General features: G+C 35.8%; 2 protein-coding genes and 1 pseudogene across 3 annotated transcripts; all 3 read left to right on the top strand.

Moving 5' to 3' along the window:
- Positions 1-47,981: 47,981 nt before the first annotated feature.
- Positions 47,982-52,426, top strand: LOC143616197 (beta-amyrin 28-monooxygenase CYP716A378-like; annotated as a pseudogene). The gene is made up of 4 exons (XR_013150617.1): positions 47,982-48,479; positions 50,360-50,815; positions 51,111-51,298; positions 52,041-52,426. The product of XR_013150617.1 is annotated as a beta-amyrin 28-monooxygenase CYP716A378-like (transcript).
- Positions 52,427-56,349: 3,923 nt separating this feature from the next.
- Positions 56,350-57,846, top strand: LOC143616200 (uncharacterized). The gene is made up of 4 exons (XM_077089097.1): positions 56,350-56,613; positions 56,703-56,945; positions 57,016-57,084; positions 57,136-57,846. The coding sequence occupies exons 1-4, from the start codon at positions 56,350-56,352 to the stop codon at positions 57,844-57,846; spliced, it is 1,287 nt and encodes a 428-aa protein (XP_076945212.1).
- A 1,732-nt stretch (positions 57,847-59,578) lies between these two features.
- On the top strand, positions 59,579-60,237 carry LOC143616199 (non-specific lipid transfer protein GPI-anchored 5-like). The gene is made up of 2 exons (XM_077089096.1): positions 59,579-59,921; positions 60,065-60,237. Exons 1-2 carry the CDS (start codon positions 59,579-59,581, stop codon positions 60,235-60,237), a joined length of 516 nt encoding a protein of 171 aa, XP_076945211.1.
- Positions 60,238-66,377: the final 6,140 nt, after the last annotated feature.

A 66,377-nucleotide genomic window follows, 5' to 3' on the forward strand; every position in this document is an offset into this window, starting at 1 on the left:
CTTCGTCTTCCATCACGGCTTCAGCAGTCTGGCAATCAACGTACCACCATTTTAGATTCTTCAACACATCTTGAGGCATAGTCTTCATTGGAACCTCCTTGATGCATCGGATCGGTTTGTACTTCATCACCATCCATGGCTTGCCATCTGCTCTCATTCTCCTTTCTGTATCCTCCACGAGCTTTCCCTTCTGTGGCTTTAATAATTCAAACTTCTTCTCCTTTATGCTTTCTTTCCACACGATCTTCCCAATAACCCTTGCCATGTTGTCATCGCTTCTATTTATCATGCCCAACCTGGCCAAATCCTTCACCTCACATTCCGGCAACGTATTGAGAGATCTCAGGGTTCTTTTGAAGTATTGAATACCATCATAACGCTTCACCACAAACAACTTTATCTGTTCATCATATATCCAACAGATAATTCCCTTCTTCAACTCAGCATAGCCTTTGATGTTATAACTCTTCTTGAACATGGCTGGAACAGCAGGCTTCTTGGTCTTAATAAACCAATGAGCACAGCCTTCCTTCCACCTAGGCTGCTCCTCCCACTCAGTCTCATCCATCTCAGTACCCATGTCGGCTTTCTCAACATCTGGGATCTCGTGTTCAACGTCTTCTTCTACTATCTTCCCCTCTTCTATCCCATCTTCAATCACAATCTGCTCACCGATCTTCTCAATCACATCACTCGGTAACACATCTTCATCAAACAACACATCATCGCTGAACATATCATCGTCAAGTTCCTTCAACGCATCAATCACGTCATCATCAACCAACACCATATCATCACCACCAGAACCACCAGCCGCGTCGGCAGACTCCCCCTCAGCTGTGGAAGTACCAAGAGCTTGAGAAGTTCTTGGCATCTCACCACCTGCATCTTTCGATGCATTGGGATCATCGTCTCGGTCATTTCTTCTTTTCGTCTTGAGCTCGTCGCCCTTACAGCTCATCTCCCCCTGAGATGCCAAGAACTCCTTCAAGGCATCGATAATTTTCCCATGCTCAACCAGGAGGGATGACTGTAGTTGATTTGCTTCCACTAGGCGTTGAATAGTCTTCGATTGCTCTGCCACGATCCGCTCTAGTGAAGCTATTCTCTCTGAGTCTGACATAGGCGTAGGGGAGACATCAGAAGCAGGCGTAACCGCAGGTGGTACCATACCTGATAACCCTGCAGTAGTGATGACCGTTGACTCTACAAATCGTGCAGCTACCACCGACTGAGTAAGCGTTGGAGGTGGTAGAGACACAATCTCCGGAGTCGACGTCTGAATAGTAGTGGTAGATGGAATGCTAGCAGATGATGTAGCCACCACGGGAACATCCGCAGCGCTTATACCTGTAACCTGTACAGAAGTAGGAACGATAGACATACCAGACAGTGCGGCCGAGCAAAACGTACCATCCTTGAAGTCTCTCCAGCTCCCATGCCAGCACCTGTCCTTTCCCGTCTTGATCTTCTTATCAGCTTATGTATATCTTCTTCCTCTTCTGACTCATCATCATCCTCCGTTCTCTTTCTCTTCCCAAAAGTTCTCTCTCGAGACACCATCAACCGTCTCCCCTCATTCATGATCTCATCCAAATCTGAGTCAGCCATCGATGTAGCTGCTCTAGTAGCACTCACACCCGAACCCTGTGCAGCAGAGACCTGCACCTCTTCAACTTGATCCATATCAAAATAACCTTGACCTCCAAAAACAGCATCAAGATCTATATCCTCTGCAGCCGACACAACAGGCACAGCAGGTGCAGCTTGAGTTGCTCTTGCCTGTCGCGGTTGAGGATCTCTGAACTCGTCCCCACCAGCAGGAACATACTCTGGGTTGATTAAAAACCCAAACAGTGGAGTATGCCTTGGACGACGTTCAGGGTTGCTCCTCGCACTCGAAGTGCGGCATTGAGCAAAGATACGTTTGCTCACAGATTCCACGTATCTTATCGGGCGTCTCTGAGGTAGATTCGGAGCCACATGGTTCAATATCATCTGGATAAAACGTGGGTACATAATGAACCGCTCCCGAGACATCGCCCTCCTCTGTCTGTCAATCTCGTAAAAGACCATCTGACTGAAACTGTAGCGTTTATTGTAAGTCAGTGCAGTCATTGCATACTGCATGGTCGTACCCATACCATCCGTGCCCGCCTTCCTTCCTGACATGCAAACTATCATGACGTGCATAAGGAAGCGCCACTGATCAAGCAGAAAACCCTTCCGTCTCTGTGTATCGCCTAATGGACCAGAATAGCCCATTCGGAGAAACGCTCCATCACGAAACGGAGCTACGAACTCAGTTGGGTCATCCCTCGTCTCTTCTCCAAATCGTAATGCCACCCGAATCTGTTCAGAATTGAACTGAACATGTTGATTGTTCACAGTCGCTCGCATGACCGGGGGCTCAACACGACAGTCGTATTCGACCGTCTGCCAAAAGTCTTCGATATTTGGTAAGGATATCGGCAGAGTGTTTGTGATGGCATGAAAAATCCTCGAGCGTATGAGGAAAGTAATAATCTCGCGGTAATCCTCAACGCCGCTCGCTTCCGGGTCAAGGGTGATGTACATATTGTGACCCGGGAAAAATTGACGTTGGTTATCACCATCGTCTCCTCCTGCACCTCCAGCACCAGCTACCGCAGCCATATCTGCAACAAACTAACCAAGTTAGATAAACGTTAATGAATAACACAAGTTCGCTGGTTACCATGAGCGAAGTTGTGTTAAACTCTGTATAGGCGAAGTTAAAGTTGAGACGAAGTTGGGAACAACTTCGCTTCAGCTTTAAGTTCGTCTAATTAATATTAAGTAAAAATGATCTAGGCGAAGTTAATGTTAACTTCGCCTCATCACAACATCTCATCAAGGGAATTTAAGTTTCAGGCGAAGTTACGGATAACTTCGCCTCAGGCGAACTTAAGCTTCAGGCGAAGTTACGGATAACTTCGCCTCAGGCGAACTTAAACTTCAGGAGAAGTTACGGATAACTTCGCCTAAACCCTAACTTCGCCTGAATCTGAAACGGCGACAGTAAGGCTAATGCAAACATCGAAAATCTGATGTTTCGGCTAGTTTAGACGATTAAGGACCCTTAAACCAAGCTTTTTAAGGACATGTTGACGATCAGTATGGTTATTAACACGTAACAGCAAGTTTTTGAAAATCGGTTGTTAAAGGTCGATCGACCGAGGACACGAAACAGGTCGAAACGACCTCAGATTAACATCTATGAACATCGAATATCAGATATAGGAACCCAAACAACCTTTAAATCGGTTTGAAATCGAAGAAAGATAACAAAGGTGATTGACAGATAAGATCGCCGGAAAATCAGTTAAGTTCGCCGGAAAATATTGGATAAGTTCGCTGATAATGAACACTGTTGACCTTTAAAATCCTTTATATAGGGGCGGAGTTATACAGGCGAAGTTACGGATAACTTCGCCTGTTCAACAACATCGCCTATATATTTACAAAATTTAACCTTATAAGTTTAACATTTTTCCAATTAAGTTATAAAACTTTCCTTTAAGAAATAAATGACATGATCAATTCTAAGTAACCAGTTAAAAAATCATAAAACTATCTAAGTACAAAAACTTAAAAAATTTAAAGTATAAGGGATCAAATTTCAGTCTCGATAGGGACTGCTACGTTTTAGAAAAGATCCGAACAGGAATCATACTAAGTATGTGACTGTCACATAGATCCGTGTTTAGCTGTATTATGACATAAAGAGACAGGTTGTAAGCAGGTAAATAACTTAAGATGGTTTTCATCGTTTCTGTGATACGAGTTATATTCAATTAAGCCTCAAAATTTAAGTGGGCAACAACTCAGAAATATTGATGCCTCCTATCTATCCTCAAAGCGTATTTGGCTTTCCCCAAGTCACCCCGAATTGACCTCGACCCATAGTGTCTGATTAAGTTGTAAGTACTCTTCTTCTGGTTCCCGTTCTTCTTCTTACTCTAAGATTGAGAAGTCTCGATATTTTGTCATCTCTAAAATGTTTCAATAACTCCAAATTTTTTTTTTTTTTTTTTTTTTACGAACAAACATAGACTTCAAAGTAGAAATTAACTGCAAGTCCCGAATCTGGATCACTGCAGTATCTTGAGACGCTATCTTCACGGGAATCAGAACACACATGGGCTCGTGTATGACTGGGTAATCGCTTTTCTGCCTATCATTCGGAAAGATATATATGAAGACATGCAAAACTCTTAAGGAGTTTCCACGTAAAATCAAGTAGATTTAGTTTGTATCACGTCTACTTTTACGCACCATAAAAAGTTACCATGACATACAATGACTGTCCTAAAGCCTTTTAAGCCTAACAACTTCACTAGTTAAGCACACAGAATTAGTATATCTATCATTTTCCAAGGTTGGATCAATTTTCTGTTAAACATAGCTAACGATCTTCTTACGAAGTAACAGACTTGAAAAATAATTTCATTTCCCTTTTCTTTCAAAATTTTAACATTAATCGCCCCGACCAAGACAAAGTCTTCAGGTAAACGGCTATCCCGAAGATCCAATGGATCAGCTGGACCGACCACATACTAGTATGTGTCCTTCTAACTAAGTATGATCGACTAATTTTAAGCGAAAGAATGAAAAACTCATCATAAACCGCCCCGGTCACTATCAGTAATCTGGTTAATGGCTATCCTCAAAATCTACAAGTAGAAAATGAGGACCAAAACATATCTGAAGACAAGTCCTTCAAACTGATGTAACCGACATATTTTTAAGCGATTAGTGACGTTTTTTTTTTTTAAATATCACAAGAAAAGCATGGTTACTCGGGATTGATCATCCCATTCAGTTCAATAAGGTTTTGAAATCTGGATTTGTCAAACGCTTTAGTATATAAATCAGCGAAATTATCAAGCGTATCCACCTTTTCAAGCACAATCAATTTCTTCTCAGCACAATCCCGTATAAAATGATGACGTATGTCAATATGTTTAGTTTTACTATGTTTCACGGGATTGTTAGTTACTGAGATAGCAGCTGTGTTATCAATGCAAATAGGAGTAAGTAAGAAATTCAGACCATAGTCGCGCAACTGTTGTTGAATCTAAAGAACCTGAGAGCAGCAGTTGGATGCTGCCATGTATTCTGCCTCACAGGTTGAGATTGCGACTGAAGTCTGCTTCTTGCATTGCCACGACACCAATCTGCCACCAAGAAACTGACATCCTCCTGTTGTTGACTTCCGACTCTGATTGCACCCTCCATAATCAGAATCTGTGTAAGCGACCAGCTCCAAGTCTCCTCCTCTCGGGTACCACAACCCCAGCTTCGGCTTGCCCTTGAGATACCGCAGTATCCTCTTTGCACCTTTCAAATGAGATTCTTTTGGATTTGCCTGAAAACGTGCACAAAGACAAACAGCAAACATTATATCAGGCCTAGATGCAGTTAAGTACATTAAAGAACCTATTATTGCCCGATATTGAGTTGGGTCCACATCTGCATCACCGTCTACTTCAGCACCCAATTTGTGATTGACGCAGATTGGAGTATCATATGGAGAACTGTCCTCCATCTTGAAGCGCTTGAGCATATCATGAACATACTTCGTCTGATGAATGAACATCCCGTCCTTCTTCTGATCAACCTGCAATCCTAGAAAGAAAGTTAGTTCACCCATAGCACTCATTTCAAACCTTTTCTTCATGACGGCTTCAAACTCCTGACACATGGAGACTTTTGACGCAGCAAATATAATGTCATTCACGTAGACTTGTACCAGCAGGAAGTCGCTTCCATCTCTTTTGAAGAACAACGTGCTATCAATTTTCCCTCTTTCAAAACCATTCTCGAGCAAGTAATCCGATAAAGTTGAATACCAGGCACGAGGTGCCTGATGTAATCCATACAACGCCTTGCTCAACCTGAACACGTGATCTGGAAAGTCTGGGTCAGGAAATCCCGAAGGTTGCTCAACATACACAACCTCATCAACTTTCCCATTCAAAAACGCACTCTTCACATCTAGCTGAAATACCTTCATCTTTTCATAAGCATCAAACGCCAAAAACAATCTTATGGCTTCCAACCTGGCGACAGGAGCGAACACTTCGTTATAATCAATCCCCACTTGTTAATTAAAACCTTTAACGACTAGCCTCGCCTTGTTTCTTATAATAATCCCCATATCATCTCTCTTGCACTTAAACACCCATTTGGTGCCTATCGCATGCACATTCTTTGGTTTTTCAACCAAAGTCCAAACTTCCATCTTCTCGAATTGAGCCAACTCTTCTTGCATGGCTTCGACCCACGAGCTGTCCTTTAAAGCCATTTGATAATTCTTCGGTTCAATCTGGCTTATAAAGCAAGTATACAGGCATTCATTGATTATTCCTGTCTCCTTAATGCTTGTATAAACACAGGTGTGTTCATTCAAGCTACTTCTCGTTTGTACACCTGAGGACACATCACCAATCACATTATCCAAAGGGTGATCTTTATGAATCTTCGTGGTCGGAACAGAACCGACATGCAAATTATCTTCCAAATTAGAAGAGATCTCATCAATGGTTGTTTCATGCTGAGAGTGAAAAAGATTGATAAATTCTTCTTTAGCAGAGGCAGCAGGGGTATCGATAGTGTTTGATGAGGAAGGTTGACATTTATCAATCAGCTATCTTTGCAATAGATTTTCTTCCTCATCAAGTATCATCTTCGTCGCAGCTCTTTCTTCTTTTTCAGAAATTTCCAAATCCGGTATGTTAAACGACTTAAAAAGCTTAACATAGTCGAAAAGCTCAGCAGGTCCATTGCTAGGTTTTGGCGGTTGGTAACTTGTGATGTCGGTGTTACACACCACCTCCACCTTGCAGGTCGAAGTATTGAAGACACGTCTGTTGGGAGTACCAACAACATAACCTACTAAGATTCCTTCATCGGCTACTTCGCCAAATTTAGAATTTGTCTTCAAGATCGAACAAGGGGACCCGAATGGTTCAAGACCACTCAAGTTGGGCTTCCTTCCCTGCATAAGCTCGTAACACGTTTTACCAAGTCTCTTAACGGTTAACACTCTATTCAGAACATAGCAGGCTGTAGCAACCGCTTCAGCCCAGAACATCACAGGAAGCTTCGAATCTGCCAGCATAGTTCTGGCTCCTTCAATTAAAGTTCGGTTCTTCCTTTCAGCCACTCCATTCTGTTGCGGAGTATACGGAGCGCTGTATTGGTGTTCAATTCCTTTCTGAAGACAGAAGATCTCCATCTCAAAATTCTTGAACTCCGTTCCATTGTCACTCCTGATGAACTTCACTGTTTTACCCATGACGTTCTCAACTTTGGTAATCAAATTCTTCACCATTTGAGCCGTCTCATCTTTCGATTTCAGAAAATATACCCACGAATATCGCGAGTAGTCATCAGTGATCACCAAGCAGTAAGAAGTACCTCCTAGACTTTTTGTATTCACGGGACCGAAGAGATCCATGTGAAGCAGTTCTAGAGTACTGGCAATAGAGTTGACCTTCTTGGTGAGATGGGATTTCTTGTGTTGCTTTCCCTTCTTGCATGCTATACATTTGTCTTCAAAGTTAAAACTTTTCAAGGGAACGCCCATCACAAGTCCATTCCTGACAATGTTGTTCATCTTCCGAAGATGAATGTGCCCCATCCTCCTGTGCCACAGTTCAGATTCCGATTCGCTTGCTTTCGTCATTAAACTTGATTCTTCCGTGGCCATTTCAGTAGACCTCATATCCATTACATAAGTATTTGTATCACGTGGAGCTTTCATCACTATCCACTCGTCTGGTATCTGAAAACCAGGCTTCAACACGATCGCCTCATTCTTTGTGAAATGAACAGTGTACTCCTTATCACAAATCTGCGACACACTCAGCAGATTATGCTTCAACTCTTCTACAAAGTTCACATTCTCAAGAGTCATTTTTCCATTGGACACCGTTCCTCTTCCAGTAATTCTACCTCCACTTTCACCGGCAAAGCTAACTCTCGCTCCTTGAACAGGTTTTAAGTCGTGCAACAAGTATTTGTTACCCGTCATGTGCCGGGAACAGCCGCTATCTACAATCCAAAGACTGTGGGCAGCCCTGTTCAACTGTTCCTGCACAATAAAGCAAAGGATTAGAATCTAGGGACCCAAGACCAATTGGTCTTGGATCTATACATCCCGTACTTCTGCTTTCCAAAGTTAGCATCTGGATAATTCCTGTCAGTCCTATTAGGAAATCTCCTTGGAAATTGAGTGTGAGACCTTCCAAACCTATGTATATTGAAAGTATTATATCTTGTGGTTTGGTTATTAGCATTGTTAAACTGAGGTTTGTTTCTGTGAAAACCTGAATTAGTTACATTTCGGAACTTTGAAGGGTTTTCATTTTTAGCAGTATTAAAATTACCATTAGGCTTATGCTCAGTTTTAATAGGCCTCACACCTCTGAATTTCGGTGTCAGAGGGCAATCTGCAACAAGATGTCCTAACTTATTACACCTAAAACAACACCTATGCTCCATTTTCTTTTCAAAGGTTGTTTTGGATGTCGAGGCTGTGTTACCGGCCGTTCGTCTCACATAAGGTGGGACGTATGGGTTGAGTGGAGTACTCTTTTTATAGGTTTTATCTTTTTCTCCACCAGTGGGTAACACTACCTTCTCTTTTGTCTTACCCGATTCGGACAACTTATCCGAATCTGATGAGACTGGACTTGTAACAGAAATTTTCACACTTGAAACAGGCGAACTCGTTTCGCCACTACTAACACTTGGTTCTTTACTCGTAACCTTGATTGGAACTGTCTGAGGAACTTCAAAATCAACAGATTTCTGAACACTAGGGTTAAAAGTGTAATTGTGGTTATAAGGTGGTGGAACCTCGTGATAACCAATTCCTCCCCTCTTCGTAGAGGTACCTTGATCACTAACAAGGTGATCAAGAATAGCTGAGGAATTTCTGAACTGCTCAAGTTTTCGGTTCAGTTCCACCACTTTCACCTGGTGGTCAGCAATCTGCTTTTCTCGTTCAGCAATCAGTTTAGTCTTTTCTTCTAAAACCTCATAACTTAGATCAATTACTTCAATTTTTTCAGCAAGTTTTGTTTTTAAGCTTTTAACATCTTTTTCACACGCTTTTATTTTAACTTTGTAACTGTTTTCTCTTGCTTTCATAAAGTGATGATCTTCTTTAAGAGTTTTAAATTCAGCATCTAAACGAACATACTGATCAGTTATGGTAGCAAGTTGCTCAGACAAATTCTCGCATTTAGTACAAATATGTTTAGAACTTACCTCGGAGAGTTGATCCTTGTTATTTGCCATGAAAGCTTTTTCCTTACCAGTAGCTTTCTCTTCTCCGTTAATCTTCTCACATTCTTCATTCTCAACCTTAGCCATATTTGCCTGTTCACTAGTTTCATTCGAATGCAGGTTCCAGTTGTATTCACCTGCTTCTCTGGACATCATGGCATTGATTTCCTTACTATTCCCAGTGTGCTGTGCAGACCGGCCATGACCACGTTCAACTCGCTCGTTTCTGCACCCTTTGGCAAAGTGCCCGTTTTGTTGACAGTTATAGCACCTCACCTTAGACTTGTCGAACCCTGGCCTGCCACCAACAAACTTTCTCCCCGTCTTTCTCATAAACTTCTTCACTCTCCTCACTATCATGGCCATCTGCCATTGTAAATCCATTTCCTCCAGATCATCAGCATCGATCTGGTCATAGTCTTCATCCAGCATCGCTGGATCAACAACCTTTCCTTGAATATAGTTTTCATATGAAGCAATAAACGAAGCATAGAGGCCAAACTGCTCCTCAGCAGATTTGACGCTCATTGGCATCTTAGAGTAATTATTGCTTGAGGAACTTGAAGATCCACTACCCTTGCTTGCTGTCTGTTGAGTACCACTTGATCCACCCGTAACAAAGCAAACATCCCCATTTGAGTTTACTGACACATGCCCCTCCTGTGAAGAATTGGCACCCGACTCACCCTTCGAGTAGTAGGCGGCAGAATCAGTCTTTGAACTTGTATTGGAGTTTACTTTAGCACCGTACATGCCTGGATCTTGAACCTGATCCATAGATGTTTCTTTTCTTACCATATTAAGCTCAAAAGTTCTGAGCTTGTTGACAGTGGTTTCAAGATCATAAGTAGGGAAGTCCTTGTCTTCCCTCATCAGTACAGTATACATCTCCCATTTTGGTGGGAGGGCATCGAGAAGCTTTTCCACAATCTCTTCTTCTCGGTAGGAAATGGAGTAGTTACTCAATTTAGTCATTAGATGATAATATCGAGTGATAATATCATCAAGAGATTCGTTCTTTAAGTACTTAAAGACTGAAAATTGAGTTTTGAGCAACTTTATCTTTGAAGCCCGAATACCTACATTCCCCTCAAATCTGTTCTCAAGAGCTTCCCAAAGCTCTCTAGCTGATGTATACTTTCTGAACGTATGGAGGATCTCCTGTGGAAGAGCCATTGTGATTGCAGCATGAGCCTTGCTCTCGGCTTCATACATCTTTTTCTCCTCCTCTTCCATTTTACTGTATTTCTTGATTTGGTCTCGACCCTCATACTCCATGACTGGTGGAATATATCCATCTTGGATGCATACCCACATTTTCGCATCCTGGTACTTAACGTATTGTATGAACCGATCCTTCCACGCGACAAAGTCGGTTCCCTTCAGCAACCTTGGGGCCTTTGTAGCTGACCCCGCTTCAACTTCCATCTTTACAAGCTCCGAAATGTTGATCGACGACATCCTTCTTGAAGACTAAGAAACCCGAAAAATTCTGAGTAGGCGAAGTTAAAAAAAATTTCCTCTGAACAGTACTGTAGGCGAAGTTAAGGATAACTTCGCTTAAGTAATAACTTCGCTGGATCTTTCTTAAATTCGCGTGACTGGGCGAAGTTGAGAACAACTTCGCTTAGGGTAAGCGAACTTAGAAAGTAGGCGAACTTGAAGACAAATTCGCTGAGCTAGGCGAACTTGAAGAAAAATTCGCTGAGCTAGGCGAACTTGATGAGAACTTCGCTGAGTTAGGCGAAGTTGTAAATAATTCGCTTCTCCTTATATCTTCGCCGAAACCCTACGTATCCTGACGGCAACTTCGCCTGATGAACAGCAACTTCGCCTGACGAACTTAAACTTTCTGCAGATCTGAAAATCGGATTTTAACGACGTTTTTGACGGTTTAAAGGCTTGAACACACTGGTAGGAGGCTAGAATGAGCAAAAACACCAAAAACTCGTCCCGTGAATAGTCGAAATGGGACAAATTCTACACCCGTGTGAATATCCCGAACCACACAATCGAGCAAAAGCTCTGATACCAATTGTAGGTTCCCTGGACGGATCACACGAGATATCCCGATATACACAGGTGCGGAATCCCTGTGTAGATCGTTACGGACGTAGAACACAAACACACGAACACACGAATACGATACGAACAAACACACGTTATATTAATAACTCAACACGTGATACTTACAGACTCTCGACCTCACGTCACTTGACTCACTGAATTACACGTAACTTAACCTCACAAAATGAACATCCGTAACCTATATAAATACACGACAACTTCGCCTCAGGCGAAGTTGTCCATAACTTCGCTTGTTCAACAAGTTCGCCTAGGCGAACTTGTCAACAACTTCGCTTGGTTAACAAGTTCGCCTAAGCGAACTTGTCAACAACTTCGCTTTAAACAAACAAATACATAAACAATATTACAGACTCAATTACAACCATTAGACATATGAACTACTGACATTTATGCACCAACAGTCATATCCACTACTTTAATGACGGACAAAAGAATCTTCTTTGATGAAGATGATAAGACAAGCATCCAGGATCCTCGCCACGACGGTTTGATTGTAACTTTATTTATTGCTAACCATTATGTGCGCAGGATCCTAGTTGATGGTGGAAGCTCGGTCAACATTATCCAACATGATGTACTACAGAAAATGAATATCCCATAATCGGAAATTATCCCGAGAACGTCGGTGCAAGTTGGTTTCAACGGAGAAACCAAGAAGACAATGGGGGACATTAATCTCCCAATATACATCGAAGGGTTATACTCTTACAAAAAATTTTGTGTTATTGACAATCTGTCTTGTTGCAATGTTATTCTTGGCAGGCCTTGGCTACATGGGATGAAGGTTGTATCCTCTACTTACCATCAGTGCATTAAACTACCAACTCCTTGGGGAGTAGTAAGAATAGATGGTGACCAAGTGGAAGCCAAGAATTATTATTCTTCATCCATGAAGCCGACAGCTAAACAGACGATAGCATAGCAATTACAACAAAATCCTAGGAATGTACTGGAAGCTCGAGAGCAGGACCTAAAAGAAGTATCCTTGGCTCCCGAGGATCCATATGTGAAAGTTTTCCTAGGATACAGTATCCCAAATGAGATCGAGGAGGATATAGTATCTTCCTAAACCGACGAAAATCCACATTTGCCTTCAGACATTCAGACACGAAGGAGGGGCAACATACCAAAGATTAGTCAACATGATGTTCAAGGATCAGTTAGGCAAGACTATGGAGGTCTACATAGATGATATGGTGGTGAAGTCAAAGAGAGCTGAGGATCACCTCAGAGATATTGAATAAGCATTCAATATCCTCGACCAATATAACATGAAACTGAATCTGTGAAAATGCCATTTTGGTGTTAAGGCTGGAAAGTTTCTAGGATACATGGTGACTAAAAGAGGGATAGAAGCAAGCCCTAAGCAGATAGAATCCATCATCAACTTGAAGTATCCTGCAAATGCTAAAGATGTCCAAAGGCTGACAAGAAAAATAGCTGCTCTCAACAGATTCATTTCCAGATCCTCCGAGAAGTGCAAAGATTTCTAAGACATCTTAGGAAAAATAAGAAGTTCGAGTGGACGGAAAAGCATGAGGCTGCACCCAAAGCCTTGAAGGATTACTTATCCTCAGCTTCAGCTCTGATGAAGACTGTGGATGGAGAATCCTTATACCTGTACCTAGCTGTATCAGGAAATGTTGTAAGTGATGTCCTTGTGAAGGATCATGAAGGTGAACAGTATCCCGTTTATTATGCAAGTAAGAGTCTTTTAGATGCAGAAGCCAGGTATTCTCATTTAGAAAAATTAATTCTTGCACTTATTATGGCTTCTACTAAATTAAGACATTACTTTGAAACACATACTATTATTTTGAGAACTAACTATCATGTTAAGAATGTGCTTAGAAAACCGGAATTGCCAGGAAGGATGGCCAAGTGGGCTGTGAAGTTGAGTAAGTATGATATTCAATATGAGCCCAGAACAGCCATCAAATCACAGGCACTCGCAGACTTTGTGGCTGATTTCAGTAGCGACATGCAGAAAGAAGCTGACTTGGAGGTTCAACAACTAGAAGAGACCAAGGATCCTTGGATCCTCTTTACAGATGGAGCTTCCAACGTACGAGGAACGAGATTAGTTATCCTACTGAAATCGCCACAGGGGGGGCATATTACCCCAGTCTATAGCCTGTGAATTTCAAGCAACGAACAATGAGGCAGAGTATGAAGCTCTGATCGCAGGTTTGCAATTAGCTAAGTTCATGAGGATCAGGTATCTTCAAGTATATATAGATTCATTGTTGATTGCTAACCACTTTAATGGCTCATATGCTATTAAAGGAGAAAAACTAATCAAATATCTAGATGTGGTGAAGGAATTAGCAAAATCCTTCAAATTATTTAGCATTGTACAGGTACCAAGGGAAGAGAATGTTGGGGCAGATGCCTTGGCAAATTTAGCCTCATCTTTGAAGATTCCAGAAGACATGAAGATCCCAATCATTCATATACTCTTGCCAGCAATAAGAGAACAAGAAGTTGGGGAGATAACAACTGACAAAAAAAGCGTACTTTGGGATCCATCATCCTCAAACAACCAAGGATCCTGGATCCTCCCAATCAAAAAATACATTCAAGATGGAGAAATTCCAGCCACAGAGAATCCGAAGTCTTTCAAACTCAAGATATCACAATACATTTTATTACATGATGTGATGTATAGGAAATCTCTTGCAGGTCCATACTTGAGGTGCATCGAGGATCCTGAAATTCAAGAGGTGCTCAAAGATCACACTGGAGGTAGAGCTCTGTTTTTTAGGATTCTAAGAACAGGATACTTCTGGCCAACAATGAAGAGAGATGCCATGGAATACTCGAAGAATTGTGATGCTTGTCAAACGCATGCAAACATCCTACATCAACCAGCATAACCTATGTATCCTATATCCTCATCATGGCCTTTCATGAAGTGAGGCATGGATATTGTGGGTAAACTACCTAAAACTCCAGGAGGAAAAGTATTCATGCTTGCAATGACTGATTACTTTTTAAAATGGATAGAAGTAGAAGCTTTTGTTCAAGTACGTGAAAAAGAGGTGATATCTTGCATTAAAAGAAATATTATTACTAGATTTGGTATTCCTTCAGAAATTATTTGTGACAATGGTTCCTAGTTTATCGGGAAAAGAACCACTAACTTTTGTGACAGCTGGGACATCAAGTTGATTACTTCAACTCCAGTGCATCCTCAAGCTAATGGTCAAGCGGAGTCTAGCAACAAGATAATCATCAATAACTTGAAGAAGAAACTATGATCCAAGAAAGGAAAGTGGGCTGAAGAGTTACCTTATGTCCTTTGGGCTGACAGGACAACACCCAAGAATGCAACAGGCCAGACACCCTTCTCATTGGTGTTTGGATCAGAAGCAGTTGTCCCTACAGAAATGATGGTCCCTACAGCCAGAACAAGCCTCCGTGATCCTGAGGCCAATGAATAAATCCTTCTTGAAGACTTGGATACTGTTGAAGAACTCAGAGACCTAGCCAAGATCAGAATGGGAGCATATCAACAAAGGGTGGCTGGGGCATACAACAAAAATATAAGGATCAGAAGATTTCAAGAAGGAGATCTGGTATTGAGGAAAGCCTTCCAAAATACAACCAATCCGGCAGATGGAAAGCTAGCACCAAAGTGGGAAGGTCTTTATCTTATCGAGTCGGAGGCAGGAAATGGGGCATATCATTTGCTCACTATGGAAGGCAATAGGTTACCAAGAGCATGGAATGCTATCCATCTCAAGAAGTACTTTTTCTGATCAGGATCAAGTATCCTCAGAGGATCGAGTATCCTAAAAAGGTTAAGGATCCCAAAATTGGTAATATCTATCTGATCACTTATTCATTTCTTGTTCTTATTATTAATTCAAGGATAATATATTCTTAACGTTATATTTTTTCCAAGTTTTAAGTAACAATGCAGGGTTCTAGTAATATATTCTATGATCAAGAGGTTGGCCACCTCTCCTTTACATTTAAGGTACTATACTATTTCCCTTGGCCTAGCCCACGATTGGATATGACCCCCGATGGTCATATCCCCTAAGGTTCAAAGGTTTTCAGCTTTCTTATAAATTATAGTTTCTACACTCACGCCTTGAGCGCACGCTATCCAACGTATAGTCCGGGGCAGCGGGACCAGTACACGTTTAGTGGCTGGCAATTTCGTTGTCTTCGGCTATATGTAGGATCCTACGATTTATGGTAGACGTACCATACCACCAGTTTATAACGTTTTCACGTTATCTCAAGACAAAGGTTTCTAACATTTTCATGTTAGCTAAGGTTTTGGCGTTTTCACGTCACTCACGTTTAGGCTAAATCCTGGTTTGGGCGAGTCCCCAGTTAACATCCGTATCCTTGGGTGAGTCGCTAGTTTGGGCTTGTCCCCAGTTTAACACCAGTTTGGGCTTGTCCCCAGTTGCGCGGGCTTGTCCCCAGTTACATGGGTTTGTCCCCAGTTGCACGGGCTTGTCCCCAAATTATTTTGGGCTTGTCCCCAATTTGTTGGGTTTAATCCCAGTTAATATCATAAGTTATTTGTATCAGTTATCTTAATTTCAATTACAAGGATCACATAAGGATCAACACTTATGGTAACTTAGGTCTAATCTGACCTTATGGTATGATTTCCGTTTATCAATTTATACTTAATTTATATCTTTATGGATATAAGGATCCAGTATCCTCGGTCTATTTTTATAAGGATAATGTATCCTTGAAACTTTATTTTAAAACTTTTAATAAAACTAAGACTATAACAGATATGCTTTCGGAATAATAAACAACAAGAAAACAGCCAAAAAGTTTTAACTTATTATTATTATTAATAAGTCACCTAGAATTACCAAAAATCTTAACCCGGATTTCACCATTCATAAAATGGACCATCTACTCGGGTTAAACAAATGCTACTAACTGTTCATGATTTGCAGGGAGAATAAGAGGTGTTGGATATACGACCAGAAGGGAAGTTCCCAAGGAAATTCTATATGATAATTATATCTAGCTTGTCAAATCTCATCTATTTTTACAGGAAGTATGAATTCAAAGGCAAAATGACAGCTGTGAACTTATCACAACCGCCATTTTGGGGGAATTTTTTTGGGAATGGAAATTTGACACTATGGATACGTTATCCTGGCATATGATATGGATCAGTTATCTTTAGCATGTGTTCCAAATCCTTTCAGGATCAAGGATCCTCAATACTTATTATTTACTAACGATTGTTTACTGTGTTTAACATTATATTTGACAGATGTAACGGCTAAGAGACCAAGTCCAACATATAACTTTGCAGTTAAAGCCATTAAACCACGTGATCAAAGCATGAAACGTTTATATTGACGACAATGGCGGATTTTTAGGAAACTTAATTAATACCTTTATTATTCATAATGTCATTGAGTTATTATATTTTATGTATATATATTGAGGCTATGATCAGCTAGGAAACACACTATTCACTACGAATTCAGAAGCATACACATACACACATAGCTTTCGTTGTAATACTGATCATATTCTCCAAACCTTGTATCCTCATTTTTTATATTAATAAAGTGGTGACAGACAATTGTCATCACCCGGGGTTTTTGTGCCGGCGATCTGAACCAAATCAAGGGCTTTCCCCGTAACAAATCCGTGTGTTTGTATTTGCAATCGATACATACTTGTTTTCATCATTATAGCACTAATTCTCACTAAACGAATTTGGATACATTAAAGATCCATTAACTCTACATCATCAGGATCAATCTGATCATAGTTTTCATCAGCCATCTCACTTGTAGCAATCTTGCTACCCACGAAACTTTCATATGATGTCATGAATGCACTAAGGAAAGCAAATTTTTGTTCAGCTTCCTTCATGTTAACATTAGGTGATGTAGTGAAACTATTAGCAGCAGTTGATCTTCCAGACTAATCATTAAACCTAGAAGCCAAGAAACATACATTCGAATCACTATAAGAAGATGATCCTCTTGTGAAGTTTGAGTGAGAAACGCAGTGATTGGAGCTGCAGAACTACTTAAAGGCAAACACCCTCCATACATTGTTGGGTCTTGTGTTTCTTTTGATGACTTTTGACATTTCAAGTCATATTCTCTATCTTCAATCTTTTGCATAAATTCCATAGCCGTGAGATTTTCATTCTTAAAGAAACTATGTTGAGTAGGAACTTGGAAGAGCATTCGCAGTATCAATCTTATCAGTCTCACTTGGTTCCATTTTTAACTTATTCATCTTAGCAATCAAATGATTAAAACGAGTTAATAATTCCTCAACAGTCTCTCCTTTTAATACATTAAAGTTACGGAGTTGAAACTTCATCACCACCTTTTTACTTTCTTCCGTATTACCCATACTTCTCATTCTGATATGTTGAAACAAAGAAGCACATATTTTAATACTTCCCACTTGATGAAAAATGTTATCAGGTAATGCCATAGTTAAAGTGAATATTCCTTAGCCTCAATCTCTAAGGCTTTCTTCTCTTCTTGAAAATATTGAGTAAAAGCTTTCGGTGTAAAACTATTAGTCTCATTTCCAACCATAGGAATAGTGTACACATCATCAAGACAACGTGAATAATTAGGATGCACAGACCCGAGATGTGCTCCAAAGCGTGGTTCCCATTTAGCAAAATCCCTGAATTTCATCAAACGGGGACATTTCGAATCAGATCCAATTTCAGCATCAAGGTGTAACATTTGTTGCATCAATACATTCTGAGAAGCCAGTGCATAAAAACAGCTTTTTTAGTAAACACAAATTCAAACTTTAATAAAGTTCAAACTTAAGGGGTTAAATTGAAACTTTAATAACGAATGAGTGAAAATGGATAATAACGAATTAAGAAAAACTTAACGAATGAAGTGATGTATGAATGACGAATGAGTAACGAATGAGTGAGTGTATGAGTAACGAATGACTAGACGAATGAGTGAGTGTATGAGTGACGAATTAATGAACGAATGAGTTGACTAATGACTAGAATATGAGTAGAGAATGAGTGAACACTAATGATTAATTGTTAATAATGAAGTAGCTACAGTGACGAACAATCGACACAAATAAGTAATGAATTGATTACGAATGACTTTGTTATTCTGTTGTAACAAACTTAACACGTGTCACGAATCAGTTCAGGTCCAATAGCGAATGAGTATCATAAGCATAACGAATAGGTAAAATAATCATAACGAATTAGTAGTATCTTCAAATATTCAAACCTTCAAAGGTTTATTTCCAGATTTCTGGAAAATTACTAGATCCAAAATTTTCAAAACAACAAATTAAACCGAAGGATTACTACGTCAATTTTGCACCAAATCGACCAGTCAAAAGCTCAAAATACTCGTAAGCATCTCGCGAACAACCTTAGCCTATTCCGTATACCCCAAATCAATCCAATTCTCACCAAAATCCAATACACCAGAAACCCAAAATCCCATGTTCCGTACACACTCAAATCCAAACCAAATCCATCTCAAAAGTACACAATAATCCAATTCCTCAAACACAGACCTTACACAATCCAATCTGATTTCAAATTCACTCAAATTAATCACCAATTAACATCTCAGCATGTTAATTCAGATAATTTAGTAAAATTAAAATTAAATAAAAAATTAACTATTAACTTACTGAATTCTCTATCAATCCAAAACCAAATACCTAAAATCACAAGCAATCTAACCCTGGTGCTCTGATACCACTTGTTGAAACACTGGATCCAATCAATACATATTCATAATATACTGATTAGATGATAGATCTAGTTATCTTATATGCTTTAGGTTAGGTAATCAATAATATTAGGTGAAGTGATTGAGAGAACAATTTGACAGCGTATAGGTATACTTTAACTCAATACTTAAATTAACAAAGGCTGAACAGGCCTTATATAGACGATGAGATGCCATTCGATACACATCTCGTAACGAATGGCCTCCATTCGTCATCATTTACATACGTTAACTCTATGGTATAGCGGATGACTCATACGTTATACCCCATTCGTCAACATTCCTTGACGAATGGAACAAATACATAACGACTGAGGTCTATTCGTTAAACATCCTTAATGAATGGACATATATAAATAACGATTATTGTTCATTCGTCAAACAACCTTAGCGAATGAATTATAAATAATAGAGAATGGGCACATTCGTTAAACATCCTTAACGAATGAGCCTTACATAACGATTGGGTTCACAATTACATAAATACCCTTTAACATTAAAATAATAATAAATTACAAACAATAATTACAAAGACTACAGACGGAAAAATCGTGTACTAACAAACACGGCACTTTGCAAGAGACAGAACAAACACAACCAAACCTTCCAATGATATCAAGATCACTGAATTTTCTGATAGTGAAGACATTAAAAGGAGTGACAAACCACAATTGGGTTAAAACAACTCTCCGAACCAACGAGTTCCCTGAATAAGTCAAGGAAACTCGTCAAATGGGAACTTTGGCTCTGGCTCAAATTCAAAGGCCTTGATCACCCAGTTAACTGAAACAACTAAGCCAAACTGGGACGACGATCAATTCATTGAGCTAATAAACCCACTGACTTTTGTCGAGATGGCCTTTGTTATTGAATATCAATTGTCTTCATGCTTCGCTTCAAAGGGAAACCAATCCACCTTTAACATTCCCGAGGTACATAAACTCTGTGCTCAATCTTGTATAAATAAAGTAGAGAGTTATAGAACTCACAATGCGACACTAATTAATGAATCTTATGCATTAAAAGTCATAATGATGAATAAAAAAAGGCCGAAAAGATTATCACCACTAGAATTAAAACTCATAGCAATTACATGGAAATATTACATGAGAAATTGTTTCAGTCTAGTAAGCTAGTTGAATTTCACGAGAGAAGAATAATTGATTTGAACGCTAAAATTGAAGAACTAGAATTAGACAGGTTTAAAACGGTGTCTGATAAACTAAATGAGATTATTGAAACACAACTGGGGTAAGACAAAAGATAGGATTAGGATATTATAGTGTAGCAGTTCCTCCACCGTTCAATAAAAACTACACTAGCCTACCTGTAACAAATCGGATTTTTCTAATTTAGATTTTATTCGTAACCCGACCCGTTTTTATGTTCGGGAAATCTATTAATAAAAATATTGAGTTTAATTAACTATTATAATACTATGAATTAATTTTCTTATTTATTATATAAAACATCTTCCAACATTATACAATTTCACCCATTAACAAACCTTAAACCCTTTATTGTCTCCACTTTCAAACTGCAAGGACTACATTGCAAATTTTGATTTAACCCATTTACCTTCACCCAAACTCGTATCCAAGCCCTAACCCGTACCCGTTTAGTTTTCTTGCGCCTAAATTCTCGTTCTATAATCGAATTTGATATGGTATGATTGTTGTCACTAGTATTCCGATGTATACCGACGTCATAATTATAGAAAATTAATAAAAATCGATCTCTTATACAAAAATAATCAAGGCGACTTAACTTAATCGCCAATATACCATTAATTGTTCGTTATAACCCAATTAAACTCGTGCACTCCATCTCTGTTACCTCGCGACCAAAGCTGTGCCATTAATTGAAGTATTACAACCTAGATCATCGTGTTCTGGATTCCACCATAGCCGCGACTGGCCGCTGATAATTTACCATATGTCCGTCATCCATTAAGGTAATTAGTTACGCAATTATGTTCTTCGCTCATCATTATATAGTAACCCCATGGTTAATTTAACAAACATACAACGGATTTAGCAATTACAGAAACTAGGGTTTATGCGATTTGGGGGTTATAGTTTGTGTCTGCATATAATTAATTGTTTTCATTTACTAATTAATTGACTTGCTAGAGCGGGTGGTTTGAGCGTTGGTTTAAGACCTGGTGGTCACGGGTTCGAACCCGGCCACCCGGTTTTGGGTTTTATATATATATTTTTTAAAAACAGTTTTATTAAATATCATAAGTAACTTTAATATATGATAAAATTAATAGTTAGCTATAGATAATGTTATTTTATGTTAGAGATATATTTTAATGGTTGTCTAAAATTAATTAATACATTCCAAGTTATATTTATATATGTATGCATTTATAATTGTATTATATTAAATTAATGTTATTTAAATACTCATTTAATTATTCAACTCATATTTATTTACTTCAACTAATAATAATGACTTCACAATATCAATAATTGTAGAGTTCAATCGATCAATCAATAACCATTCTAATCACAACATAACTTAAATCACATTAAAATCTTAATTTATTAAATCATGTTATATATTTATAATTAATCTTGTTATATTATGTAAATAGGAATCCTTGTCGGTGTATTATGAAGGGTTCATCATTCTCACATCATCATTTTTATTTCGTTCAATAGATCAGGTGAGTACCACATTCCACTATTTTACTTCTTTTTCCACGTTTTGGGGACATATGCTTAAATTGTATTTATCATATATACTTATACACAAAACTGCAACTATTGTCTTATGTGTTAACAATTTATACCTTACTTGTTTATGTGCGTATATGCTTTACGTGAACCACACTTAGAAAGGTCCAATATAATCTCAGAATAATATGATCATATGCCAGTCATTATAGCCTTTGTGTTTCTCGACATCTCAGTTATACTTGCTCATTTGGTTAATTTGTTATTCACATATGACTTGTTGCAACTACTTATCTTTAAATATACTATATGTACATTTAAAGGTGTGTTGCTCACTCAACCTTGTGTTGACAAAAATTATTTTATTTTCAGCGTATATGCAGGTTATCGTATGATGTGAAGTAATTGAAGTTAGAATATCACTTAAGGATTTATGCTAGAAGAAATTAAATGAGACAATATTAAATATGATTTTATATTTGTTTGATGTTTTATTCGTTTTTGGGATATTGTAATGAATATTTGTTTTATTTGAAATTATTAAATAGATATTGAAACTTACAATGTTGCATGATGGTAACCTTGAGAGCTGTGACAATCAGTTCACGTCCCGACATTTCCACCGTAGGTTGGGGTGTGACAGATTGGTATTAGAGCCGAAGGTTTAAGATAAGTCTTAGAAACATTCTTAGGAGCCATATACGTTCTTATTTTCTTATCTAATGTGTTCTATTTGATTATTATAGCTTACGTATTTGCCTTGCTAGATTAGGTACTTATTTCACTGTTTAATTAATTGTTTATTTTATTTGTCATGCACACACACACAACTCCGAAACTATGCTTCACTCTCAAAATATTTTATTACTCCGAGACTATGTCTCATTCTCAAAATATTTTTAAAACTTCGAGGCTATGCCTCAATCTTAAATATTTATATTAAATGTTATTAGATTGTCTTTTATTGTCGGAAATTTCCTGGCGAATCTCCTAGCTTGTTTTTGCTCGTTTTCACTTAAAACTAGGGAGTGTGACAAGATTCCCCGTCATAATGGGAATTGTCATGCGACCGACACTTTAAGCGTTCAATGTAACCGGATAAACGGTCACACCCTTTATTGTGTTTTATTGTTTCTAAAATGTCTAGTCGGGTGTAAAACCCATGGGACGCCATGGACACGCCAACTGTACATTTGCACAATTCGTTATACTTGCGAAATTTTGTTGGAACATTATCATCCGTGGTGACACATGAGATCTTTCAACTACTTATGCTTGAGTTTGTTTATTCATTTTTAGTTTGGTCGATTAAATCGCCATGTAACGCTCATGGGCCGACAAACTTAATTGATTCGTTGATTCGTTAATTAAGTTGGGCCATTCAAATTGCCATGTAATGCTTATGGGAGGCCAACTCACACGTTTGTTTTGGTTTTGGTATGCTAAGAAGTTAGGAAAACAAAATGCCATGGAAAGCTCATGGGAAACCCAATACATCGAAGAACATTCGTTATTTGTTTATTTGTTTGTTTATTTGATTTTATAATAAATGATTTAGATTTGATTTTTTTATTCAATTATTCTATTATTCAATTATGCAATTAATCAATTCCTTACTTACTAAATAATTTTTTAATCAAGATCTATTGATTCGATCAATTCATATACTTAACACATTTTTATTCTCCTGATCGGATACAAATTCTTCATTCATCAAGACTCGATTATCACTGGTCAATCAAAACAATTTAAACTCTATTATTAAATTGATTTTCCTATTCATCTTATCACATTATTAAATTATTAGAATATCAAATAATTTAAATAATAGTATTGCCCAATTTAATAAGCGTATGGCTTTCTTATACTCATGGTATCATATACATAAACTATTAAACATATCTCAAGTATTTAACCTCAAATTTTAATTTGTTAAGCCATATCAAATCTTGATAAAACTCAATCACTTATCAAATTAACTTATTGATTTTCAATTTGGATTCTAACTTATCCTTAAGTTATGAATAAAAATTAGCATAACATATTTAATTTTTTTTTACCCAATAACTCATATGAAATCTACACAACTATCCAACATTTTCATTAAATCACATCTTTACTAATCATAGAATGTTTTTCAACATCAAACGACATCAAACATTTATTTTCTATAACTGTAACAACTCGGTTTTTCCATATATTATTATTAATCGATACACGATCCGTTTTCCTTTTCGGGTAATTTAATAATAAATAATAATAATAATAATAATAACAATAATAATAATAATAATAATAATAATTAACTATTTATCATATATTTATCTTTATCGTTATTTATTATTTTAACTTTGGTTATATACAATTCTCACCCTAAACTTAGTTTTAACCTCATTATGTTTTCACCCAAGGAGTTGAAGGACCTTTTTGCAAAACTGGATAATTAATATTTTATAATTCTTTCACCCATTTACCTTAACCCATATCCAAGACCCGAATAACAAACCCATTTATATTTCTTGTGCCTTAATACTCGCTCTATTCTTGGAATTGATCGAGGATATTATGTGCACCGATGAAAATAATTAGGAAACAAGGATCGATTGATTACGTAATTGATATATTCATCACCAACCGTCCTGACCTAAAACTAGTTTATACCTAATTCATTCATAATAACCAATTAAACGTGTCCGCACCATCCTTACAACATCGCCGTCACAACCCCTAAACATAATTGGATTTTTGGGGTCTGCTCATGCTGTTTCTGGACCTCATGTTGGCCGCGACTGTGTGTTTCTCCATCAATACGCAAAGGATACTGGTAGTATTTATATGATTCTAGTTCGTTTCTGATCATTATTCAAAAACCCTAACGTTAATTAAACCTAAAACAAACGGATTAATCGATTCATGAATTAGGGTTCTAGGATTTAGGGGTGTTTCTTGGCTACTGTATGTATTTTATTATTCTGAACTTTAAACCATAAGACATGCCAGCGCAGTTGGTTTAATGGCGTGTGTGTTCAAGATCATTGTACCAGCCATGGGCGTGGGTTCGAGCCCCCCTGGACGCGGTTTTTGTTATTCATTTTTTTAAAAGATTTTAATGGTTTATAATTAATACTAAGTATAAAGTATACATTATTTTATCAAACTAACACTTCATATTAACGTTTTATGGTCAAACAATCTCTTACTAAGTATTTGTATACATGTATAGATGTATATACTATAAATATATATTGTTTTAAGTAAATGTTATCTTATTAAACTGACACTTTTAAATCACGTTTTCTCGTCATTAAATATCTTTACAAACTTGTCATATATATATATATATATATATATATAATATTTTGATTAACGCTAATATAACAAACGTATTAAACACGTTAAATTTAACTTTATGGTTAAGGTTTCGTTAACGATTCAAAATATATTTTTATTTAAACATTATTATTATAATTGATTTACTTACTTATATTTATTATATCTTAAACCATATTTATTGATTTAAATAATTTGTTTAATTATTTATCTTATCAAGTATAAAATTGATGGTACTTTGTAATAATTCATTTAAGCAAATGAAAACAATAAATATTAAAATCGCAATATGACCGTAAGGAATCAACCGTTCAATCAATAACGTTCTAATCAAAACCATAACTCAAATCATCATCGAAGTCATAAATTCATTATTCATGTTATATCGTTTATGATTAACTCATAATATTATATAATTTAACTAAGAATCCTTGTCGGTGTATCCCGAAGGGTTCATCATTCTCACATCACATTTTTATTTTGTTTATCCGATCAGGTGAGTATCCCACTCCCCCTTTTAACTCATTTTGGGGACTTATGTGTTCTATTTATTTTATTACTATATATTACTCAACTTGAAACTGTTGTCACTTGTGGTTAACAATTTATACATTACTTGTTTATGTGCTTACTTGCTTTATATGCTTCCGCATTCGGAGAGGTCCAACATAATCTCAGTCTAGTATGATCATACGATCGTCATAGTGGCCGGCGTACGACGCATTGACAATGGTTTCACCGACACCTCATTTTTGGTAAACAATGCCCATTCGCATGGCAGCGGTTTAGCCCTATCTTTATGGTTTGATTGATTTGTTTATATGCTATGGTTAAATTGCTTATCTCATTTAACACAGTTTGCTATCTTATTTATTATTATATAAAATCAGGAAAAATCTTGTGTTTTACTCACTCAACCTTGTGTTGACAAAACTATTTTATTTTCAACGCATATGCAGGTCATCGTGTGATGTAGTTGAATTTAGAAGATCGCTAAAGACTTTTGCTAGAATAAATTCAATGAGACAATTAATTTTATGGTTTGATTTGTGTTTGTTTCGAGATATTGTAATGAATAATTGTTTTATTTGAAATTAATAAATAGATATTGAAACTTATAATGTTGCATGATAGTAACCTTGTGAGCTGTGACAATCAGCTCAGGCCCCGGCATTTCCGCCGTAGGTTGGGGTGTGACAGTAACCACCTCACGGCCACATGTTAGTCAAAGAGATAGCTCCGGCGATATCTAATATATTAACTCAATTTCCAAAACATAAGTGCAATCTTGTTCATTAAACTAATTGTTGGTAATTTTAACTCATTTACCCCTACTCATTCTCTTAACAATAACAATAACAAACGCAAGTTTAAACATCAACTACATGTTGTTAATCAAAGTAACAATCAATCTCAACAAAATTATAGCATCTCAAACAAGAAACTTTACGTCAGAATTCACTCGTTATGTTTCACTTGCCCCTATCACTATTCAACTCAATCCTCACATCGCATTATACCAAATGTAATCATCATTTACATACGTTAACTCTATGGTATAGCGAATGACTCATTAGCTATACCCTATTCGTCAACATTCCATGACGAATGGATCAAACACATAAAAACTGAGGTCCGTTCGTTAAGCATCCTTAGCGAATGGACATATACAAATAACAATTACTGTTCATTCGTTATACAACCTTAAAGAATGAACTATAAATAATAGCGAATGGGCTCATTCGTTTAACATCCTTAACAAATGAGCCTTACAAGACGATTGGATTCACAATTACATAATACCCTTTAATATTAAAAAAATAATAAATACAAACGATAATTACAAAGACTCGAGACGACAAAACTGTGTACTAACATACACGGCACTTTGCAAGAGACTGAACAAACACAACCAAACCTGCCAATGATATCAAGATCACTGAATTTTCTGATAGTGAAGGCATTAAAAGGAGTGGCAAACAGCCGTTGGGTCAAAACAGCTCTCCAAACCAACGAGTTTCCCGAATTAGTCAAGGAAACTCGTCAAATGGGAACTCTGGCTCTAGCTCAAATTCAAGGGCCTTGATCACCCAGTCAACTGAAACAACTAAGCCAAACTGAGACGACGATCAATTCATTGAGCTAATAAACCCACTGACTTTTGTCGAGATGGCCTTTGTTACTGAATATCAACTGTCTTCAAGCTCCGCTTCAAAGGGAAACCAAGCCACCTTTAACATTCCTAAGATACACAAACTTTGTGCTCAATCTTATATAAATAAAGTAGAGAATTATAGAACTCACAATGCGACATTAGTTAATGAAATGTTATGCATTAAAAGTCAGAATGATGAATAAAAAAAGGCCAAAAATATTATCACCGCTAGAATTAAAACTCATAGCAATTACATGGCAATATTACATGAGAAATTGTTTTAGTCTAGTAAGCTAGTTGAATTTCACGAGAGAAGAATAGTTGATTTGAACGCTAAAATTGAAAAACTAGAATTAGACGGGTTTAAAATGGCGTCTGATAAATTAAATGAGATTATTGGAACATAACTGGAGGTAAAACAAAAGATAGCATTAGGCTATTATAGTGTAGCAGTTCCTCCACCGTTCAATGCAAACTACACGAGCCTACCCCCACGTTAGTTTCAATACCCCACCTGAGGATGAAATGGTGTATGGAGTTGGTCATGTACCAAACCAAAGATGCTTGTTCTTCATGTTTCCAAAACCATTGATCCTATCCCTATATCAGTTAGTTCTAATGGTGATTTATCGTATTCGACATGTCATGTTGAATAAAATGGGTGTTTGGAAAAGAACATGAGTTGCGGAAACAAAAACGTTTCAAATTCACTCTTTAAATTCAATGCGGATCCAAAACAACAATTTTTCAAATTAGTCTGCAACAATAATGCATCTAAATCCATGCAAAATGCATTGGCGTCATCTTCGAAGTGTAATTTAATTTTCGAAAGTGTTGATGTTGGTACTTCTCAAAATGTTTTAAATGAAAATGATGTTTTCTTTCTAGATAGTGATTATAAAACCATTAATGATGAAAGCTTTGCTGAAAATGATGACAATAGAATAGAGTAAATAAGGTGAATATGACTAGTTGTTCATCAAAAGGTTGTAAAGTTGAGGACTCTATAAAAAAAAGAAATGTTTTTGAAAGTAAAAAAAAAAGTACTTCGAGTAAATATATTCCACCACACAAAAATCATTTTCTCAAACAGCTAATTATTTGAAAAATCCTCAATCATACAACTATTTTGATAACAACTACTATGATCCTTATTAACAAAATTATGTCAATTCAGTTTACACAAATGCTTTTGATGACAAAGGTTACAAATTGGATGGTTTTTATAGTCATGTTCCTTTCCAGACATCACTTTTCCCACTACAGCAATCTTATCATAGTTCTAATGAGTTCTATAGATTCTCTAGGAGAAAATGTTGTATTGTTTGTGATATTTCTTCTCACCTTGTTAGACATCGCAAGAACTGGCATAGACAACAGAAAGAAATGAACAGTCAGTTTAATCAGTCCCGTTCTAAAGCTCTACTCAGTACAAGAACAAGGACTGATCGATCAGAAAGTACTACCAGTGAAATAGACGCAAGATCCAACAATTTTAAGAAAACAAGAAAACCTTTCTGGATAACCAAAAAGGAGAGATCAAAAAGGGGTCCAAAGGTTGAAAACTCTAATAACCCACCATAAACAAATGCAAAGAGGAATTCAAAGATCGAGAGATATGAGTATATTGTTTTGAAACCAAAAAGGAGACGGTCCAAAAGATCTTCTAAAATCATGAAACATGATACTGCATTGATTCCTAAGAACTGCTCTTCTGATGCAGACTCACCACAACATTTCATTTTCAAGCAAAACAAAATAGAATTTGGTGATTTCATGGTTGATCTTCCCGAGAAAATAAATCTCGGGAGCCTATGTCTAATTAACTGCTATTGTGTGTAGGGTCCATCAAGAAGACCTATCAATAGTATTGGTACTTAGATAGTGGTGGCACCTGACACATGACTGAAGACAAGTCCTTGCTGTTTAACATTCAACTTTTGATGATGGACACGTTTCCTTTGTTGGAGACATGGGAGGGAACATAATGAAGAAGGGAAAAGTTTCAGATCACAACTTAACCTTTGATGGCGTTAACCTGGTGGAGCAACTTAATCACAACCTGCTAAGCGTTTCATAAATGTGTGACAAGAAATTATCCACGATGTTCTTTGAAAATGAATGCTTGATTTTGAAACCAGGTTTTAAAGTCCTAGAAGAATGGATTTTGATGCGTACTCCGAGGCACGATGATGCTTACATAATGTACATGGACAGTCATACTCTCGTGGAACTGCTTCATGTTTAATCTCCAAAGCCTCGGAGAATGATTCATAATTGTGGCATAGACATCTTGGTCATGTGAACTATAAGAATTTAAACAAACAGGTTAAAGGTGAGTATGTGAGGGGCTTGCCTGCTAAAACTTTCTCTTGCATTGAAAAATGTGTTTCATGCTCTAAAATGCAAGCAGCACAAGCTCCCTCACATAACCAAGACCGTCAACTCCATAAAAACCATTCTTCGGCTGTTACACATGTATTTATTTGGTCACATTCATCCATTGGTAATAAGCCGAATAGCCCATTTTCTTGTTTTTACTGATGATTTTTTGCGTTTCAGCTGGACTTTCTTTCTAGGGCATAAGGACGAAACCGCATAGTTTTTAATCAAGTTCATAACTCTTGTGGAGAATCAAACTGATAAGAAGACTAAGTTTATCAGAAGTGACCATGACACTGAGTTTTGTACCAGAGTTGTTGATTACTTTTGTTATTCAAAGGGGATAGACCGCCAGTTCAGTACCCCGTACACTCCACAACAAAATGAGGTTGCTGAACGTCGAAACAGAACACTGTTTTAAGCCACAAGAACAATGTTGTCACACTCAAACCTTCTGTTATTCTTTTAGGGTGAAGCCATCAATGCAACATGCTTCATACAAAACCGAGTGCCGATCAACAAGCGTTTAAAGAATAATCCTTTTAATTGAAGTCTATTACAATACCAAGCCGCAAGTCAACTACTTTAAAACGTTTGGATTCCCATGCACCTTGCTACATACAAGTGCTAACCAAGATCCCAAATTTGCTAAGAAGGCTGATGAGTTTTATTTTGTTGGGTATGGCTACCAACAAAACCGCTTATCGTGTTTACAATAAAGAGAACAAAGGTGATTGTGGAATCCTTCAACATTGATTGGAAAGAGCTTAATCCCACTGATACATGCACGGGACCCAACTGGTTGTTTGACTATGACAAATTGTTCAATCAGTTTCAAGGCATGTCTACAGCCCCGCTTGCAGGTACTCATGTTCCAGATTCTGTGTCTGGTCCAGTGTTGATGCAAGCTATATCCAACAGCCTGAGTGATGTTCGCCTTTCTGTTGGCCCCTCTAACAGAAATGTTTTGTCCGTAACTCCTCCACCTGTTGATCTCAATCCAGCTTTTCTAGCAGCATATAAAACCGACATGGTAACTATTCAAGACGTATCTGATTCAGACTCGAATGACTCATTCATGTCGGACGACAACATCAATCTGAATCACACTGAACTACTAGAGAATGTCAATCCCCAGCCAAAACTAAGTGTGGTTGAATCTATTCCCACACCTCCCTCTTCAAAAGAAAATATTCAGTTTATTTCTAAACAAACTGACGTCGGTACCTCCGACAACACAGACACCACTCTTATACACGCGATTGGTGTTCCTTTTAATAAAGATCTCTGGGATGGTCATATTACGCAAGAACATGTGGTTGATTAACCTGACACTGTTCCTCCAGCTACTAATGTTCTTCTTAATGCTCCACGCATATTCCAACCTGTAGAACGTCTGACACTTGATCTCCATGTGGAACCGGTTGCACAAGTGGATAATATTTATTAGCTGCCCATTAATCATTGGTCACACCCAACTGAGAACATCATTGGTTCTCCATCTGTCGGCATTCAAACAAGGAGCTAATCTTGTAACAGATGTCTTCTGCTAGTTTTATTTCACAGCTTAAAACCAAGGACTACAAGGTAGATTTCAAGGAGAATTTTTGGGTTGAAGAAATGCAAGAAGAGCTGTTGCAGTTCAAGAAACTCATTATGTGGAGGCTGGTGAAAAAGACTGAAAACAAGAAGCCGATCGGTACAAAATGAGTGTTTAGAAATAAAAAGGATGATAATGGGGTGATAATCAAAAATAAAGCACGACTAGTGGTTCAAGGATTCTCCCAGAGTGAGGGTCTTGATTACGATGAGGTTTATGCTCCTTTTTCTAGGCTCGAGGCAATTCAACTCTTCTTGGCCTAGGCATCATACATGAACTTCAAAGTATTTCAAATGTATATGAAGACTGCATTCTTGTACAGAAGGTAAAAGAAGATATCTAGGTCAAGAAGTCTCCAAGTTCTAGGATCCTGATCGTCCCAAGCATGTTTATCATCTTGATAAAGCACTCTATGTTCTTCACCAAGCACCTCGTGCTTGGTATGCTACCTTAGAATAACATCTTTTTAAGGATGGCTATAGAAAAGGGGTTATCGATCAAACACTCTTTATCAAGAAGGTGAAAGACAATCATATCCTAGTCCAAGTGTACATTGACGACATTATCTTTGGATCAACATGTAAAAGATTGCGTACACAGTTTTATAGAATTCATGCCGAGTTAGTTTGAGATAAGTTCACCGGGGAAATGACGTTCTTTTAGGCCTTCAAGTTGAAAAAAAGACGGAAGGGATTTTAATTCATATAGAAAAATAAGTTCACAACATCATTCAGAAGTTCGGGTTCAAATATGTCAATCCCTTTCTCTCTCCGATTGCTACAAGACCGGTGTTAGCTCCAGATCCATAGTTAAAGTAAGTCGATCAACACCAGCATAGGTCAATGATTGGCTCATTGATGTATCTCACTGCAAGTCGGCCGGACATCATGATCCCCTTTTGTTAGTGTGACAGGTATCAATATGATCCGATAAAATCCCACTTGGTTGCTGTCAAACGCATCTTTTGGTAACTCAGAGGAAAACCTCGACTAGGTCTTTAGTACCTAAAGACTCTCCTTTGGTGTTACACGTGTACACCGGCAGTGACTATGGGGGATGTAATTGGGATAGAAAATCAACATCAGGAGGATGATCAGATAATCTCTTGGCAATGCAAGAAGCAAGTCACGGTATCCACCTCCAAAGTCGAAGCAGAATACATTGTTGCTTCCTCCTGCTACTCAAAAGTCATATGGATCAAGCATCAGCTGCTGGATTACGGTTTGAATTTATTTTGCACCCCTATCAAGTGGGATAACGAAGCAGCGGTTTGTATTGTCAAAAACCCGGTCCAACACATAAAGACAAAACACATTGTCATCTGAATGCAATTCATTCGTGATTTTTATGATCGTAAACTTGTCACAATTGAAAGGGTTGATACCGATTACAACTTTGCAAACATTTTCACGAAAGCCTTTGATTGTGTCCGATTTCTATATCTTCTTGAGTCACTTGGCATGATTTGTTTTGATTACAACGTATTCATACTTTTCTTTTAAAATTGTAAATATATTTCAATGTCACAATTTTAGAGGGAGACAATGAGTCATTCAGTCATTCATAACACACCAAAAGATTTTAGTCATTTTATTAAGAAAAACAAATTTTAGTCATTTGACTTACCAAAAATATTTTCTATTTTTATTTTACAAGAATCAAAAAAAGTTTCAGAAAGAATGATTTCCCGCTTAGAGGGAGCTCCTGTTTCGAGGGAGTCGAATTATTAAAATTACAAAATTTTAAGAAATTGATTCGACCTTCGGAAAATGATAAGAAATTGTAGTTAATGATTCTAGCACATGAAAATAGTAGATCAAAATCCAACAAGATCAATGTTTAATGTGTAGATAGTCTTGACAAATGAGTAAATGTCAGAATGAAACAAACTTAAATTCTTGTCTACGCTAGTCGTTACACGTTCATAAAGCGGTTGCCGACTCCAATATAAGTCATGTTAATGAAGGCAGAAACATAAATAACATGTCATACCCGAGCCTCTTTTTACCTGATCACAGTTATCTTATGTAATCTAGTGTCAGTTTTCCTTTATTCCGTCAAGAAAAGTGTCTAGAAAAGAAAAGAAAAAAAAGAGTCAGAAAAGAAAAGGAAAAAGAAAATACTAAAGAAGTATGTCATAGGATTTTAATCTTCTAATTTATTTCTTCCTTTATTTTTATTCAAGCATTGGACTTTCTACGTTTGTAGTCATACAAGATCCGATTGTTAAGGTCTCGAATATTCTACTTTGTTTTATTTTCTTTCTTTTTTCTAGCCCTTGGACTTTGTTTGTAGTCATACAAGACCTGATCATTAAGGCCCTGAACTTCTACTTTATTATAACTTTCCTAGATCGAGTCAAGTATATCCAAAATAAAGTGTAAAAGTGTTAATAGGCGTACTGTGATCAAATTAGAAAGGTGTAAGTCAAGTTGAGGTGATATGTGAACACGAACAATGCCCGAGATACGATGGAGTAAGTAACTTGTCAAATTAAATGTGGCCCACACATGTATTATACCTAATACACACCTTGACAAATCATTTTGACGTCAAAATACTTGTTTAGTTTAAAGTAGACAAAATATATCTACAATCGACATTGGGTTCTTGGCATTATACATCGAAATTATAGATGTGCGATCTAGAACGTTATAAAATAATGTGATTCCATTTCGTGATCTTTCTCGCAAAAATATTAAAATCGGTAGAAAATTTTGTGAATATTAGTAATATATATTAATTTCATCTTTACTTCCAAATTAATTTCTTTCACCTTATTGTTTATTTTGTTTTATTTTATTCTGTTTTGTTTTAAGTTTTTAACTTTAATTTTTTTTAAGATCATTTTATTTTTAATTTTTAATTTTTAAATTTTATTTTTATTTTTATTCTTATAATTACTTCTTTTTTCAATTTTATTTTTGTTATTTATAGGTTTATGTTAAGGTGTTTCGTGGAAGCGCTGTTAATGAGCGAATAGCCAAAATATATCTTACATATACTTAAAAGTGTTCGGATTCGGTGTATAAATATTTTTCGGGTTTAAATCTACAAATACTTTCAGAGTTCGATGGTTAAGAGCGTAAAATCGTTTAAAATTCGAGGGGTTTTCACCCTATCGCGAGATAGGTCGACCCTACATCAATGGGAAACCCAAATATCTCTCACATTTTCAAACACTCTAAATTTTTTTCTCTCTCTACCGGCGCTACCACAGGCATCCACTCAAACCCTAACCTTCAAATATGCTTCTCTCTTTGTAATCACAATTGATAAATCATCTAAATGGATCCTCTCCATCGGTATATCACTCTTGTTATGTCTTTGATTCATTTTTTTGTTCTTAGGGTTTGAGGTTTCAAAATGGAACCGTCGGAGAATCAATATGCCCATATTATGTTGTTTATTGCGTAAAACGTTTACAAATCCTTATTGTTGACATCATAATTAACCTTAGGACTGATTTAATTTAGTTTTTGTACATATTTGTTAATCTTTTAGATTTCTAGGGAATTTCGGACCTTTTTTAACCCTTTTTCTGATCGAGTTTGATTGTAAAAATGTATAGAAGCATAAATCAGCGTTTGGTGACCTACATGTTAAGTGGAATTGAAATTATTACAAGTTATGGATTCGAACCTAATCTAGGTATAACTTCTTATTTGAATCCAATCGAATTCAGATAACAAAGCAAATCGAGCCCTGTTTAAAAGGGAAGTGAAGGCAAAGTGAATCGAATCAAATTAATTTCTGATCGAATCGTTTTAATTTTAATCGAATCAAATTTCCAAAATTTGATTCGATTCATTTCAAAACTCGATTCGATCCAATATGAAACGTGATTCGATTCAAACTGAAAACTTGACTCTAATCTTTTAAACTCGATTTGATCCATCTGGACTTGAATACTTTCTGTATTTACAGGAATTTAAAACTTGACTCAACTGAATCCGAAAACTCGATTCAATTACATTTTACTTTGAAATTTTTCACACATTTGACTTAACAAATAATTTCAATCGAAATTAATCTCAATCAAATCGAATCGAATCTTATGAATTCGATTTCATTGATAACTCGATTCGATTGTTTTCAGAGTTTGGTCCAAATCCAAACTCGATTCGTTTGGTTTATACTTGGCAGATTTCAATTTTTTTTCTTGTTTTTATTTTCTGCTTATTTTAGTATTTTTATCTTTATCTTTATTTTTATTTTTATATTATTTTATCTTTATTTTTATGTATACATGTTATCTTGGTTAGATTATATTAATTTATCGGTCTAATGGTTTGTTTGATGAAGTCATTGCAGCAACTCAACATGTACTATTCTTTGGATCTTTCGAGGAAAAGAAGACACCAGGTGTTCACATCCATGATCAAAGGACTTCGTGAATGTCCCTTGATGCATGCAATCTCTGCTAATCCGGCCATTCACTAGGGTTGGATTGAAAAATTTTGGACTAAGGCCAGGACAGTTAAAGATGGTGACACTATTACCACTAAGGCGTCTAGGAAGAAATTAAAGATCATCAAGGCTGAAATTCGTCGAGCCTAAATATAAAGGATGCCCCATATCACTTTTATGGTCAAACAAAGAAAAAGGATTTTCATGACGAATATTGGGTATGATTTTTTCTGGTCCACCTGTGAGAAAAGGCACCTTCCACCATAATGGAACTTCTTATTTCACATCATGTCTCTTTTCATAAAAGGGAGTTGTAGACAAGCTGAAGGCCGACTGGGTTGGAGTTATGAGCTGCTTAACAAACAAAACAAGAATCAACTATTCCACAATCTTCTTCAAATGCATGAAATCAAACGTGCTGTCAAAGCATACTTGGATGATATATCCAAGGTTCGTGCAAATGCTTCTGGACGACTTCATGCCCAAGGTCCCTCGACCCGTGTACCCTTCTAAGTTTGATAAATACGGGAATGAGTTGCCTCCCACTAAGCCTTTTCATGTTATGTTGGTAAAGCAAACAATTTTCAAGGGAATGTTGGAACCTCCTGGCAGAAGTGGATACGTTTATCAGGAAGGGGATGATAACAATGGTGATGATGGTGATGACGATGATAGTGAGGGTGAACAGAGCGTTGAAGAGTCTGACAGTGAGGTCACATATGTTGATTTTGATGTTGAAGGTGAACATCAAACGAAGAGACGGAATGATCGAAAGAGGAAGGCTCCAAACAAGCCTTCTTCTGGGGTTCTTCTAAACAAGCCGAAGAGGAAGAAGAAGAACCTGAACAACATTTGAAGCATTTAAAGAAAGGCGGGGATTCCAAGAAGTCCACTCCTTCAAGGATACCAAGGTCATTTAAGGTACCGTGTCTCTAGTTCAAGAAGTCTTGGAAGATGACAAAGACAACAAAAATGAAGATGGTATCAACTACTCCCCAACCCTGGACACTCCAGTTCGTGGTGATGATGAAGCAGATTGGAATCCGGTCATTCCAATTGCGATGGCTCTTCCAGCAAAAGTTGTTAGTTGTTTCTGGTGTGTAGAGAAAGAAGAAGACATGGCATTACATCAATGCTTACTATAGTACATGATGCCAAATTGATGCTTATCATGATGAATCTCTCATCATGTACACTCAGTGGCACAACAGCAGTCATAATTGGATTATTCGACGAGAAAGCGGCTCACTCACCTACCTGCAACACTCTCAAATAAAGTATGTGTTGAACTTGACATGAACTTCCTCAAAAGGGTAGCTGGTGATTGTTCTACTATGGAGGGACTACATGGCTGGCTTGCCTGTTATGCTTAAAGATAGTCAAAGGAAGGGTACCCGGATTTGGAGATCAACAAGGGTGAAAACTGCAAGCATCCTATTGAGATCAATCCTCTCACTTGAAAGAATAAATTGTCTTGATGTATCCAATGCCAAAGGATGGACCTGAAGTGTTTATCGGTGGACCCTTTGAACCAGACACGCTTAAGGATTTCAAGTCATGGCACTTTGACAGCCAAACTGGTGAAGTTGTTATCCAATGTCCTGGAAACAAGGGTTATGAATCCTTCTGGTTCTTTACATGTTGATGCGGTTTGCAAAAGTACCTTACGAAGCTACTCAAGAGTCCACTGATTGCTATCTCCGATTCAAGAAAATGTGATGTTGAACAAATCATCGGAAAGTTCAAAAAGTTCGGCTCTCGCATCCTTGAAGACCCGCTAGAGTATGCAGAAATAACATATGAAACGGATTGAAGTCGAAAGCTAAGAAAATAACACCAAAAGTCTAGAGGGAGATTGTAGAGTCTAGTTTTCGCAATTAGTCTTTTGTATTATTTTAGTTGTTACTTTGCTTTCTATTTATTGTAATAATGTTTGGGCCCGAGGTCTTGTAAACAACAGCCCATTGGGCCTAAATGAATGAAAAGATACATGATATGCTTATCCTATAAATAGGAAAGCATGTGCATGCATCACTCAACCTTTTGCAAACTTTCATCTTATCTATCTACCTACTCTCTCTATTTTCATTCCCATTTCGGAAATAAACCGAACACCACAAGATCCGAGATCTTGGTTGACCACTAGTGATTTCTGCTAGCTAGTGGTCTAGATTGATTCAAAAACTTGTTGCTTGATCGGTTTTTAGGACCTACAATTTCATTGTTTTGATGTCAGTTGTTTGGCTGTGGGTGCTTTTGTGTTTTCTTTTCCTCTTCGTTTGTCACTTTGGTGGATGACGATCGTAACTCGGTGGCTCTTCACGAAACATTCTATTGCTTGCGGCTTTCCGGCCTATTATTAATAGATTTTTATCCTTTTATTCTAATTTAGAGTTTGCATACTGTAAATCCATATATTGTTTTAAATTGTTTTTTTTTTATTTTATGATTTATGGGTCACTTTGGTCTATGAAATAGACAACCACATAGTGATGCTGCAGATGCTTTCTTTTAATTTATATTTTAAAAGTTGCAAACAATCATAAGGTGTATGAATCTTACTATGATGATTAGCATTGCATTCAGTGACTTTAAATCAGATTTGAGTGTCTGATAGTTTATGATTAGTAAAATTATTGATGGAAAGCTGACATGTTTTTTAGCTCAAGTGTATAAACAATCCTCAAGTTGTTTCTTTTTATCATAAGCATATTTTTATACCTACTGTTAGGTTTCTCCAGATGCAAAAATGTCTTGATGATCCACCAGCACCAAAACATATAAAGTCAAAGAGACTTTTGTTGTCTTCTAATTTTGTTGTCTTGAATGAATATGAATATGGTTGACATATTTATACATGGGACTCTTATTTTTCTGCCTGTAATTTTTTGTTCGGTTTAACGGTCCCAACATGAAACGTTATTTGAGATATACATCTGTTGTTGTTTTTTCTTTGTTGCATACTTTCACACAACCGAACGCAACACACGGGTGCTAAATGCTAGTTAATATTTAATATATATATATATATATATATATGTTTAAGTTCAAGAAAGAAATCAAATTATTGAAAGAAATAAGATAAATGAATATAAGCCACTAGTTTTATTTTAGGTTTTAAATATTTAAAAATAAATAAAAAAGATGTAAATGCAACAATAAATGCACTCTCTCTCTCCAATTAATACAACTAATATAACCATAATAAATATCTCTAATTAATATATCTAACTAATTTAACTATAATCATTAAAAGGATAAAAACACTACTTTAGTTTTATTTTTTATTTACACATTCTTCATTTTATTCAACATAAAATATAATACTATTTCTTTATATTAAAAAAATAATTTTCACTCAATATATTATATATATCAACGTATTTAAGTTCAATAAATATACAACCTACACAAAGTTATATAACATACACTTGTTTTAAGCAATAAAAACATACAACATACAAAAAGCATGTAACTTACATATGTAATTCGACATCAACAATTATATAAACTACACAAAGATACACATACCCTACACATGCGTAGGTCATATATTTTTTGTATGTAAGCTATATGTTTTCTTATTCTTAGAACAAGTGTAGGTTATATGTTTTTGTGTAGGTTGTATATTTTTACTGACATTTAATGCAACCATGTGTAAGATAGTTTTTTGTATTATTCATCACAATGTAACTACGTGTTGATGGATATTGATATGTTGAATTTGAAGAAATTGGTTTTGAAAAGAAATTAATGTATGAATAAATTGTATTTGTGTAAGATAAAATTTTCGTGTGTAGGTTATATGTTTTCGTGTGCATGTGTATTTTATTGATAATGAATTTTGTGTGTAGGTTAAATGTTTTTCGTGTGTAGGTTATATGTTGTCTTATTCTTAGAACAAGTGTAGATTATACGCTTTTGTGTAGGTTGTATGATTTTTGTTGATATCTAATGCAAACACATGTAAAATTGTTTTTTGGGATTATTCATCATAATGTAAGTATGTGTTGATGGATATTAATATATTGAGTTGGAAGAAATTAGTTTTGGATAAAAAGAAATTTTAATGTATGAATAAATTGTACTTGTGTAGGATAAAAATTCAAGAAACAAAAAGTAAGTTATAAAAATAAATGAGTTATTAATATTTTCTAACTATAATAGTTTAACTAGTTATATTAATTAAATAAATAAGTATTATGGTTTATTAGTTATATTAATTGAAGAAAAAGAATAATTAATAATTTCTTTATTTAGCTTTAAACATTTAAAACCTAAAACAAAACTAGTGATTTATATTCATTTTTTATATTTCTTGCAATAATATCATTTCTCTCTTGAATCATCCCCTATATATATATATATATATATATATATATATATATATATATATATATATATATATATCAAATAATATTGTTATAATAAGCTCAACATAAGTAGTATAAGAATTACAGTTAATTCTCCACTCCTCCGTATTTTTAAAACATATAATCACTGTCTTTTTAGTTGGATCAGTCATTTAATCAGACGCTGTATTGGTTCATTAGTCGGGCAGGGCAATCGGACGAACCATATACCCAAGATTTGAAAATATAATAGTTTGTTTTTTTCAAATATTTAAAGATCAAATCGTATTATACTACTATATTCAACTCTAGTAATGGAGTAGAATAAGAGCATGAAAATAGTTTGTTGACTTTTCAGTTAATTATTCGCTACTTAATTTGTGTTTTTAAAACATAATAATCAATTTCTTCAAAATTGGATTATTTACTTAATTGGACGTTGTCGTGGTTCATTTGTCTGACCGATCGAACCAAAGTACCAAAGCCATGAACTTCATAATATAGTAATTTGATTTTCTAAATATATAAATATCAAAAATTATTGTTACTATAATAAATGCATGGTAGGTAATGCAGTAAAATAAGAACAGGAAAATAATTTTTGACTTCACACTTAATTCTTCACTACTCTGTATTTTTTAAACACATAATCATTATCTTCATAATTGGATCAATCACATAAACGACTGCCTTATATTGATCGGGCTGATCAATCGATCGAACCACACCCATAAGGAAATGAAAATATAATAGTAATATAAAAGGATGGAATATCGCTTAAGAATAAAGAGATACATCGCCTTCTCATATTTGTTGCCCTAAATTTAAAACCGTTGTATCTTCTCTTTCCAATTCTCAACTTACAAACCTTCTAGGCTCCATCTATCAAAACATTGCACATATATAATACACCATTACTGGTATGTATCCTATAAAAGCTGTCACAATCATTAATAAGATTACAACTTCGAGACACCGAACAATTTAAATTTGATATCTATTAACGGAAACGATAATCTCTTATCCCAACGATAACACCGACCGACCTAGGTAATTGAAATTGTAAACCCTACACCCACCCTATATATATATATATATATATGTATCACCGCATCAGTTAAACCCCATTCAAGAAACATAGAAATTAATTGTTTTGATGGCTGAGTCGGTAGTTCTTCCGGTGGTAATGTACGACGGTGTGAATGAGGTCGGCGTTGGGAATATTAACATCAACCAGACGATGGAGTTGAAGCAACTTCAGAAGATGTTGAAGGAAGCCGTTGGTCATAACAATCTAACAATTTATCTGCTGGAAAGCAACCGATCGAAGAGTCCTTCGAAGCGCTGGAAACGTCTAATCAACGGTACTGTGAACTTCTTTTCGTTAGCACGGGAGAGTAAGTGCTACTTCCGTTTGGTCTTGAAACAGTCACCAAGGAGGAAGTCGAATGTAGTCACGCCGCCTGTGTCTCCTTGGTATGTGATGCAACTCCGTAAGAATCAGTTTGATATAATCCGCCGCCAAATGTCGTCTGGATACCACCATGGAGTTCCTTATTTTCCTACCATCATTTACCCGGTCCTGATTCGAAGTTACTCACCGGCGTATGCAAGCTTCCCGAAGGTTCAAGAAAGTAGGGCATTGTGCAAGAATTGTATCGCAGCAGAGAAAGAGGGAATTGAAGCGCCTTTTCACTCGTGCGTTTACGACCAGGTAGTTGCGGGTGGTTTCCGTTCTACCGCAGGGCCAGTTTCTCGTCTTCGGTGAAAAGAGATTCTAGGGTTTTTGTTGTTTCGGAGAAAGGATTTTGTTTTATCGTTTTTGTTGATCATTCGATCGTATATGGTAGTTTGACGTTATAGTACTTGCATGTAAAGATTTTATTTCAATATTATTGATTGGTTTTAAATCTATTTCTTTTGTTATTGTATATCCACATCTCCAAATTAAAAACTATACACTACTGCTTCTTAATTATGGTTGAATCTGTAAGAAAATAATACAATTAATAAACAAGAAGAAGAAAAATGGATCTGTTTGTGTATGCAGAAAGAAAGTTTATAACATGTTGTGCCCAAGAACATATCTTTTAATTAGCATTTCAATATTTGATTTAAAGGTTTTTACATTGGTAGTTGTGGTGGTTTCCGGTCTACGGCCAGGGCAATTTCTCGTCTCCGATGAAAGATCAGATTGAAAGCTTTTTTGGTTGGTTTGTAGCTTGGTATATCGAAAAATTAGATTGGGGTATATTGAATTATATGTTTAGAATCTATTTTTTTTTTTTTTTTGTTATTGTTTTATCCGTGTCTCCAAATCTAAAACACATAATTGTTTCTTAAGTTCAAATATGTAAGAAAATAGTATAATAATTATAATAATAATAAGAAGAAGAAGAAGAAGAAAAAGAGATGTTTGTGTGTGCAGAAAGAAAAAGTTTAAAACATATTGTGTTCAAAAACATATCTTTTAACATTCCAATACTTGATTTTGAGGTATCATTACGGTAAAACCCTATTTTTAGGATTACTTGTACAGAATTAATCCAAAGTACTTCTACAGGACCGATTTCGTTGGTTGTATAATATTGGATCTAATAACTTTTGTTATTGCCGAATCTCATATCTAATCACACAAGTTTTAGGTCACAAAATTAAGAAAAAATATTAAGAAAATGAAAATAGAACAAAGAGTGTCAAAAGAACATTCAGCAAGGTTAATATTCGTTTCTCGACCATTACGACCGATAACTATAACAAGCTTTTTACGGATAACATTTAAGTTTGTAGATATTATTATATAATATAAAAGAGAACTTTGGCGACGAAGAATTACGATTGGTCCATTTGATGATGAGAAACAGGGCCTAAGAAGTGATAATTTTTTTTGTTTTAAATTCAATAATCAAACGGTTATTCGCCTCAATTCACAGTCGCAACGCTCGGGTTTTACCAACGACCGAGTTTGACCAACATTTTTTTAGTTTGGGTACCATAAAGAAAGTAATCGAAACCGACCGAATTCACGTCGACTCACCGCCACAACACTCGGGTTTTACCAACAACATTTTACCGACCGAATAAAAGTTGTTTTAAATATGACGAGTTTATTTTTGGGTTTTAACGCTTAGGTTTTACCAATATTGTTTATACCGTAACGAACGTAAATGAAACCGACCTGTCCGGCGCAACGCGACGAGGAAAAAGCTAGTTTTATCTAAATTACAAGTTGCATTCAATGCATTATAATGCTTAACATTTTTTTTATATAATTTAAGATTTAGGTGCTGTTTGTTTTTGCAGACATAAACTGTCTGCAAGCTGATTTCATCTGTTTTCATGTCTGCAACTGAAGATGTGGTCTGAAGATCTGCAAGCTGAAAATATAAGACTGTTTGTTTTTATAAGCTGATACTGTCTGCATAACTGTCAAACTTATCTCACAAGATAGAAGTCATTTATTCAAGTTACATCTAGTTTTTAGTCTTTGCTTTCCATGCCGATTTGGTTTTGGTGGGTGGTGGAAGGTGGTGGTGGTGGATGGTGGTAGTGGCGGCGGACGGTGGGTAGTGGCGGTGGATGGTGGTGGTGGACAATGGGTGGTGGTGATGGATGGTTTTGGTTGGTGGTGGACGGTGGTGGTGATGGATGGTGGTGGTGGTGGGTGATGGATGGTGGTGGTGGCGGTGATGGATGGTGGTGGTGGTGATGGATGGTGGTGGTGATGGATGGTGGGTGGTGGACGGTGGTGGTGATGGATGGTGGTGGTTGTGGCGGACGGTGGTGGTGATGGATGGTGGGTGGTGGACGGTGGTGGTGATGGATGGGTGGGTGGTGGACGGTGGTGGTGGCGGTGATGGATGGTGGTGGTGGTGGCGGTTTGATTAGATTTTGTGTTATTTATCATAATCTTATTTATGCTATGATAAATTCTTGCCAACCAATTGGTAAGTCTAGTACATCGTTATCTCATATAACTGGTGTAATACCTTAAACCACATATAATAAAAATCATCCAAACGGTATATATATACATAGTCCACGACAACGACGAGTGGGTCACGGTATCCAGACAACATAAACCATAGCATGCTTATGGTATTGGCTGTTGGTCGACATGAGCATGCCACATATGAACACGACCACGGCCATGACCATGTACGTGGCACGTATTTATCACATAATCATAAATGGCATTTGTCAAAGGCTGAAGTATATTGGACAACTTTCTAATTAATTTTAAACGAAACACTAAATTGGATTAAAAAAAACTCCATTCCGGCCTATTTCTTCAAAACGGACCTTAACGAGGCATTCAACTCCATAAGTTGGTTGTTCATAGATGCGATTTTGTGGTCGATAAACTTCCAAGCCACGTGGAGATTACGGGTGCAAGGAATTTTGAAAACAGCGTCGGATCGGTGTATATAATCCCCCCCCCCCCACCACCACCACCACCACCACCACCACCACTCAGGCGTTCCAATGCTTTTGTGGTCCGACAAGGAAATCCCCTCAATGCGTACATATTCATTATCGCTATGGAATCTCTCAAATTTTATTAACTGGATTGTCTCATATAATGAACTGATTATTATCCTAAATGAGGGTTAAACTGGCCCATTTCTTATTTGTTGATGATGTGGTGTTAATGGGTATGTGGTCGGAAGCAAATGCCTTAAACATGGTGCGTGAGACTTTAAGGTTCTTTCGTATAGTTACGGGCCTAAAGATAAACCTATCAAAATGCATGTACAGGGTAAATGTAGGGGTTCCAGGGGTAAATGTATGAATCCGGAGCTGGTGGAAGTGACACAGATACTTCATTGTAGGGCTAGAAAATTTCCATGCTCATACTTGGGGTTGAGAGTGAGTGGTGACATGAATCTAGTAAACAGTTGAAAACTGGTAGAATGTAGTAAATCCCAGAGTTTTTTACCAAAACAGGTCGGAAGGAAAAAGTATTTACTAAAATAGGTGATTTTGAAAATATTTACCAAAATAGGTTTTTTTTATAAAGTTACTTTTATCACTCTTAATCTTATTGACTAATAATAATTACAATTAACATTTTCTATTTAAAAACCATGGAAAAAAAATCTAACTTATAATTAAAACTTAATTTGTCTTTAAATAAACTTTTCACTATTTAAAAATATTAAATAAATTACTAAAATTTTAACATTGTATTTGGTGTGTTTAAGCACCATCACTTTTCTTATTCAAACGGTGTCAAATAAAATTACATATTCATTGTAATACTAAAAACATAAATCGTCATTTTTTTCCATTTAGATAAATAGTTATTTAGGTTTTTACAAGATTGAATCATTCTCGTCTTTTTCATTATAAAGAAATAGAAGTTGATATCAGAATTGTTGAAATAAACAAAAAAAGAAAAAAAAAGAAAAGGACCACAAGTATAGAGAATTAAAATACCAAGAAAAAATCAACTATTCATACTTATACATAACAATCAAATAAAAAGAATAACAGATTGATTAAAATAAAAAAAATAACAGAAATACACCGATAAATAAAGTTGCAAAACCATTCGATTGAAAGAAAACAAATTAAAAAACAACTTATAATTATGATAAGAGTCAAATAATAAATTGTTTAAATTAAATATAACAAATAAAACTGCAAACACACATAAAAAGACGTTGATTAAAAAAACCCCACTGAGTTGTTTAAAAAATGAAAAAAAAAATAAGAAAAATTACTATTAGCTAATAAGATTAAGAGTGATAAAAGTAACATAGAAAAAGAAAACCTATTTTAGTAAATATTTTCAAAATTACTTATTTTGATAAATATTTTTTCATCGTAACCCATTTTGGTAAAAAGCTCTTTAATACAAATTATTTCGAAATAGTCGCAGGAGTTGTGAGCCCGAGAATGTTGAAATCAATCCAAAAGCTATCCACATGTTTTATTTATTTTTGGCATGCTTTATATATACATATATATATATATATATATATATATATATGAATTTGATCATTTCAAAAGTTTTTTTACAACGAAAAGTGCGAGAAGTGAAGGTGTAACTCCATTAATCCCTAATTTCACTTCATTTCTTGTGTGTAGGTGCATATGTATGTGTGTAGGTACGTATGCTTGTATATGTGTACGAATGTTTGTATATGTGTAGGTACATAGGTTTGATTGTGGCTCGGTACATTTATATGTTTGTAGGTAGGTTTGAATGTGTATATAAGACATAAATACAATCATCCTATATATATGTATGTAACATCATATGAAAGAGAGTGAAATTAGGGATTAATGGAGTTATACCTTCACTTCTCGCACTTCTCGTTGTAATATCACTTCTCGCAAGATCCATCCCCGGTATATATATATATATACTTGAACAGTTTTCTAATTTATTATTTTATACAATTTATAAAATGGCCTAATAAATTTAAAAGGTGGATGAGAAGACTTAGATTTGTTCAAAATTTGGTATATGCTTAACATGAGAGGGAATAATGAAATGAAAGGTGTCAGGTGACCGGGCAATTCAAGTATATGTGTGACGAAATCAAACTTAGGTTAATATCATAATTCGGGGGGGGGGGGGGGGGGGGGGCATTGTTAGGTTTTAAATATATGGATTTCGAAATCAGGCAAAAGGGAAAACTCATAAACGAACTTGTAAAGCGAAAACCTTAAGTCGTGCGAAAACTACGAGCTTGATACATTTGAAGCGAGAACTACATCATGTGAGAACTATCTAGGAGTTTTCACAACAAAAGAGTTTTCATAAGAGTAAAAGTTTTTAGGGCTGTAAGCGAACCGAACGAACACGAACAAGACTTTGTTCATGTTCGTTCGTTAAGAAAATAATTTGTTCATAAACGCTTCACGAACACCTACCAAACGAGATTTTATGTTCGTGTTTGTTTATTAAAGAAATGAATGTGTTCACGAACGTTTCATGAACACAAATAAAATCGGCAAAGCCTAAAAATTTAGACCGATATATTCATTAACGTGAATAATGAAAGCATGTAAACAAATCCAACGAACATGAACAGGGGTATGTTAGTGTTCGTTCATTTAAATTTAAACGAACACGAATGCTTAATCGTACGCATATTTAAGTTTTTTTTGTTTACTTAAAAAATGAACGCTTGTATGCGTTTATGTTCGTTTAACATAATTGAACAAAGATAAACGAACATAAATGAACACAAATTAACAAACACAACTTTTAAGTAGATAACTTATCCAAAAAAAATATTTTATTATTTTTTATTAACACGTAAACAAACAAACATATAAACGTACGTTCATGAACATAAATGAACGAACGGAACATGTGTTCATGAATTAAACGAACACAAATATTTTGTTCGTGTTCGCTCGTTTATTAAATAAACGAACATAAATGAACTTCTACCCAAACGGTTCATGAACAGTTCACTGAACGTTCGGTCCGCTTACAGGCCTACAAGTTTTCACATAAAGCTTGATAGTATATATTGGTTTTCGTCTTGTAAACTTAGATGCGTGTGTTTTAAATGGGTTGAGATAGAGAGGTCATCAAAGGGTGCACAACTTGGTGATACGGGACTCAAATTTATATGTATATATATGTACGTATGTATGTATGGTCTTGTAAGCATTTGGTTAAGTATCAGTTCATTTGATTATACATATCATTTCTTGTTTGTTATTATTCATCACACATCCGTCTCAATTATATAAAGTGCAATACGTTAGGAGTCTATGAAATGGACCTTACAAATATAAGCTGGGTGGTGTATAAGTAACTCAACTCAAGCTTCACCTATGGAGGGCCACATATTAAAATAAATGACACGTGATTGAAAGTTAAAAGTATATATCAATCAACATGTTTTCACCTGTCCATGCCATCAAACAACACAAATAATGTTTCAACTTCTAACACCTATTCTCCTCTTCATAATTACATATGTTTTCTGGAAAGTTTACATAAACCAGATCAAACATGGAAGAACAAACATCAATCTTCCACCGGGAAGCTTCGGGTGGCCGTTCATTGGAGAAACTCTCGCATTTCTACAAGCCGGCTGGGATGGATTCCAGAGAGATTTATTCAAGAACGTATCGAGAAACACGGCAGTCCTCTAGTGTTCAAGACATCGTTGCTCGGTGACCGCATGGCAGTTCTGTGTGGGCCTGCTGGTAATAAGTTCCTGTTTGGGAACGAGAACAAGCTGGTGACTATCTGGTGGCCGGCGTCTGTGAGGAAGCTTTTCGAGAGGTGCTTGATTACGGTTCGTGGGGATGAAGCTAAGTTGATGAGGAAGATGATGCAATCGTATCTTGGTCCTGATGCTTTTGTTAATCACTATGCTGCTACCATGGATGCAGTCACTCGTCGGCATATCGAACTTCACTGGCGAGGTAACATTAATCTTTTCATCTTTTAACAATGGCGAAGCTTGAAAGAAAACTTGGAAACGGGGCTTAAACTTTTCAGACGAAAACGTATATATTTACACTACATATATAAATTTTTAAACGAAAACACATAAATCTATATTATGGAGCAAAAATTAGAGAACAGTAAACCAGGTCCTATATAAGCTCCACCCATATCATTTAATATGCATATAATTTTCTAGATCAATATTTTTGAATTGCTCTAAAAGTAGTTTTTATGAGACATGAGTTTACACCATGTGTAGTTTTAGACATGTGAGCAAAACTAATTAGTTGATGCTTTTATGACCAACAGAAATATGAGTTGAATTTGGTTGAAAAATTTTAAACCAGAAACCCTTTATGATTAAATTTAAAACAGTAGTGACTCATGACTCATCACACACTTAAGTACAAGTAATCTATCTCCGTCACAAAACTAAACTCAAGTATTTTCTTTAAAAGGCAAGAGGCTTGACCGGTGATATTTATACTATATACATCTTTGATACGAAGTTAATATGTTAATTTATTTTATTTTTTTATTTTTTTAATTATTTTTTGCTATTAAAGTAAATGGTTTCATAAAAGTGAAATGGGTTGAGAGAGACTTCTCACCTCAAAAGCACAAAACCTTTTGTGATTTTAGATTATTGTTTTTATTAATAGATATGTTATTGAAAAATCATATTAGAAGAATTTTAAGTGTTTTGGTAGCTGTTTAATTCACTTGAAATGTAATATTTGATTGGCACATGATTGAATTGTAATTTGAATATATTTCACCGTTCATTGTAGTGTAAGAGTCATTTACTGCCCTAATAGAGTTTTAACTTTCCAATGAAAGTTAGCCAACAATCAAAAATATCTTATATTAAAAAAATTTATTTCATCTAATTTCATTTACAAATTTCTCAACCACATACAATTCTATTTTTTATTAGATTAAATCCAGTTTCATTAAATACTTCAAGATTCCAAGCTTTGTTGAAATAACTTTACAAACCAAATGGCTCATAAGCGTAAACAAACCAAGACAATTTAAAAAACCACTTGACATGTTTATGTTTTTGCTAGACCATTTATGAATCTAAAACATAAGTGTTTTTTGGGTTACCAATTACAAGGCCATTTTCCACTGTGTTTTCGTCATTGAAGAAACACTAACCGAACCCTGGGCAGATTACTGGTAACCTGGGGGTTGGAGAGATGTTTCCCACGAGGGGTTAGACCCTTGGAAGATGGTTCTTCTGATAACCTGCAAAACAGACACCGTGAGCTCGTCACTGAGAAGGGGGGGGTTCCTCCTTGTGACCACCCTCCGGCGTGAGAATCAGACTAGATTGCTCTTTAAATATAAAAGTATATTAAGAGATTGCTAGAGCAGATATCAGGTATATATGATGATAATGTAATAAGATATGATAAGATGAGATGGTCATACCATTTGGGGTATTTATGGCCGAAGGTAGGTTTCCAAGGGGTTTAGCCGGCCCAACACGCTACCAACTGTAACCTATGCACGTGCCCTGCCTGTGAGTGGTGGATAGGTAGCAACTGTAACCTAAATCCAGTTTCATTAAATACTTCAAGATTCCAAGCTTTGTTGAAATAACTTTACAAACCAAATGGCTCATAAGCGTAAACAAACCAAGACAATTTAAAAAACCACTTGACATGTTTATGTTTTTGCTAGACCATTTATGAATCTAAAACATAAGTGTTTTTTGGGTTACCAATTACAAGGCCATTTTCCACTGTGTTTTCGTCATTTTCCAAAACAACTGGTTACTAAATTTTTTTCTAACACCTTTCGGATTTGTTATTATTGATTTTGATTTGTGAATGCATGCATGTTTAAGGCAAGGAAGAGGTAAACGTGTATCAAACTGTTAAAGTGTACGCCTTTGAGCTTGCCTGTCGGTTATTTATGAGCCTCAAGGACCCGAACCATATCACAAAACTCGGTTCGTTATTCAACATCTTCTTGAAAGGGATGGTTGAGCTACCTATAGACATCCCGGGCACACGATTTTACAAGTCGAAAAGAGCAGCCGCAGCTATTAGGACCGAACTCATGACAGTTATTAAAACAAGAAGAGTGGAATTGCAAGAAGGAAAGGCATCGTCTTCACAAGATCTGTTGTCACATTTTCTTTGTTCTCCAGATGAAAACAACAAGTATTTATCCGAAATGGAGATTGCAAACAACATCTTGTTACTACTCTTTGCTGGTCATGACACCTCCACTGTTTCGATCACGTTGGTTATGAAGAAACTCAGTGAACATCCGGATGTTTATGACAACGTGTTGAGAGGCCAGTTATGTTCTTAAAAATTATGTTTTCGTTTCATTTCACTTTTTCTTTTTTTTTTTTTTTTTGAGAAAAAGGTTATTATTGAAACACGTATTTGAAATCTAACCAAAAAATGTTTCCTTCGTTGTCATAGAAATCGCTATCATTGTCTTAGACAACGACTAGACTTGAAATCCGACTAGAAAACCGCTCACATTTTATCATCTTATTTCAAAAGAGCCTTTTTTTTCTGGATAATATATTGTATGTTGCGGGATTGAAATTTAATATACGACGAATGGCTAATATTTTCCAGAGCAGTTGGAGATTTCTAAGGAAAAAGAAGAAGGCGGATTACTGAAATGGGAGGACATACAAAAGATGAAATACACTTGGAATGTTGTATCTGAAGTCATGAGACTAAACCCACCTGTCCTAGGAGCCTTTAGAGAGGCGCTAGTTGATTTTGAGTACGCAGGCTATATCATTCCCAAAGGATGGAAGGTAACAATCTTATTATAGACTCATATGCATGTTCTTTGTAATATATTTTTTAATTAGATTTAGTAATCTAAACAATAATCTATTTGGCCGACATATTATTAATTTTATATTGGCAAGTTAACAAGGGACAATAACATTTATTTTCGTAGCTAAGAAGTATCACTTTCTTATCCAATCATAATTTACACTCGACTTACACTGTATTTCCACCTGATTTCTGTCACAAGTGATGTGTGTTTCCTAGTAGGCTCATAATCATCCGTGTGAGCAAGATCGACCATAAATCAAGTGTAAATATATGATAATGATATCATGTTGTCACTACGGATCATTATTAACCAATAAGCCATTGTTCTTGTTATTAACATACAAATTATCTTTTGATAGCAAATGCGATTACTTTTTTTGTTTGATTTTGAGGCCAGTCTCTATTTAAGATAGCACTTTAGTGTCTTTAAAGTTAAAACAAAATTGAATATATTAGATGAGTATGATCAGCAATTTTGTTTTGTAGCCCTTGAAATCAACATCAATTAAGACAAAATCAAACAATAGTCAGATATATTGGCGACTACAAGATACAGAAGTTGCTAGATATATCAACTAACAAAAATCTAAAAACAAGAAAAAAGAATGAGCTCATATGTTATTATGTCTTTTGAAAATAAGCCATTTATGAAAATCATGTTGTCGTCGCACTACTCTAATTATCAGTTGTGCTAAACTTCTATTGCATCTTCAGCTATATTGGAGTGCTGCATGGACACATAAAGATGAGGCTAACTTTGAAGATGTGACACGCTTTGATCCATCAAGGTTTGAAGGGGCTGGACCACCTCCATACACATACGTGCCGTTTGGAGGAGGGCCTAGGATGTGTTTAGGGAAAGAATTTGCCCGAATGGAAGTACTTGCATTCCTTCACAACATAGTCACCATATTCAAATGGGATTTGCTGATACCTGATGAGAAAATCGTATATGAGCCCATGGCTACACCTGCAAACGGCCTTCCGGTTCGTCTGAATCCTCATCGCGTTTGATAAACCGATCTAAGGTAAATTGTAAAGAATCACCAAATACACAAGTAACTATGTAATAATAAGGGTTTGATTTGCATGTCATAGAATTGCAGGTGTGCTTATCAATAGAAGGCATAATACTGTGTGATCTTACCACTTACATAAATAATCTGGTTACTTAGTTACACATAGAGTATTAACCAAGTGGTTGTTTAAAAAACAAATTATGCGTAAATGTGTAGAGTTGGGTATTATTGTATTGGTTTTATTTATTATAATAATTTAGGTTAGAGAAATCATGATCTCAAAAGTATTATATATAAAATGTTGGTAATTTACGAACCTCAGGTGAAAAGTAAGTGAAACAGGGGAACCAACGTTGACAAGATGGTCAAAGCTGGTTTAGTTTTCTAATCAGATCTAATTAGTATGATAATGTCTTTGATAAGATATTATGGTTATCCTATATAAACCAAGTTACGATTCAAAAATTGTATTTAGTTTTTCGCAGCACTCTAAATTTTATAACAACTTTATAATATATTTAATTATGAAAAACACGGTCCCATTTTTTTACTTTTTAAATTGACAACATATGTATGTTTTAATGTCTACTCAAAATGGCTGCCATCTTATTTTCTATGGATGTGCTTGATGCGATTCGATGAGGTTTTCGATTACAACCAAACCGAAAACCAAAACTTTGGTTTTCGGAGTATTTGAAACCATTCGGTTTCGGTTTTCTTTTTGGTTTCGATTCGATTTTGATGTTTTCAGTTTTTACCATTTTAGCTTGAAAAATTTAAAGGCGAATTTTTTTTTGGCAGAAAATAAAGTAATTTAGGTATAAATTATTTTGTTAATTGTAAAATTATAGACTATTATGCATTTGACCAAAAATATTTAAGTTACATATTTATTAAATTCTTAAAAATTACTTAATATATAAAAAATAAAAATTTAGGAAATTGGTTCGGTTCATTTTTTTTTTGGTTTTTATTACATGAAAACCAAAACCGAACCGTTAGTTCGGATTTTACAAAAACATAAAACCAAACCGTTGGTTTTGTTTCGGTTCGGTTTGTTTTTTTTTTTGTTTTTATTTCATGAAAAACCAAAACCGAACCGTTAGTTCGGATTTTACAAAAACATAAAACCAAACCGTTGCTTTTTGTTTCGGTTCGGTTTTTCGGTTTCAAATCGGTTTCTTCGGTTCACATCCATATTATTTTCTACTATTAGTAACTTTACAAATAGTAGTAAAATTTGAAATTGTAGATGTTTGTCCTTGAACCGTCATGAGTGTTTCATCATCATCTATATCCTTGTCCATGACCATTACTTGGATAATGCCGATTCATCACACGCAGTGGCGGACCCAAGAATTTTTGTCAATGGGGTCCTAATTTTTTCGGTTTACAAAATTTCCGGGCCGGTCGTTATTCGGGTCGGGTCGAGACGATGAACATAATAAAACAAGGAAATATGGTGTCACTGGAAACAAGTAAGTAGTAAGAATTTAGATTGGAAACTAGATAAGAAAAGAGACTTTTAATTCATTTTTATTCATACACGAAAAACATAAACGTAAGCTATATATATGGTATTACATACACGACCAAACATGAAAAATTAACTCTAACACATATAAATGATTAATTATAATATGCATACACAAGATAAATAATAAACGAATATGCAAAACTCATGTTATCATTATATATGTTGCATGGTGATAATGATTATATGTGAGAAACTAACGAATAACAAAAATACCCTAACTAAATAACTAATATTGACTTGGATATAAAAAAACAACAAAAACAAATACCCTAACTAAACAACTAATATGGACTAGGATATAAAAAACAACAAAAACAGAGTATGGTGAGGCTTGAACTTGCAACCTCTCAAAGGAAAAACAAGGGACTTTCCACTAGACCAGTTCAACCTTAATAGTATAGGTTCCAAGTATTAATTTTTATGGGGTCCTTACAAAATTTAATACACCGCCTCTTGGTAATTTTTAAAAAACACTGGTGTCTCGGGACCCCGATGGGTTCTATGTGGGTCCGCCCCTGATCACATGTCTTGCTTAAAAGCATCATCTTCAACTTTATCTCTGATCATCAAGCGGTTTTCTTTTTTCTGAACATCAAATGTTTTTCCAACAAAATCTTCAAAACTTTGCACTTGTAAGGATACAAACTCATCACCTTACTTTTTTTTATAAGGGAATACACCATACGACTAAACCAATATATCATGATTAAGGAGAGTGGTGTTCAATATTCACAGCTATAAAAACCGAATTTGTTTTTTAAATAAATGTCATTATACAAGGAAGCATATTCAAAATTCAGAACAAATTTCTTCTTTACCACAACTGACCTCGTTGATTCACAAAAGTATATACACACACAACATGTATTGATTCAAAACATGAAGTTTAGACATCGGTGGAACTTTTTTCTTTTTTTATAGGAAAATTGGAAATAAATAATCCCAACTTTTACTTTTTGGCCGATAATAATCCTAATTCTTAAAATCACTACCAATGGTCCCAACTTTTACATATTTTTGTGTCAATGGTCCCCCGTTAAATATATACTTAACGGCGTTAGATTTTAAATGACGTGGAATCTGATTTGTCAATTGCGTGGCATTTCTTACTTTTTTTTATATACTTTAACCATGTTACGTGGCAATATTCCCCTTTTAAACATTACCCTGATGGAAATTCTCACAACCCAAAAAAAACCCTAAGTTTGATTATAATTTGCCTTCTCAGTTCTTAGTGTTCTTCATCTCGAAATTGAAGGTACGTTAGTCTATAAACTTTGATTTTGAACCTTTTAATCATAGCTAGTTTGAAAGTAACCCAGATTACACTTGTAATATTCAGGGTGATGGATGATTTTGTAGTTGTAAAAGTGTGGCATGGTGGGAAGCTTAAACCCAAACCAAAATTGCACTATGAGGGAGGTGCAACTGACATGTTTAAAGTAGAATTGGACAAAATGTCTTACTTTGAGTTAATGGATTTCGTAATAGATTTTAAGTCATACAAAAATAAGGATTTTGAGATGTTTTACTTGGTTCCTAGGATGAAGTTTGAAGAGGGACTAGTTCAGTTGAAGAATGATAAAGATTTGAATGGGATGATAGTGAAATTGGGGGAAGATAAAGATGTCAAGCATCTTTATGTGCAGGGTAACTGTTATGTTGCTGAAGCCCATTTGAACCCAGATGTAGCCCAACCCAGTAGCATAGAAGCCCAAGCAAAACACCTTTGAACCTCAACCAATCACCAGAAAATAAGACCAGATACACAAAGGCATCTGCTTGTAGACTTCCAATATCACCCTCCCATAATAGGATTTACAAAGAGTAGTGCTAGGAGACTTCTCACAACACCACAAGACAAAGTAGTAATTTCAAAGGGTGTTTCTTATGGATCTGAGTCATCTGAGGATGGATCAGATAGTGATGATGAAGACTGGATAGCATCTGGGTCAGACAATGATGATGAGGAGTGGAGAGCATCTGTTGCTTCCTTAAAGGTTAATAAGGAAAAAAAATTGTCAAAGAAAGATTTGGTTGCACATTTATTAAAAGGAACTTATGTTAATTCACCTAGTGACAAATTAATTGAAGAGCAAACAAGTGATGCTAGTAGCTATGAGGACTCTGAGGGGGATGACCTGGAGAGAGTGAAGAAGATGACATAAGAGGCAATAAAAATAGGAAAAGTGTTCCGGTGGTAAGTGAGAATACAGATTGGAGTAAGTGGATTTGGGTTGTTGGTACAAGGTTCCCCACAAGGGATGCTTTCAAAAAAGCTATAAGAAATTATGCAGTTTATAATGGTAGGAATGTTGCGATTTCTGTAAGTAACAATAATAGACATGGAAGATTAGGTGTTACTTGTGTTAAAGGGCGTCCATTCAAGGTATATCTTTCATTTCATGTTAAAAAGGCTTGCTACATGGTTAAAAGTGCAAACAATGAACACACTTGTCAGAGAAATATGATAAAGAACAGACAGCTTACCGTTGACTTTATCGCTGACCAGTACTTGCCAATATTTAAAGCGAATCCACACTGGAAAGCAAAAGAAATCCAAGAAGCAGTTAAAGAAAAATTCAAGGTTATCATAAGTAACTGGATGGCTTATAAGGCAAAAAGTTCTGCCCACATGAAACTTCATGGGTCAATGAAGGAACATTATAGTAAGTTGGGTTCATACGTAGAAGCACTAAAAGAAGTAAATCCTACTTCAACTTTTGAACTTGTAACTGTTCCAACACAGTTCTATAAAATGGATTCCGATGATGAAGTTTTCTTTAGAATATTTGTAAGTGTTTTGATCCAATTAAGAAGGGTTTTTTAGCGGGTTGTAGAAGACTTTTATGTCTTGACGGTTGTTTTCTAAAAACATTTCTTGGAGGCATGTTGTTGGCTGCAATAGGTAGGGACGTCAATGATCAAATGTACCCAGTAGCATGGGCAGTTGTAGAAGGTGAAAATAATGACAGTTGGACATGGTTTATGAATGAACTGAAGAAGTGTTTAGGAGTAGACGATGATGGGAAGGGTTGGACACTTGTATCTGACCAACAGAAGGTATGTTAGACTAATTTATTCTCATTTTAGTTAACTATTATTAACTTTTTTTTTTTGTAATTGTGTTTAGGGATTAGTTAATGCTGTTGCTGAGATTTGGAATAATGCTGAGCACAGAAATTGTGCTAGGCATATCTATGCAAATTGGCATAAAAAGTTCAAGGGTGATGATCTAAAGGAATTATTCTAGAGAGCTGCTAGATCTTATTCGGTGTCTGATTACAATAAGGCAATTGTTGAGATAAGGGAATTGAATGCTGATGCAGCTGAAGCATTCATCATCCAGAACCCAAAATGTTTCTGTCGATGCTTTCTTAACACTGAAACCAAGGCTGATGTCATAGTCAACAACATGGCAGAGACTTTTAATGGGTATATCCTTCATTATAGATCGAAGCATATAATCAACATGTTGGAGGATATCAGGGTGTCTGTTATGACCAGGTTAGTTAACAAGCAAAATGAAATGGCTCGTAAAAATGTGTTTGTGTGCCCTAGGATTCAACTAAAGCTTAATAAAGACAAGGACAGGGCTTTCAAATGTAGTGTATTTCCTTCAAGTCCGACTTTGTTTCAAGTGAAGAACTTTAGTGATGTGTCTGTTGATTTGAACAATAGAACATGCACATGTAGAAAATGGGAGCTAACTGGTATTCCATGCTACCATGTAGTAGCAGGTTTTTTGAAAATGAATGTTGAGGAGCTTGTTCATAGTTGTCTCACCAAAGAAATGTATCTCAAGTCATATCAGTTTACAATTCCTCCATTGCCTTCAGAAAAATATTGGTCAGTTGTTGAGCTTCCTCTAAATCCTCCACCAATAAAAATTGGTCCTGGAAGACCTAAGTATTGGATGGTATATGTTGAAAGTTGCAAGGGTAAAACAATAAATAAGTTCTAGTTAAATTAGTAATTTATGTTACGAAAATAATATAAGTTTTTATGTAGGGGCAAAACTGTAATTTAAGCAGTCGATTAAGTTGGTGATTTATGTGGCCAGTGTATGCACAATAAATTTTATGCATGTCAAACTGAGTTTGCAAAAATTAGTTGGATAGCAAATGTTGAAAGTTATAAAAGTTTGTTTCTTTCACTTGGGATTGTCTATGCAGGGGTAAAAATAGGTTGGCAAAACAATAAATAAGTTCTAGTTAAATTAGTAATTTATGTTAGGGAAATGATATAAGTTTTTATGCAGGGGCAAAATTGTAATTTAAGCAGTTGGTTAAGTTGGTGATTTATGTGGCAGATGTGTGTGTATGTGCAGGTCAAGCTGTGTTTGTATGTAGCAGGTGTGTGTATGTGCATGTCAAACTATATTCGCAAAAAAGGAAAAAAAAACATTTTGACTTTATAAAGTCAAATAATGCATCTGCTCAAAAAGTAGGCTAAAAACCCATTTTGCTAAATCAATATGTAAAAACTATCTGAGCATTCCATTACATATAATTGAACATGAGTGGACAATACATTTCATTACATATAATTATGCATTGAACCATTAAAACCATAAAAAACATTGCATTGTGCATTACAACAGTTATATTAACTTAAAATACCAAAACAATCCACCTAATAAAGCTAGAACTGCATAAATATATACTTTGTTTGACATAAAATTCGAAAACGCTAGCTTATTTTTCAAACTTTTGTTCATTTCGCGTAACATCATATTCTCCACCCCCATGTTTGCAATCTTCATCTTTAGCGCCTTGTTTTTCATTTGAAAAATGTTACAATTGCATCCATTAGACGTCATAGCATCAACTTGTTCTTTCCATATAAAAAAATTGCAATCAGACCTCTAACAAATGTAATCAGAAATTCTAAAACTCCTTTAGACAACAAAATTTAACTTGCAGACCATAGAGGGCAGCCGTAAAACTCATGCCCTTGTCTAGCACTTCGAATTCCAGCTACTCTCCTAACTGCAACCAGGTCGTGGCTACAATACATGTTTCCATTGATCCCAAGTCTACAGATTTTGGGTTTACGGCCCCAATTTTGTTTCGAATGGAGGTAGATGATGAAGATGAACTCATGTCAGTTCCCAATTTTGGTCAGAGGGTAGAGATTAAGTTAGGGTTTGCAATTGTCTTTTTTTTTGTTCATTTAGGGTTTAAAAGGGGGATATTGCCACGTAACATGGTTAAAGTATATAAAAAAAGTAAGAAATGCCACGTAATTGACAAATCAGATTCCACGTCATTTAAAATCTAACGCCGTTAAGTATATTTAACGGGGGACCATTGACACAAAAATAGGTAAAAGTTGGGACCATTGGTAGTGATTTTAAGAATTAGGATTATTATCGGTCAAAAGGTAAAAGTTGGGATTATTTATTTCCAATTTTCCTTTTTTATAAGAAAACATATGAAGTATTAAATATAATCGTCACCAATTATAAAAGCTGTAGAAAACAATCATTTAGGTAGTTTGGTGGTAATTGGGCCATAGATTTGGAGTGTAGTTGGTAACCTATATGCAACATTGCAACCCCTCCTATTTCAACAGATTACTTTTGACTTTTCATCTCCAATCTCCATATAAATAAAACCAAAACAAACTTGCAACAATCAGATTATCAACAAGCACTCTTTTTTACCTTTTTAGCAAACAATCTTTGCACTCCAATGGCACATAATCAAACACATCACACTCTCATTTCAAGCACCATGATCTTCATGATCATAATTTCCATGTTATGTGGTTATGGAATGGCACAATCGTCTTCCGGGTGCACAAATGTCATAATTAGCATGTCTCCATGCCTTAACTACATTACGGGCAACTCTTCGACTCCTTCTAGCGGGTGTTGCACCCAACTCGATAGTGTTGTCAAGTCGCAGCCGCAGTGCTTGTGTGATGTTTTAAACGGCGGTGGCTCATCGTTAGGTCTTAACATAAACCAAACTCAGGCTCTTGAATTGCCTAAAGCCTGCAATGTCCAAACACCTCCTACTAGTCAATGCAATGGTAATACCTCCTATTTTATAAAATAAAAAGAAATCAACATACTATTTAAAAATTTGATGATAGCCATCTCTTGATGAATTCGAATCAGTGTATATATATATTTTTTGTCCTAATATTTACATAATGTATTTGAAATGGAATAGCTGCATCTCCAGGCGGTTCTCCAACAACCCCATCTACTCCAAACTCAGGCACTGGTGGATCAAATACTGTTCCATCAACAGATAATGGTTCGTCAGATGCGAGCTCTACACGATTGGCCCTTGTTCCACTTCTGTTTTCCTTACTAGCTGCCTCATCTGTTGTGGGATTCTAATTAAGTCTTAGCCACATTTTTCCTGGATATCGGTTGCGGTTTCCGCCTTTTGATCATCTTGCATTATTCTGGGTTGACCAGAGATATGTTCACATCGTTACTCATTTGTTTTATGATTGGAACTTTTACGTTGCTTGAATAAATTTGAGATTGTATTCGTGTATCCCGTGATGGTTTTGGATTCAGGGTTGCATCACAGTTCGCAACCCATATATTTATTTATATGAAAAATCTCAACTCATTTAGGCTCACACATTAACCTAAGTTACCAAATATGACCCATGTAATCATCTATTAATTTAAAGTTTAACCAGTGTCAAGCTCATAAATTTTGTCCATGGAGGGAGGAAATTTACAGAGATATTCAAGATAGAGTGAATGATTAATTTTTTTGCTTTTCAAATGACAAAAATGTTCTTGAAAATTGGTCGATCAATATTGTTTTTTAATGATTGATGTGTTAGTTTAAAGATAAACTTGAAAATTAGTTAATAAATTTTAAAAATGGACATTTATAATGAGACAAATAAAAAAGAAAATATTGACACTTTTAATTGGACGGAGGGAGTAATACTTTTTTGTCCCGTTTAAGTCTGATCGGATTGGCTCATATAAAAAAAATAACTAAATTTATATTAAACAAGGGTACGTCAATAAAATTAAGGAAAACTTAATCTAATATGTCTAAACAATCTTTTAAATCTAAAGTTCATAATTTTTCAAACCCAGTCCTCTTCTCTAATCAAATAAACTTAAACAATAAAATCAATTATTAAATGAGTGATTCACTTAATCACTTACCTAAAGTTGAAAGTTTGGCCGGAAGTCAGCTGGCGAAGGGATTTGGTGGCGACGAATGATGATCGGCAGTGGGTCTTGTGTTGTTTGTCGCTGCTCATTCGTTTTATTGCGATTTGTGGATTTTTTTTCAAAGAGTGAGTTGCGGTTTTCGTCTCACTGCCTTATCTAAATCTGCGGTTTTAGTCCAATAGTTACAAATTTTATATTTTCGTCCCTGTGCTTTCATTTCATTTGCAATTAAATCCAACTCTACTAGCCCTCTTAAGTCTGGTCGTTAGACTCATCGGCGTGCCCCTAAAATGAGCCAATTTTCCTTTTTCTCTCCAAGTAAACCTAAGCCCAAATTCGCAAGCCCTCTAACGTAAGGGGCTGAAGTGTATTTAGGGGGGGGGGGTGTGGGGGAAAGACAAAATTGTCCCTCTTGTGAAGGGAACACGATAGGTTTAACAACCAGACTTAACGTTGTTAGTGAGGTCGAGTTTAATTGCAAGTGAAATGAAATCACTTGGACGAAAATAGAAAATTTGAAACTGTTGGACTTTTACCACATATTTGAACAAACCATATTGACGGAAAAAGTAGTGTACTCTTTTTCAACTTTTAATATGGTTTAAATTAGAGATGAGATCGGGACCATACCAGTACCGACCGGTCCCGGTCCCGAAAATCGCGATTCTTGGTACCGGTATCAAAATATTTGTTTCGGTACCGGTACGGGGCCAGGAAGATACCGGTATTGAAGATAAAAATTCGGGAAATACTTATCCCGTACCGTACCAGTACCGGTACCAAAACTCAAAACTTGGGTACCGATTCGGTACCGATGGTACCAAATCGATACCGATTTCGGTACCGGTACCAACCGATACTTGTACCGATTTTGCTCATCCCTGGTTTAAACCTTAAAGCAATCATGGGCTAAGGCCCAAGAGTAAATATGTTAAGCTTATGATAATTGGACTAGCAAGGTTTAAACAATTTTAGCCTAGGTCACACTAATTTAAAATTTAGATACCGGTAACTATAGGTTTATTGGATTTTAATAATTCATATTGAATGGTATTGGCCGATAATAATCTCTATTCATTTTATCGCCACTAGAGGTCCCAAATTTAATAAAGTTGCCCACAGTGGTCCCCCGTTAAAAGGGAGTTAACAACGTTATACTTTTTTTTCGAATTTCAAACTAATTAATTTTTAGAGTTTTAGATATGAAGGAGGATACGAATCAATTGTTGTAAAACTTAGCTCGAAACGGTAATCCAAACGACTTGATTTTTGCTGATTGTAAGTTCGAACACTCGAATTGAAACATTATTTCATCGTTTTAGAGCACCGTTTCGAACTAAGTTTACATCAATCGGCTCGTATCCTCCTTCGATCAAAAGCCCTAAAACATTAGCTTGAAATTCGGAAAAATGTATAACGTCGTTAGTCTTGTTTAAAGGGGGACCATTGGAGGCCAACTTTATTAAATTTGGGACATATAGTGGCGATAAAATAAATAGGGATTATTATTGGCCAATACCATTCAATAGGATTATTAAAATCCAATAAACCATAATTATATAAATTATGTTGATCATTAGTGTTTATATCAAATTTATATTTAAGAATTTATGTTATGGACATGGACCCAAAGCTCAGAGATGTAAGGCCCCGTTATCGGTGCCTTACATTAGACGTTGGATTTACTCATAAACACAGTTTTAAATATCATAGTTAATAAAAACTTTACGCGGAATATAAAACTTTCATTAAACATTACATAATAATTCATAAACATGTCTTAAACGAACATTCTTGTCTGTTGAAATGAAATATTAAACATAAAAACATCACAAGTCTTCAGATGTTAGACTCTTATTCTTTTGCCATGTGTTCCCGCTCAAGCCAATTGTCTCATTCTACTCACCTGCGTGCACACTAAAAGTCAGCTACGCTGAGTGAGTTCTAGTTTATCATACATCATACAATACGTACACTTACCTTCAATTATGCATCCAAAGATACATAATAATTACTTTACTATTTTACTTTCATTAGATAACTTCATACATACGTACATACTTTATTACCTTCATACTATATATTTACTGTCCTTTCTATCTCAAATATTATTAGGGTCTGATCCCTTCCTTTTCTATCTCAGATATTATTAGGGTCTGATCCCTCTTTCCTTTGTCTATCTCAGATATTATTAGGGTCTGGTCCCTTTCTTGTCTATCTCAGATATTATTAGGGTCTGATCCCTCTTTAATTCTCTATCTCATATACTATTAGGGTCTGATCCCTTTCTTCTCTATCTCAGATATTATTAGGGTCTGATCCCTTACTTCCTCATCTTCGTATATTCTGTCTTTACATACCCGTAACATACACATACATTCTTTACTCATTCATACATATTCATATGTTGTACATATATCTATCATACACATCCATCTATTATATGCATACCTCCCTTGTCAATACGTGCTATATCCGAAGATCGTTCACGTACCGATAAGCTTTCGTTCACATTCAAGATATACATAATTAACATATAAATCATACATGGAATACACTTATCATTTAAGGTAAGTGTATTAACTATCACATAGAGTATGCACACAACCCGGAAACATAACAAGGAAATGGGGCTAGAAACTCACCTGAACTCGGTTACGTTCATCGTTAATGGTTATTCCTTTCTTGAGCTGTGCGCGACTAACTGTATAACAATTACACGTATCAATTATCTATCACTACTCATATCATATTTCTAGTTTAATTATAACCCTCGACGAACAGGGGCCCAGGAGCAGCACCCCTGACATCAGGATTCTAGGGGTGGCTGCCTCTAGCGGGGGTCCAAGGGGCAGAGCCCCTGGTTGGGGTAAGCTGCCAGGTAAGCTTGGAAAAAATTTATTTCCATTAACTATCTTAACACATTTTCCATTAGGATTTTTAATTAATATTTTATTCTCTAACTCATTCGTTATAGCAAATTAAGCCTAATTCGTTATCTGAACGTAGCCTGATTCGTGGTCCAATTCGCTATCAGAACTTAGCGAATTGGTGAGTAACAAATCACCTGATTCGTTATCTGATTCGTCATCTTACATGATCTGATTCGTTAGATTAGTTCATTATCTTAGTTCGTTAGCTAATTCGTTATCTTGACGTGACCTGATTCGTTATTTTAACATAACGAATTGGGTGAGTAACGAATCACTTGATTCGTTATCTGATCATAATGAACTGGGGAACTGATTCGTTATCTTGCCATGACGAATTAGTTAGCTAATTCGTTACCTTATCATAACGAATTGCATCAATCGTATCTAGACTTTGACTCAGAGGTACAGAACAGTCAACAGCAACGAATTCTAATTGAACCTCAAATCTCAACGAAATAACACGAATATGGTACCAATCAACTCGTATTCACCTCGACTACAAACCCTAATCCATTAATCATCCAAATATTCGTGTTTATATGGTGTGATTTACTCATTTGTACATACAACTTGTTAATCCAACAATTAAACCATCAAACGTTAATCAATTTCAGTTAGTTTTTTTTTTGTTGGATTCGTTTTTACCTCATAAACTCAGATCTAGGATTATTAGACGAATCCGAACCTAAATGAACAAGATCCCATTATAAACGTACCTTAAACGAGTCGGTCTATGAACACGGTCTAGTCTTGATGTTGTCTTGGTTCGTCTCAATGTTCTAGCACCAATAATCTCGGGTTTTTTCCTTCGGATATTGACTCGGGTTATAGGATAGTGTTTGTGTGTGTTTTTGATTGTGTAGGCCATGGTGTAGAGATGGATAAAATGGTAAGGATTAGGGTTTAAGGGGTATTTATACTCCCTTAAGCCCATGAACCTAAGACCCATTTCATCTTTTATTCTATCTTCTAAGGTCCAAGCTCACACTCTCATAGTTTATTATCTAAACTAATACACGACACACTATTAAATAAACGAAACTTATTTTATTATTATAACCGAAAATAGGATGTTACAAAGGATTAAAGCAAGATTTTGTAGATGGAAAGCTAAGAAAAAAGAAACCTTTGGATGTTTTGAGACTGTGATTAGATTTCGTTGATGTTGTAGTTAAACGAAGCCATGTTCCATTATATGATTTATTTTGGTGTTTAAACAAGATAATTTGGTGTCGATTAAGTTATAATACTAGTCTTTTGCTATCAAGTCCTTTAATTATGTCAGTTATGTTAAGAAACTAGTATCAACAAGTGGCATACCGTATGGTGTTCCATCACCGGAGAATACACCTGCTCTTGGTTGCCTAGATATTGAATGTTTGTTAGCTAGTTATAATCGGACGATAATTTATGATACTAGAGTGAAAAGGTGAAACATAAAGATCTGCATTTATGTACACATTATTAATAAGAATAAAGTGATACTCATGAACGGTCTAATAGAGGCTAGTTGAGCGGACTCCAAGGGTCTAATCTCTCTCCCGGGAGAGGGGGGGAGGGGGAGTTACGAATTTATTATTTTTTTTAAACACTACAGCTAAGTTATTAAAAAACAAATTTATGTTTTAAACTCAATAACCAATTAGCATTTGATTTAGTCTAAGGCCATTTAAAACCCATTTTCTATTAAACTCTTTTGCCATTAACCCAAATATCCAACTATTCCCGTTACCTTTAGTCATTTTAAATTTTAAAATTATAGTTTTATCATTACCATTAGCCAACTTAAATCACTATCGCCATTACAAAAGATATATTATAGAGTATGGTCTTACAAATCAAGAGTTGATCGAGAGTGAAGAAACGTGGATCGACTCACTGGTAGACGATCTACTTTCCTCGGGTGTGATTATGCTATTTCACCGATGGATCTCTGGGATCTGGATTCTTCCACCTACAAAATGAACAACACCGTAAACTTACCCCTCAGAAAGGGACAGAGGGGTCCTCTTTGGGGTAACCCTCCGGTGTGAGAGTAAGTGTTTGTAGGAGAAGATAATAATATGAGAGTAAGGAAATTGGAGAGTATTGCTTAATATAGCTGAATACTGTGTAGTTGAGTGTGATTGTCTGTTTTAGTGTGTTCTTCCTTGTGGAGTTGATGTGGTATTTATAGTGCTAGGTTTCCACTGATTGGGCTTAGACCAGTTAGGGCCTTGTTGGCCTCCTCCAATTGCTCTGCGCCACGTGTCCTCTGGGACACCTGGTGCTTTTTCATTGGTTATAATCACGTGGTAGCACATGGGTTTTGCTGAGTTGTCCACCTTTCATTGGCAGCTGTCAACATCAGCATATTCTTATTCCTTAAAAAGATACCTTCTGGAAGGTTGTCTGACT

This window comes from Bidens hawaiensis, unplaced genomic scaffold, assembly GCF_021521415.1.
Source record: "Bidens hawaiensis isolate Kalapana, Puna unplaced genomic scaffold, B.hawaiensis_p1.1 tig00046161_1, whole genome shotgun sequence".
Classification (NCBI taxonomy): domain Eukaryota; kingdom Viridiplantae; phylum Streptophyta; class Magnoliopsida; order Asterales; family Asteraceae; genus Bidens; species Bidens hawaiensis.

Coding starts and splice junctions, on each gene's coding strand:
- LOC143616200 (XM_077089097.1), top strand. CDS start 56,350: ATGATAAAGAACAGACAGCTTACCGTTGACTTTATCGCTGACCAGTAC. Junction 56,946..57,015: donor TTGTATCTGACCAACAGAAG/GTATGTTAGACT, acceptor AATTGTGTTTAG/GGATTAGTTAATGCTGTTGC. Junction 57,085..57,135: donor ATTGTGCTAGGCATATCTAT/GCAAATTGGCAT, acceptor GAATTATTCTAG/AGAGCTGCTAGATCTTATTC.
- LOC143616199 (XM_077089096.1), top strand. CDS start 59,579: ATGGCACATAATCAAACACATCACACTCTCATTTCAAGCACCATGATC. Junction 59,922..60,064: donor TCCTACTAGTCAATGCAATG/GTAATACCTCCT, acceptor GAAATGGAATAG/CTGCATCTCCAGGCGGTTCT.